Source organism: Hibiscus syriacus, unplaced genomic scaffold, assembly GCF_006381635.1.
Source record: "Hibiscus syriacus cultivar Baekdansim isolate YM2019G1 unplaced genomic scaffold, ASM638163v2 tig00001818_pilon, whole genome shotgun sequence".
Taxonomy (NCBI): Eukaryota; Viridiplantae; Streptophyta; class Magnoliopsida; order Malvales; family Malvaceae; genus Hibiscus; species Hibiscus syriacus.
This window is the reverse complement of record NW_024061892.1, coordinates 933,290-1,005,378: the sequence shown is the minus strand read 5'-3', so window position 1 is coordinate 1,005,378 and position 72,089 is coordinate 933,290. Positions and strand designations below refer to the sequence as shown.

At 33.5% G+C, this 72,089-nt stretch overlaps 1 protein-coding gene and 1 pseudogene across 1 annotated transcript; one reads left to right on the top strand and one right to left on the bottom strand.

The window, feature by feature from the left end:
* Positions 1 to 39,015: 39,015 nt before the first annotated feature.
* On the top strand, positions 39,016 to 42,413 carry LOC120134971 (annotated as a pseudogene).
* Positions 42,414 to 67,825: 25,412 nt separating this feature from the next.
* On the bottom strand, positions 67,826 to 70,516 carry LOC120134677 (ankyrin repeat-containing protein At5g02620-like). The gene is made up of 3 exons (XM_039151123.1): positions 69,779 to 70,516; positions 69,295 to 69,707; positions 67,826 to 68,817 (listed from the first exon to the last, which is right to left on the bottom strand). Exons 1-3 carry the CDS (start codon positions 70,119 to 70,121, stop codon positions 67,939 to 67,941), a joined length of 1,635 nt encoding a protein of 544 aa, XP_039007054.1. The 5' UTR covers positions 70,122 to 70,516; the 3' UTR covers positions 67,826 to 67,938.
* Between the last annotated feature and the right edge of the window lie 1,573 nt (positions 70,517 to 72,089).

The window sequence follows — 72,089 nt, the reverse complement described above, 5'->3', positions numbered from 1 at the left end:
ATGTTTGTAGGGAAAGGAGCATTGCTACAAGGCACGGGAAACAAATTCAAATTCATGGTACCTTGATAGTGGATGCTCAAGACATATGACCGGAGACAAAAGCCGGTTCATTGAGCTTAACGCCAAAATGGAGGAGAAGTGACTTTTGGAGACAATTCAAAAGGTCACATTGAAGGTATTGGTACAATAGGTAATACCTCTTCCATACAAATTAAGAATGTTTTATAGTGAATGGATTAAAGCATAATCTATTGAGTATTAGTCAATTATGCGATAAAGGATTCAATGTATTATTTGAAATTAATGGTTGTAAAGTCATTGACATTGCATCTAATCGGATTATGCTTGTTGGTCATAGAATAGGGAACATTTACATGGTGCATTAGATTCTATTGATATGACTAATTTATGCCTAGTTGCTAAGGATGAGCATGATAGTTGGTTATGGCATAGGAGACTAGGACATGCTAGTATGAGTGTTTTGCAACGATTAATTCAAGGAGACTTAGTAAGAGGGTTGCCTAAGCTTAAATTTGATAATGATAAAATCTGTGATGCTTGTGCTAAAGGAAAACAAAAACGAGTTTCTTTTAAATCTATTAATGATGTATCAACTAGTAGAGTATTATAATTGATCCATTTAGATCTTTTTGGGCCAACTAGAACTACTAGCTTGGGAGGAAAACAATATGCATTTGTCTTGGTAGATGACTATTCTAGGTACACTTGGGTTCTATTCTTAAGTACTAAAGATGAAGCATTAGAACATTTCATCACATTTTCAAAAAATAATCCAAAATGAAAAAGGTTACTCTATAACTAGTGTTAGGAGTGATCATGGAACTGAATTTCAAAATCTTGGATTTATTGAGTTTTGTAATACTAATGGTATTAGCCATAATTTTTCAGCACCTAGAACCCCTCAACAAAATGGAGTTGTTGAGAGGAAAATCGAACTTTAGAAGAAATGGCTAGAACCATGCTTTGTGAAAATAATTTGCCAAAATATTTTTGGGCGGAAGCCACAAATACCGCTTGTTATGTTGTAAATCGAGTAATGATTAGGCCAATTTTAAAGAAAACTCCATATGAAATTCTCAAAAATAAAAAGCCTAACATTAGTTATTTTCATCCTTTTGGATGTAAATGTTTTGTTTTAAACAACGGTAAAGAAAGCCTTGGCAAATTTGATGCTAAAAGTGATGAAGGAATTTTTCTGGGTTATTCCTTAAATTCTAAAGCTTATCGTGTATTTAATAAAAGAACTTTAGTTGTAGAAGAGTCTATACATGTTGTTTTCGATGATAATCCCCTTCCGAGAAAGGATTCTTCTATTAATGATGATGTAGGTATTGTACAAGCAAATGACGTTAGACATGACGTTGGAGAATCATCATCAAAGGAAGAAACAAAAGATGAGGAAACTCATGATCCCCTAGAGAATCCAACCATTGAAGAAAGGGAAGTATCTTTTCCAAGAGAGTACAACTATGTCAAGGATGGTGAAATTATAGGTGATCCATCAAAAGGGGTAACTACTCGATCTTCTCTTAGAAATATTTGTAATTATGTTGCATTTATTTCATGCATAGAGCCTAAGAACATCAAAGAAGCATTAAAAGATGAACATTGGATTATGGCTATGCAAGAAGAATTAAACCAATTTGAGAGAAGTAAAGTATGGACATTAGTTGAAAGGCCTAGTAATAAATCTACTATAGGTACTAGATGGGTTTTTAGAAATAAACTTGATGAAAGTGGTAATATAGTGAGGAACAAGGCTAGACTTGTTGCTCAAGGCTATACTCAAGAAGAAGGCATAGACTATGATGAAACATATGCTCCCGTAGCTAGGATGGAAGCAATTAGAATATTATTAGCATTTGCATGTTTCAATGAATTTAAATTATATCAAATGGATGTTAAAAGTGCATTTTTAAATGGTTTTATAAAGGAAGAGGTGTACGTGGAACAACCTCCTGGTTTTGAAGATTCAAATTTTCCGGATCATGTTTTAAAATTGACAAAAGCTCTTTATGGTTTAAAACAAGCTCCTAGAGATTGGTATGAAAGATTGTCAAATTTTTTAATTGAAAAAGGTTTTTCAAAAGGAAAGGTTGACACTACATTGTTTTTAAAGAGAAAAGGTAAAGATTTATTAGTAGTCAAATTTATGTTGATGATAATATTTGGTTTACTAATGATGTTCGTTGCCAAGAATTTTCTAAGCTAATGCAAAGTGAGTTCGAGATGAGCATGATGGGGGAGCTCTCATATTTCTTGGGACTCCAAATCAAGCAAAGAAAAGATGGCATCTTCATTAATCAAGCTAAGTACGTCAAAGATATGCTCATGAAGTTTGGACTGGAAAATGGGAAACCTCATGACACTCCAATGAGCTCTTCAACAAAGCTTGACTTAGATGAAGGAGGTAAATGTGTAGATGTTAAATTATATAGGTCAATGATTGGCTCTTTGCTTTATCTAACTGCAAGTAGACCGGACATTATGTTTAGTGTTTGCTTATGTGCTAGATTTCAATCATGTCCTAAGGAATCACATTTACTAGCTGTTAAGAGAATCTTTAGATACCTTAAGGACACTCCTAGTTTAGGACTTTGGTATCCTAGAGACTCTAGCTTTAGCTTGCATGCCTTTTCTGATGCGGATTATGGAGGATACAAATTAGATAGGAAAAGCACCTCCGGTACTTGTCAATTCCTTGGAAATATGCTGATTTCTTGGTTTTCAAAGAAGCAAAATTGTGTTGCATTATCTACCACTGAAGCGGAATACATTTCAGCCAGTAGTTGTTGTGCACAAGTTTTATGGATGAAACAACAAATTTTTGATTATGGAATTGAAGTAGGTACCATTCCTATCAAGTGTGACAATACTAGTGCTATTTGTCTCACTAAAAATCCCATCCAACACTTTAGAACTAAGCACATTGAAATAAGACATCACTTCATTAGAGACCATGTCACTAAGGAAGATGTAGTTCTAGAATATGTTGATACTTTGCATCAATTAGCGGATATTTTTACAAAACCCTTAGATAAGGAAAGGTTTTGGACACTTAGGAGAGAATTAGGTTTAACTGACCTATCTTCACTTAGTGTTTAAAATAATTCAGCACTTTTAATAAATACTGAAAAATGCTCATAATAGTAATTTTTGATTGCATTCATTGCTATTAGTTAGGGGGAGTTTATGATTCTTGATGAAAAACAATTAATTTTATGTTCAAATATCGATTAAAGATTAATTTAATTGTTTGAACATAATTATTTTTCAATATATGAGTTGCCTATATCACTAGAGAAGATTAATTTAGCATTTTATGTGCTTAAAAGTCAGATTTTAGCATTTTGGTGCAGAGGGAATCGATCCCCCCATGAGGGAACCGATTCCCCCTTTAAAGGGGAACCGATTCCCCCCCATAGGGGAATCGATACCCCCTGGGGTTCTGTTAAAATCGGGCAAGAACACCCAAAACCCCAAAACCTATTCTGCCGTTTCTCTCCCTCAAACACTCAAATCTCCATTCTTGCCTCAAATCATTGATTTTAATCAAAAATCACTTCAAATATCATCTCCTAAACTTGCAATCATCATTAAAATCGTGCAAACAACATCTAAATCCCCTCAATCTTCATCTTTCAAGGTAAATTTTTCTAAACTCTCTATTTCATTGATTTGAACATAGGATTAGTTTTAATTAGTTCTAGGTTGAAATAGTGATCGGGCATGATTGTTTAGTGATTAGAAACTAGATGTTACAACTAATTCATCAAAAACACAAAAATTTTCCAAAAATTTTAAATTTTCGAAATTAAAAAAAATATTGTTGTTTTTCAAATCATTGTGTTTTGATTAAATTATGTTATTGTTATGAAAACTATACATATATTGTTTCTCAAACCATATTTTTTAAAGTTTTTCAAAAACTTTGCCCATTAGGATTGATTTAGAGAACCTTGAAATATTGAGGACTCAATTGAGTTTTGGGATTAATTGAATTGCATACATTTGTTTTTAAAATTGCAGGTTATCCAATCTATTCCGATTTCCTTCACCATGTCTAATCTAAACGTGCTAGGTCTTCATCTAGTCGTTCACACCGACAACCAATCCACCTCCAAAATCCTCCACCTATTCCAATTTCTAATCCTAATCCTATTGATCCTAATTTGACTATCCAAAATTCGTGTTTCAATCATCCTGGTCCTAGAAATCATCGTTTTTGGTATTATCAATATTTCGACTCTTACAAAATCCGGGAAGAACGTATTCCTTCTCGTCAAGCTATGTTATCTATCAATTTTAAATATCTTCCTCTTTTACAAGAGTGGAAATTTGATAAAATCTTTGACCTTGAACTCATCGTTTACCATCAACTTGTTCGTATTTTCTATTCTAATGCCGTTTATGTTAAAGACCAAACTAAAACCGAAACCATAGGAATTCGTTCCTACCTTCTAGGACAATTCTTATATATTAACTCGGCTTACATAGCCAATACATTCGGATTAGATAATGAAGGGATTTCAAATGAAAAACAGGTTTAGGATCTCGTTATAAAAGAAGGGATAGTGCAAGTGTCCTAGACCTTCATGAAGTTTTCTTCATCTAATGATTTCTTGGTGGTTTCGACCATCTGGAGGTCATTATTCTACTCTTAGAGCCTTAGATCTTTGGTGGTTACATTGTTTCGAAAACAATATTAAAATCAACCTACCTCAGATTATTTTTGCTGAAATTGTTGAAACCGTAAATCTTGTTCCTAATAAAAACTTTGTTCATCTCTTGTTTACGGTTGTATTTTGAGTAATCTGTTTTCCAAAGCTGGGCTTAGAGTCGGTCTAGATGCCGTTTTCCTCTTAAGAAACAAATTAACCTTCTTTCCTTAACGAGAGGGGGATGGATTAAGGATAAGAAAACCGGGGAATGGGTTCGAACTTCTGCAACTACTCCGGGAGCTAGTTCTTCACAAGCTCCACCCGAAGCTGACGAAGATCTCAAGCTTGAGCAACTAATGCGAGACATCGATGAAGCTGAAGCTGAACCTGAGCAGGCCGAGGAGCAGCCCAAAGAGCAAGCACAACAATCGACTCAAATGCCTCCATATTTCAATCTTTTATGGAGACATTTGATTACCGATATGCGACCATGGATTCGCGCTTTATTTCTATAGAGTCCATTTATCCACAATGGGAGCTCAACAATTAGAAATTCTTCGGGAAATGCGTGCAAATAATGAAGCAACCAACGCACGTATTAATGACCTCACTAACGAAATGGTCGCTATGCGAGCTCGTTTTCCTCCTCCTAATATGGATATATGATTAAATGTTTTACTTTGTTTTCCAAACTTATGTTTTAACATTTTGAATATTTGGGATGTTTGAATTTGAGGATTGTGAATTTGTTTGGATTTATGGATGGTTTGAATTATATGTTTGGTGTGATTATTTATTATTGCATCATATGACCAATTTTGCCATATCACATTATTTATAATATGATTACGGAACTAATGGCTAACGTTTCTCTTAATTGTGATCTTAGCAGCTTATGCATACATATACCTAATCAATTGGCTTAATATTTTCACGTTTATTTGAATCTTTTTGATTTAACAAAAGGGGGATAAGTGTTTTTAAGTGTGTTTTTAAAATGATAAATGTGAGAAGTGTTAAAGTAAGGGGGAGTAATTTCAAAACTTGATTTCAAAATATTAAATTACTAAAATGTTTTGTTATATCAAAAAGTGGGAGATTGTTGAAAACATTTTGATATTTCGATATAACAAATTAAGTTAAATGAATTTTAAGATTTTCCAAAATGATTTTCTAAGTATATTCGATATAATTATTCGAATATCAAACATTACTCAAAATATTTCAAAAATCATTTTTAATCCTTACTTAAGTGTAAAATTAAGTTTTAATCTTAAACAATTTCAAAATATCTTTCAAAGTATTTCGAACCATTTCAAAGCCAAAAATTCCAGATTGCTCAGAGGGAACCGATTCCCCCCAAGGGGGTACCGATTCCCCCTGAATGGTTTGGCTCCGAGATTTCCAGAATGCTCGGAGGGAACCGATTCCCCCATAGGGGGTACCGATTCCCCCCTGTTCAACGGTCGAAATATTTGAATTTTACACTTAGGGAACCGATTCCCCATAGGGGGTACCGATTCCCCCCACGCTCCAACTGTTTTATTAATTGTTTTCACACTAAAACGGCTATATGATCTTCACTAATCATCTCCAACGTTCATAAGAGATTCAAGGTATTTAAACAAGTTCTGAAGCCCTTGATCACAAGAAATCATAGAGAAACAAGAGAAAGCATCAAACACCAAGTTTGTGCAAATCAAGCCAATTTTCCTTTCAATATTCATTTTGCTTTCAAGAACACCATTTGTGCTCATTTGTAATTATCTTTGAGTGTTCTTTTCTTGTTCTAGAATTGTGCAAACATCTTACCTTGTGAGGTTTTCTTGTAAGTTTGCAAATTTGTAATCTTCTCTTTGGGAAAAAGAGTGTTCTCAAGAGTTGGGGTATACTCTTGAGGGATTTGTAAGGTTATCTCTTTGGCCTCAAAAGAAAGAACAAATTAGTGAATTTGTTGGAAAATCCTTAGTGTGGATAGCTAAGGTAGTGGAAGTAGATAGCTAAGGTAGTGGAAGAATATAGAATATTATCTTTGCAAGTAGCACAGAATGCAAGAGGTAAAAGTGATAGTTTATGTTTCGAGTAGCTTAAGACTCCTGAAGGAAATTATCCGACTTATGATTTAGAGTTATGCAGTTGTTGTGCTTACTTTAAGATTTAATGGCGCAGTGGAAACGTGGTGAGCAATAATACAACCACACTGATTAAAGGAAATGAAAGTTTAAAGTATTTTTTTAATCAAAAGAAGTCATATTTGAGACAAATGAGATAAATTGGATTCTTAAAGGTTATAGGTTAGTTAACAACTATCATCAAGGAAGGCTAACGTGGAAGTTGATGTGTTAAGCGAAAGACTTTTTATGTATTAAGAACTTTGGATGCTCGATTATAAATGAAAGAAGATATTGTATTAATTGTAGAATAAAGGTTAAAGCTACTCTTGGATCAAATAAATGATTTTCAAAGGAAGAATAAAAAGTGCATATTAACGATGGACCAATAATTTTAAAGTTAAGTATGAGGAATGTTTATAAGATAAAGGTAGAACTATTTTCGAAATAACAATGAATTGAAGAAAGAATTTATCTCTGATGCAGGGATCCGAGACAGATGATGCTGAGCTGTCAGATTGCACCTTGATGGCGCTGAGATACCATGAATTGACAGATCAGCGCAAAGGCGGGAATTGATTGTGACATGTTCCTCATTGGGAGTCGCGCACATAACGCGCATAACCCAATCCGGAAAGCTCTTTTCGACGCACACGTTCTCCACATTGAGCTATGCTCCATGTGGCCTTTTTTTCAACCTCAAATTCTGCCGTTTTCCCCTCCGAATCACTAGATTTAGATATTTTTTACTATTTATGGTATATTTCGATTGTCAATTAGGAAGTCAATTTAAATCCGATTTAGGCCGGATTTTTTGGAGATTGCTTATTTTATTTCGAATTTTCAATTTAGAGTGATTTTTCGAAATTTGGTATTTTTGGCAAAATTCGAATAAAGACGATTTTTTGCTATAACAGCCCGGCTTGTGGACTGATTTTGGGCATTGTTTGATTTTATAATATTTTATTAAAGCCTAGAGACTTTTTTCTCTGGTTTTTTTGGGCGAATTTTCTCTTGTGAATCATCTGTTGGAGCGCCTGTAGGATAATCACTATTCTGTCCGGCGTCAATCTCCAAGGCGTATTATAGTTGGCATAGATGGTTAAGCATAACAAGAGTTATAACTGAGTTTGATTTTATAAGCCCGGTATGACAACAAGTTAAAACAAGGTATTAGGTGTCCTCGGGATTTTGGTAATTGATTTCCATTACTCGGTGGAAAAGGAAGAGAAAAAGAGTAGGGATTGTCACAAAATATACTTAAACAACCAACAAGAAGGATTCGATTTAAGAAATGTGGATAAATTAAGTAAATCTATGCATTTTATCTCAGTTCGAAGTGAGTACTCTATTGGTAAGTGTGATGAATGGTATATTAATTAAATTATTCAATTACAAGAAGTTCTTATCTCGATAATATCTGATAAAGATTCAAGGTTTACTTAGAGAATTTTTGGAAATCTTTGTATTAAGCCTTGGGAATTCAACTTTGTTTCTCAACTTTGGAATGATGGACAATTTGATTGAACTATTCAGATTCTAGAAAATATATAAAGGTCTGTGTAATTGGATTCAAGGTATTATGAGAAAAGTTTTTTCCTTTAGGGAAACTTGTATATAATAATAGTTATCAAACATATATCAGAATGATTCCCTTGTTCCTACCTCACTTGTTCCTACCTTAATACAATACGGAAAGAAATGAAGAATGTCATTGAAGTGCTATGAACTCAAATAATGAGATATAATAGGTTCTGAGATAAACAATAATGTTGACATAAGGTAAAAATTATTCAATATAATTTTAAGATAGTTATTAATCAATAGAAGTTGAAATAATATTTGAAAAGGAAAAGAGATTGAATATTAAGTTAAATATAAAACATTATCGAGAAAAAGGTAATACGATTTAGAAAACAAGAGAAGTTAAACCGAGAATTTGTTAGTCCTTGTGAGGTTATTAAAAGAATTGATCCAGTAGCTTATTGATCATTCATCTTATTAATTAGTTTTATTGATCATAAGGTAATTGTGTATTGATGTTTCAAAGGTATCGTTTGGACTTTCATTATGTTGTTTTATTGAAAAGAATTTAGATTCAAATGAATTTGTCTATGAAGAAGAGTTGATAAGGATATTAGAGTATGTTGAGAAAATAAGTGATGATATATATTCAAGTTCTTTGAAGAAAGTATGAAGTTAAGAAAATTACATAGGAAAGTGAAGGATAAATGGAAAGTGATACTGTATTGGATGAATCAAATATATTGAAAATTCAAGGATGAATTTTCTTAAGGATAGATAATTGTAATACCCCAAAATTCTAGCAAGTGACCAAAATGTAAATTTTGAAAGTTTAGTAACCAAAGTAAGAATTTGGGAAAAGTTCAAAGACTAGAGTGGTAATTTTCAGAAAAAAAGAAATTTTTATCTTGTAAATGAATAGGTCACCCCTAAGGATGATGTTTTGCGGGAATCAGATTTTTTATTCGGGATTTGTATTAAAAGCTACGAAGCGATAAAGTTTAGTAAAAAATTTGGATAATCAGATTGAATCAAAAGTTTACAAAAATTTGAAAGATGGTAATACGAGGTTAGTAATATTATTATGATATTTTTAATTAGTAGAATTTGATGTGGATAAGTGTAATTAAGTGGATTTTCATGTTAAAGTGGAACAGTATAAATTTAGTGACTAAATTGAAATTTTAGAAAATTAGAAAATCAAAGATGGAAATTATTAAATAAGATTTTTTAAATTTATTTATTGATATTAAAATGGAGATAAAAGGGTGACATTAAGGTAACTATCAAGAGATTCATTAAGAGTAGAAAAAAGGACTTTTGGAGTTAAAATGAATTTTTAATTAGAAATATAAAAGGTGTCCATGATATTTTAAGTATAGAAAAATCAAGAAAAAGCTCTCATCTTCTTCTCTTCAAACTGTTGCCTCTATAGAATAGTAAGAAAGCTTTTTGTACGTCCCAAAGTTCAAGTCGGTAGTTTGGGTTGGCATTCGTAGTACCTGGATTTTCGATAAATGAAAAATAATACTAAAAAAATGATTTTGATTGGGAAAATATTTTTGAAAGGTTTTGAATGATTTTTGTTAATGAATTTTCATTTGGAATTTAATTAGTCTTTTGGAATTTTTGTTAATAAATTTTGTGACTATTTTGTAAATTATCACAAATCCAAAGTCTATGAAACTTATTTTATGAAGGCTTGTGTTTAGAGATTTCCCTCCTAAATTAACCATATTTAATCTTTCCTTTTTATCAGAATTTCATCTAGATTCATTCTTTAATCAATTAATTTTCATCTATTGATTTTCTTTTCACGTGGCTTTCATTTTCTATTCTTCAACCATTTTGTAACTTATTCCAAATTCTCTCTTTTGTTGATCACTTTTCTTCCTCTTTCTTCTCTCTTGATTTCTAATTCTCTTTCCTTGCGCATGATTTTAATTCTCTTTTCTCCTCTTTGTCAATTTTTACTCTTGATCATGATAGAGTGCCATTGTTGTTCTCCTTCTTCTTTTTTCAATCTTTTATCAACAAGGTAATACACCTTTCTTGGTTTTCTTTCATGCCTCGAGGGAAAGTGATTTGTTGCTAATTATTGAAAATGATTAATCAATCTATTGAAAATGATTTTGTAAGTGATATTGATTTTTGGAGTTAATTATTGAGCTAATTTTCTTGAGGTGTTTATGAGGTTTTCTTGATGAAATTGAGATGTTTTTGGGATGATTATAATCATATTAAAATAGTTTTTCAATTGTTTTTGATTTGGATATCGATTTCTTGAAAACAAGCTCAATTTCGGTATTTTTGGGAATCCATAATTTAAGAGTTGTAGAGGTTCAATAGTGCGGTTTTAGTTGAAATACATGTTAATTTTAGTTGTTGTTCATAAGAGTTTTTTTAGGAGAAGTGATGCAAATCAGATCGGAGGTTTCGTAGAGTCATTTCGGTAAGGATTTCGGTAATTTTGATGTTTCGCTCTGTTTTAGAAACATGAAATTCTTCTCTGTTTTGGCATTAGTTTTGATGTATTTTTTTCTTTTCAATGTGTTTGATGTGTTAGATATTGATGAGAGGTTGTGCTTTGTGTTTTAGTGAGCATTTGGTTAGCATTTGGAATAGTTCTTGGTTACCGAACAACAAGGTGAGCATTTGGGTAGAAATCATGTTTGGGTAGGATATACTAAAGCATGATTGGGTAGCCAGCATGTGGGGTAGGTTTTATCGACAAATTGTATTACGTTCGATTAATTCCTTTATGATTACTGACTAATTTTCTCTTGTCCTTTTGTTTCATTTTATTCTCATTTTACATTGCATCATCACATTGGTGTTGATCCTTGACCGATGTCCATATAGAAGGCTAGTAATATCTAGTAGTGAAAATGCTGATGAATGTTGAAACACAGATGTGTGTGATATTTTGATTAAAAGCAAGGAGGTGCTCGTTTGTTAAGTAAAGCATGAGATGCTTGTTTCCTATCTGATGCATAGCGGTGCACAATTGTTAAACTTAGCACAGAGGTGTTTAGTTGTCGATTGTAGCACGGAGGTACTCAATGTTTGTAAAAGCACAGAGGTGCCATATTTTAGATTGAAGCACATAGGTTCTCAATTATTAAAAGCACTGAGGTACTAATTCTAGACTGAACCATAGAGGTGCTCATTCATTTTTAATTGCCAGAGGTGTTAGTCTGTCGATTGAAGCACAGAGGTGCTCAATCGTTAAATTCAAACACGGAGGTGCTATGAATTCAACACAACGATACTCTTTTTTCTTTCTAATTTAGGCACGATGGTGCTTATTTGTGTTGCAGGCATAGATGTGCCAACGAATAAAAGAGAATGGTTCACACACTTAATGGTGGATTAATAAATTCTCACAGAGGTGAAGAGCAAGAAGTTGTAGTGTCGGTCGTACATGAGATAGGTTCTGTGGATCGGCAAAAGTTAGAGGACATCGAAGCCGCGCTAATGGCCCTTAAAGCTCATATGATATCTGGTGATCAAATGAGGAGAATCGAGTACACTCAAGAGAATTGGTTGAGACAATGACTGAGTTGGGGAATAAGGCAAGAGATGCCATAGGTGTTATACAACTTTGGTGTGATGAGCTGAAGGCCCAAGTTAGTGTGCTTCAGGCGGCTTTTGCTAGTTTGACTGCAAACCCAAGTGAAAGGGGGTGTACGAGCCAAGATCCTTGATCTTCAAAATTTTGATAGAGCAAGGGATGCTAAAGAGCTTGAGAATTTTCTGTTTGACATGGAATAGTATTTTCGGGCAATACAGACTGAGTCTTAGGAAGACAAGGTGGCAATGGCTTCGATGTATTTAGGTGGTGATGTTAAGTTATAGTGGAGGTCCAAGTTCAAAGATGGAGTGTGCTCCGTTAAGACTTGGGATACGTTGAAGAAGGATTTGAAGATTTGCTTTCTCCATGAGAATGTAGATTATAACACTTATAAGAAGTTGAGGGAATTATCCCATGAAATATACGAGAGTGTGTGAGAGAGTTCTCAACTTTGATGCTAGATATCAAGGATATGTATGAAAAAGATAAATTGTTTCATTTCCTTCAATGACTCAAGCCATGGGTTAGGCTGAGCAGCAGAGACAAAACGTGTAAGATCTGAGCACAAGGCACCTTCTACGAGTTAATCTAACACCCAACAGGTGGTTGGGAACATTGGCTCGACGAGAGAAGACAACGAGTTGGGGAGCGAATAGAAGATTCCTAGAAGGGACCCAACCCAAAATAGAGTCCCTGCAGGTTTGGATGGCAATGGAGGGAATAAACATTCATTGAAGTTTTTCTTTGTAACATGCCTCATTGGTTACAGAGTGTCCACACGAAGTGTTTTTAATGCCATGGTGGTCAACCAAGGACAGAGCATAAGTGAACTCTCCTACAGAAGATAACGAGCCAAATCTAGCTAGAATGGGCTCTATCCAATTTAAATGCCTTATAGTCTCAGCTGAGTAGCTTAAGAAAGAGCCAGAGAGGGGATTGATGTATGTGGAAATCTGAATAAATGGGAAAACCTCTAAAGCTAGTCGACACGGGAGCCACAAATACATTAATCTCTCAGAGGAACTAAGAGATGGGGTTGATGTCACTAAGGAGTTGGAAATGAAAGCATTAACTTGGTAGCTTCGATGATATGCGAGGCGCGAAGAGGGTGAGTATCAAACTTGGGTCTTGGGAAGGAGTGTAGATTTCACTGTTTCCCAAATGGATGATTTTGATGTGGTCTTAGGGCTCAATTTTATGATGGCACCCCAAGTGATTTGTCCGACGTCAAGTTGTTTAATGTTCATGGGGGAGAAACAGTGTATGATACGAGCTACGATTCTCCCTCGTCCTAGGAGAAGATATTGTCGACTATCTAATTAAGAAAGGGGTAAAAAGGGAAGCCTTTATTATTAGTATTCCAAATTTCCCAGGAGGATACCAATTCTTGAAAGGTGCCTGAGGGCGTTCAGAAGTGTTGAAGGACTTGAGGACGTAATTCCGGATGAATTGCCAAAAGAGTACCTCCTAGAAGTTCGGTGGACCATGGGATTGAATTAATCCCTGAAGTAAAACCTCTTGCGAAGTGCCCTTATCGGATGAGTCATCCAGAGCTGGCAGAGTTAAAGAGACAATTGGATGGGTTGCTCCAAGAAGGATTCATTTGACCCTCAAAGTCACTTTTTGGGATGCCTGTGTTGTTCCAGAAGAAACATGATGGGAGTTTGAGATTGTGTGTGGATTATAGGGCATTAAACAAAGTGGGAATAAATATCTCATTCCTTTTATTGCAGATTTGTTTGACCACCTGAGTAATGCTAAGTATTTCACAAACTTGGATATCAGTTGGGATATCATCAAGTGAGGTGGCCAAAGGGGAGGAACCAAAAACAGCAACTGTAACTCAGTATGGGACATTTTAATTTCTTGTTATGCCTTTTGGATTAACCAATGCTCCTATCACTTTTGGCGCTTTGATGAACCAGGTGTTCCATGACTACCTCGATAAGTTCGTAGTCATTTATTGGATAATATAATGGTATTTAGCACTTTTATGGAAGAGCATCAGGAGCATCTTCGATTGGTGTTGGCGAGATTGGGAGAAAATCAATTGTTTGTGAATAATGAGAAATATGCTTTTGCCAGACCCAAGTCCAATTTTTAGGTCACGTCATTGAGCAAGGGCACATTCGTATGGATAAGGAGAAGTGAAGGCTATCTAGGAGTGGCCAACCCCACAAAATGTTAGTGAGCTTAGATATTTCCTCGATTTGGCCAATTACTGCAGATGTTTTATGGAGGGTTATTCTTGTATGGTAAAATTACTCATTGATTTGCTGAAGAAAGGTTGTGAATGGGTTTGGTCCAAGGATTATCAAGAGGACTTTGATGATTTAAAGAAGGTGGTGGTCATGAACAGTTCTTACCTTGTCGGATCTTGAAAAACCTCTAGAAGTAGAGACAAACGTATCAGATTATGCAATTAGAGAGGTACTCTTACAGGATGGACATCCCATGGCTTTTGAGGGTAGAAGCTAATGAAATTGAAGTGAGATATACGTCCCCGGAGAAAGAAATTCTAGCAGTAATTCATTGTTTGAGGATTTAGACACAATATCTTTTGGGTTCCAAATTTGGGTAAAGACAGATAATACAACATTTAGCCACTTTTTGACGCAACCAAAGTTGATAGCAAAGCAAGCTAGATCACAGAGTTTTAGTAGAGTTTGATTTTAGCTTTGAGCATAAGGTAGGAAAAAAATAGGTAGTTGATTAATGAACCGCAAGGCAGATTTGGCAGCACTACGTTACCTCCCATATCTGCTAGTAGAGTGTCCAACGAAATTCGTCAGCTTATTGTGAACTTTTCTAAGCAAGATCCGCAAGGAGGCACTCATGAGATATTTAAGAAGGGTCATTCGAAATGTTTTTGGATATAAAATAGTTTATTGATGACAAAGGGGCCACAAATGTTTGTTCCCCGAGCTGGAAATCTGTGGTAGAAGCTGTTGAGGGAATGTCATGATACCCGTGTGTTAAGCATCCTGGTTGGAGGCACACTTTTTCTTTGTTGGGACAAGGGTATTATTGGCCTCAAAAGCACCAAGATGTGATGGACTACACCAAGACATGTCTTATCTGTCAACAGGATAAGGTGGATCGACAAAGACAACTGGGTTGCTCGAACCACTACCGGTGCCGGCTCGACCTTGCGAGAGTATCTCTTTGGATTTTATATCGCTTGCCACTGGTGGGAGATCTTGGATCAATTCTGGTAGTGGAAAGGTTCTCGAAATATGCCATTTTTATATTGGCATCGAAGTATTGTTCGACATAAGAGACTGCTAGGTTGGTGTTTAAACACATGGTGAAATATTGGGGCATTCCTCAGAGCATAGTTAGTGACCAAGATGGAAGATTTATTGGAAGTTTTGGAAGGGTTTGTTCCAGCTAATGGGAATACAACTCCACTTTTCGTCGAGTTACCACCCTCAAACAGATGGGAAGACTGGCATTTTAATGGGCTCTTAGAGAGTATCTGGGCACTTCATTCAGGTCAATCAGAAAAATTGGTCTTTGTTATTGGATGTTGCGCAGTTATGTTTCAATTCACTAAAGAGTTCATCTACTAATAAAAGCCCTTTTGAACTGGTGACATATCAACAACCAACTTCCTCATGATGGATGAGACATCTCTAGGAAGATGTCCTCGTGCCTCAAATTTTGTGGGGGAGTTGAAGCAAAATATGGAGATTGACAAGGCTTACTTGGAGAAATCAGTGAAGCGTATGAAGAAATGTGCAGATTGTAACATAAGGGATCTACACTTTCAGGTTCGAGATTTGGTGCTAGTCAAGTTGATGTCAGAACAACTTAGATTCTTGCGCTAGAGGGATCGTCGCTTGGTGCACAAGTATGAAGGTTCAGTCTCGATAGTAGCAAAAGTGGGGAATGCTTCGTACAAGGTTAACCCTCCTGCTTGGATGAGAGTTCACTTAGTCTTCCATGTGAGCAATTTGAAGTTGTTTCACATCGATCCCATTGTTGCTACAAACTAAATATAAACAGAGTAAGAGTCAATCCCCAGGGAATATTGAAATTGTTGATGAATTGGTCTTGCTTTTAGGCTAGGTGAAAATTACAAGTGAAAATAAAAATGGGGTTTTGTTTGAAGAATAGAGAAGTAAAAATTAAATAAGTAAATTTAAAGTGAAAAATCTAATTGTAAAAATCAGCCTCAGGCTTTCACTTTGCCTCAAATTCTATGGATCATCGAAATAGATTTTAGCTCGGATTCATGCCGGTTACAGTCTATAAGGCCCAACCCCTATAACTTGTTTTTCCTTTCAATTAAATCGACAATCCAAACCAATCTTTGATTATCAGTCCTTATGTGGACTAATTGTAACAATTGTTATTAGCGCTAACTTCGTTTAAAAGCTTTGAAAAAACCCGACTCGGATTATAGTGTCTGCTGATAATCAAATCCGATATCAGTTTCCCTTAGCGGATCGCCGCTAAGTGTGTTCACATGAAGTAGAATGTGCTACAAGCCGATCTTTCCTCCCAACTATAATCGAATACATAATCAATCCAACATACATTTTTTTTTGAAAAAAAAAAACGTTTTTGATTAAAAGAGGATGGTCATTACCAAACCTTGATTCTAGAAAAATAAGAATAAAACCCGAAGGGTATTGAGTGTTTTTTAATTCTCACGATCGGAATTGAGTCAACACTTCATCCTTTAGCTATTAAAAACTTAATTAAGTATGATAGAAATCATACTTAGCATTTCAAAATAAAAATAAATGAAAACCAGAAAAGTGAAAACGTGAAAAAAAGGAAAACTTTATAAAAGAAGAAGAAAGAACAAAAAAATTCAGGTAATGAGATATCTAATTGTGTTTGAAGCTTACTAATGTGGGTATTTATAGCTTCCTACAAGCCCTAAAAATGTTGAAGATAAATCCTAAAAATTGTTTGAATTAAATCCAAAAATTAAAGATAATTCATAAATTATAATTTGAATTTGCAGTTGAGTCTTCTCTTTAAGAAAATACTTATTGGACCTTCTAGAAGATATTGAATAAATGTCATGTCAGTCAAGTCATACCCATAGTCCAACTTAACTTCAGAAAAATAAAAACTTCAAAACTTCATCCTTTTAGCATTGTTTCCGGAATTTAATGTCCTACACATAAATAATAAAATGTCCACATTAGCAACATAGACTGACAAATCAATGAGTAATTAACAATAAAATGATATATTTAAATCACGCATCATTGCCCTTTTATATTTACATGTACCCGATCACCTTGATCATCACTTGGCCACCCTATTGTTGCAGCGATGGTTTCTGAGAATGGGGATTGAGTTTGGCATCTTTGCCAAGATTTACTATCGGTTCATATTTTATTACGCCTTACGGCCATGCAGTGTCCTATGTCTCTTAGTCTTTTTGACTCTATTGGCTGGGAAGTCACTAAGACTCGTCGTTTTTTGTTAAATCTGTTTTTTTATCCGAGCAAATATTTCTTCAGGGGAGTATGGAGTATGAGAAAATCTAAAACTATCCATCGGTATAAGGGGCTTCAGCGCATCAAGATTTTCATGTGGTTAGTCTGTTGTGATAAGATTATGACTAATGCTGAGCGTAGTCGTCGTCACTTTACTAGTGATATCAGCTGCTCAATTTGTTATTCTGCGACGGAAGACATTTGCCATGTTCTCCGGATGTACCCAGAGGCTGTTGCTATTTGACATAATCTTATAAAAAGTCAAAGATGAACGAGTTTTCATGCTGGAGATCAAAAATTGGATCGGGGTTAATTTGTTAAACCAAGTTATTTTGCCATCGACAGCAATAATTGGGATTGTTTTTTGGTACCATTATCTGGAACCTTTGGATTTAACGCAATGCACGTGTCTTTTCACCTATTGAAGGCTCGGATTCAGCTGGCTCGTAGCCTCTTTATCCCGCATGCTTTAATTCATCCTAGAAGAATTCACTTGAATTCTATGTTGTTGAGCTAGGTTCGGATCGTTGGTTGCCTCCTAATATAGATTGGATGAAGATTAATATTGACGGGGCTTGTCAGACTATTGATAATCATGCTTCTCGTGGAGGGGCTCTTCGAGGACATAACGGCGAGTGGTTGATTGATTTTACAAAGTTTATTGGTACCTGTTCTGCTTTTGAAGTTGAAGTTTGGAGAGTGTACCAGGACCTCCTCTGTGCATGGAATGAAGGTTTTCGGAAGGTCATGTTGGAAACTGACAGTTTGGATACGTTAACACCATTGCTTTTGTTCAGAATAAAAGGTCTGGTTCTTTAATGCTATAAATTCTGGAACTTTGCGAGCGCAGCTGGTCTCTTAAGTTGCAACATGTCATGCGTTCTAGTAACTGTCAGACACCATTGCGAAGTTCGTCCCCCAGGAATGACTTTGCTGTTCATTATATGCACACCTCCGCTTGAAGTTCGCTCCCTTCTCTATAATGACCTTGCTGCTAATGACTAGGGTTGTGGTTGTCTTCCCTAGCCAGGCTTTGCTATTTGATTTTGTTCTTATTGTTCTTTTAGATTTGCTATTTGATGTATTTGTTTCTTATTGTTCTTTTAGATTTGATTGTATTTTGTTTCTTATTGTTCTTTTAGAATTTCTACTTGTACTCTTTTTCTCCGACTAGGTTTAGAGGTTTTTTTAATGAGGCACTGGTTGTTCCCATCTTGTGTATGATTTTTCTTAATATTATACCTTTTCACCAAAAAAAAAAGAGTGTATTGTTCTCTCTTGAGGTCCTGGATTCAAACAATTGTGTTTATAAGGTGTGCACGTTGTTAATGGTTAAGAAATATATTGAACAAACACTGCTTTATAATAATCTCATATTATTTATAAAACAATTGACTTATGATATTGTGTATTTGGAAAGATCTTTCATAATAAATTTAAATTAGTCAGGAATGATTAAATCACTCAAATATGACATGATAACTTGAATCGACTCTATCAAATAATTTTTTCTTAAAATTTATGTTTGGGTTAAGTTTTATAAAAGATAAAATCAGGTTAGTTCATGTTGTAATTTAGGATGAAAAATTCACAATACAATCCAACTTAAAATTATTTTAATTTTTTCTATATTTAGAAATAATTATTATAATCCCTCTCTACATATATAACCCTATTTTGCATAGAAAAAATAGGTACTTTCATTTATTTATATCAAGTCAGTCGAATTGATTCAAAAGCGGCTTTTACTCACTAAAAATCAGGTAGGATTTGAGACTAATAGAACATTTAAATGTCAATGCTTATAATTTTGGTGCTTATTTGTAAACTTCTGTAAGTATAGGGACCATTCATGCAATAAACTCAAGGTCATGGTATTTGAATACAGATCTCTTCTTTTTTTCTTTCTTTCTTTTTTCTATCATTTTGTTCCAAACTGCTATTTCTTTCACCTTTCTGCTTCTTTCTTTCGTATCATTACTTTTGGTCATTTTTATCGAAGTTCGTATGGAGGTGATCGTCATTGTCGCTGTCGTTCAACTCAGCTTGGTGTTCTCATTCATCCAATACCTTTGATTTTATTGTTATCGTTGCTATCACCGACTTGGAAAGGAGAATTATTTCCAGCAAAATGGTGCATCTTCGCCGTACTTGGCTCTGAACCAACCTCGATAAGTGACTCTCTCCGACTTGAAATTTATATCTGAAATTTTTTTGTGCGAACTCAACCACCAGACGGCATCCCACGTGCCATACGTGTCATCGCTGCACGTGTGGGATAGTTTTCATTAGACCAAACCAGTTTGTGGATTAACTGATCTGATTAGAGCAGAACGCTTAGATCAAACTAGACTGAATCATTCTAATTGAACCCAAATCGTTGACTCGTTGACTTGATCGATTAATCGTTTACCTGACCCGTTGATGTTGATCCGACCCATTGATAATTGACTATTGTCTTTAACCATGATTTTTTTCAAAAACCTCTATCCTAATGTTTTTGGCGTACTGAGTTTGATTCCATAGTATGTTTTACAAAATTCTGACCCAAAAGCCTTATTTTTGCGTCTTTTAGTGCTTTATAATATAGCTATGTTAAGTAAATTCTAGAATCTATTGTCTTACTCTTCGATATTATGTTTTGTAGGTGATTACATGTCTCACAGCTCTCCAGTAGGTCCAACTCACCTCTGTTTAGCTCATTTTAACTTCGCACGTTCGATTCGAGATATGTGACCTAATACTATTGTTCATGGGAAGCTAGCATAAAGCTTAGCCGATATATGTGCGTCCCCTTGACCCATATGATAAATTTAATATTGTTATGTTATTATATTGTATGATGTTATCTGTAAGTATGTTCGTATTCTGATTATTTTTATCTGTGATATGTTGTGTTTTGGTTTTTGTTCTATCACTATTAATTAGTGCATTGAAGTATTTGTCATCTGTATAGGATCCTCTACGGAGGGTTATAATCATGCCTTGTTTCTGCATGGTATCCTCTACGGAGGGAAACATATCCGTCCTATTTCTACATAGGATCCTCTACAATTCCTCGTCCTGTTTCTATTTGGGATCCTCTTCAGAGGGCTATATCAACATTCTGATTTTTGTTGAGTTCCTCCTTGAAGGTTAACTCAGATTCTATTCGGAAGGTAACATTCTCATCTTGATTTCTATTTTCGTTCTTGGCCATTTTCGAAGAGTAACATTCCTGTCCTGGTAAACTGTCACAAAAGGTAAGGTTGTGAACTCTTTTTGCAACGTTCTGCTAGTAAAATATTCATAATTTAATATTGTCTGATTATTATTATTTTATTACATTATGCTTGAATTATGTGTTTTAATATTATCTTACTATAACTAGAGGACATACTGAGCTTTGTAGCTCACTCTATTATGTCTTTCATTTTCAAATTATCTTGTTATAGGGCCATTTTGGTTAATGGAGATATAATCTCGATTGTATACTGTAACAGATTTAATATTTATTTTCAACCTTTTAAAATTTTTTATGAGTTTATTTATGATATTATATTTCATAAATTTTTTAAAATGATTTATTAATAATTTTTTTTCATAAACTATTTATGTGATCAATGTGGTCATCTTATAATTTCTGGATTGAGTCTAAAGAGTTGCATTAAAATCTGAACTAATCAAATGTTTAATGGAATAATATATTACTTTGGTCGAAGTCAAATTAAAGTCAAGAGTTCGAATTAACACGACCTATCTCTAAAGTTAATCAATCACGATTATATAGAAAATAAATAAATATATAATTTGAATCCAACACGACTCATATATCTCTGGCGAGAGACACATGGATTAAGAATTTTGCGTGGATAATTTCAAAGCCTCCCATAAGTTTTATTGGGTAATTAAAGCTTCCAAATTCCAATTCACAAACACTAATTGATCCTTAGCTTGGTGGTGGTGGGGCAGGGCTGGGTCCTCTAAAACTTAAGGGAAAATTTTATAGAATAGAAATAAGACCAGAGCTGCTGTATGGATCAGAATATTGGGCAATCAAGAAGGATCACGTAAGGAGGATGGAGGCCGCAGAAATGAGAATGCTTCGATGGGCATCTGGTAGGACTTTGTGGGACATGACACCAAAATCTGCAATTAGGATGTCCTTGGGGGTGGTGCCTGTATCCGAAAAATTGAGGGAGAGAAGACTACGGTGGTTTGGGCATGTCCTTAGGCGACAACCGTCGGATGCAGTCAGGAGGGTAGAGTCGATTACAGCCGACGGTGCCAGAAGGAGAGGACGACTAAGGAGGAAGTGGGTAGACTGCTTGAGATCTGATTTGAAGGATTTAGCCCTTATCGAGGACATGACCTTTGATAGGAAAGTATGGAGACTTAAGATCAGGGTAGCCGAGTAGTGTGGGTCACAGCCATAGAGTGTAACATTCATGTCTTCTTTTTAATGCATTTGTAGTAATTTCCATGACTTCTACTTTTTATACGTTTTAGTCATTGAAATTTTTGAAGGCTTAGAACTACACTACAAGAAATTTCTATTATTATGACAAATTTAATTTTGTCAAAATTAATTTTGTCACTATTAGTATCTTTTTAGTGATAAAATAAATAATCGTCGCATTAAATTAAAAAAAGATATACAATTATGACAAAAATTAAAATCGTCATAATAATTTGTCACAATTAGTAATTATGTGCAACAAAATAAATTTTATTACGAATTTTTGTCACAAATGTTTCCCTCTATTTTTTTGGCGCCAAATTAAAGACATATAATGATAAATTTTGTAACTTAAAGTTTTAGTAATTATGACAGAAAAATTATCACAACAAATAATGAGATTTATATTTGTTGTGAAATTTTTTGTAATTATATATTTTAATTATAGTGTCAAAACATAGTCACAAATGATTATTTCTAATTTTTTACAAAACAAAATTATATAGTGACATGTTTTGTAACAGAAACCCAATTGCTCATCTCTCGATCCCGACGACACGAACGGATGAACCCTTTATTCCCGGTGATAAATACTTTGGAAATGACGGGACAACAAGCGAAGAAGGTAACAAAATGAAATTCTTTCCTATCTCTTATTTTATACTATTATTATCTCTTATTTTCTACTATTATTTTTTTTACTGATTTGTATTGCTACTTTAATGGAGAGTCCCCCCCTCAAAACGAAACTTGAAATAAGATTATTGGGTTACCTTTGAAGATACGAGGAAGTGATGGCTTCGCTGAATGATAGTAGCGCTTATCTGATGAGAAAATGTAGGAACTTTTGGTTGATGATTATTTTCTCTGTTTGTCTTTTTATTTTTTCGAAATGAATCCCACACACTCAACACATACCGGAAATTGAAAAAAAAATCCGAGGAATACCTCAAAAATACTTTATTGCTTTCGAAAAATCTCTTTACACACTGCTTGATTGGAAGAATCTCTTTACACACTATTTTTTCCGTATTTGTTGCTCTACTGTGTAAAAACAATAAAGGATAAGAAGACTTCTCTTCTCACTCTCTTTTTCCAATCCCAGGGAAGAAGAAAAACCTCCATCTCATGAGTCCCCCCTCTTGAACAGTTGTTATTTTGTTAAAAATACCCCGTCCCTGTTGATTTCCTCTTCTCTTCCATAACTGCATGCCTTGCTGGCCTCTCTACGTGGCTGACAGAGAATCCATTTTTGTAATTTTCTGTTGCAGGTACATTCGAAACGGATTCAGCAAGAATGGAACAGCTGGCTCATGTGAATCGCTTGGCATCTAGAACAACGAGCGTAATTTCCACTTGCTGGATCCAGCCGCTCGATCTAAGCATTAGGGTTTGCCATTGGTCTGGTCTTGCTCCAAATCGGGTCTCTATTTGGGTCGAATAAGTGTTGCCTTGTTTGGGCTTAATCCAATTGAGCACGGGTTGGAGTTTATATCAGATGTAAGCCCGTAACATAAAAGAATAAAATTCAGTGTATTAACGTTATACCTATATATATTATGTTATTTAATTACTTATTTATACGTATATATAATATATATATTAATTATAATATATATGGCCACACATATAATATAATATAATATAAACCCAAACAATATTTGAATATAACCCCGGACAAAACGAGCATCTACAAAATTTTAACAAAATGATTTAGTCACAATAACACGTTAAATTAATCAAAGTAAAAGTTATGTAAAATTTATTTCGTCATAATATTTTGTCAAAATAAAAAAAATCGTGATAAATTTATTAATCAAAATAACAATTTATAACAAATATTAATTTCTCATTATAAAAATTGTGACAATAATATTCTTCATAATAAAAAATTGTAACAAATTATTTAGTCACGGTAAAAAGTTATAAAAATATTTAGTGACAAAATAAAAGTAGTGAGAAAATAAATTTTGTTGTAATATGTATTTTTGTCACGAATTTTTTTTGTTTGATGTTATAATTTAAGTTAATTGTGACGAAATTTATTTTTTGTGATTAAATAATTATTTTTATTTTAAAAAATATTTTGTCTCTGTAACTTACATTTACTGACGAAATAGTAACTGTGACAAAATAATTTTTATTGTCTTATGTATTTTCGACACAAAATCCATTTATATTTGATGTTTAAATATAAGTTAGTTATGATAAAATATACTTCTCATGACGAAATAGTTAATTGATTATGACAGAAAATATTTTATTTTGATAAGTTAATTATAGTAACGAAATTTCATTGTTACAATAAATATTATACAATGGTAACGACACAATTTTGTCACAATATATTTTACATGACAATGTTGTTCTAACAAACATGGTAACAAGTAAGAATAAATATATCGTGACAAATTTAGTACTTTTAGTGATAAATAATTTTTTTGAAACAATCGAAATTTCTTGTAGTGTTATGGTAGCAGAGTAGTGTTGCATTAGTTTAGGTTTTAATCCATTTGACTTTATTCTTTCTGTAGCTTGCTATCGCTGACTTCTGTGTATCATTCTCTTCATGTTTCCTCTTTTTAAATTTAGCCATGTCTCACGTTTTTATCTATATGTAGAGATTTTTTCGTAGAGATTTATTTGTAGGGATTACTTTCCATTTCAGACACACATATAAAGACTACATAAGAAGACTGTTCAACTATGTATTTATTTATACATGCATTGTATTTTATCTTTATTTTAATTTTCTGACTGTCGGAGGTCTTCCAGGGAAGCTGCTCTTAACCTGGCATTGGGAGCAGCTTACTACCATACCTCCCCCTACCACATTGCATATGGGAATAGGATTTTGTTGTTGTTGTTTATTATTAGCTACACAATTTATATTTATGGCATTAATCTTCCATGCATGTTCGCTATTTGCATCTTCAACTATATTTCACTGTTTCTCATTGAAATTTTCCAAACTTTCATGCATATTATAACGGTTACACTGATATTCTTTTCCTTTAAGATCGGTCTTATTTGAATTATTTGTTTTAAAAGAAGTTATGATACGTTTGATTTTAAATATATATATATATATATATATATATATAGATTATTTTATTTTCATGTTTTAGAAAAAAATGTTTTTAGAAAATATTTTTTTTGTTGTAAAAATAGAAAATAGAAATAAAAACAAGTGAAACTTTTAAAACAACAAAAAATATTTTCAGTAATTTCATTAATGTTTTTAAAACTTTAAAAATAAAAATATATGATTTAGATTTTTAATTTAACTTATATGAATTCAAATTATTCTAACAATAATTTTTTTAATTTAATGGTATTTGAGGTCATCAAATTTTAATAAAAAATAATCTGCCCATGAACTTTTTTATATTTAATATAATCCTAAAATTGAGATAGAGAAAAAAAACAATATGATCCTTTCTACACTATTTTATTTCTTAAACATTAGGAAAAAATATTTCTTAAAACAAGATTTCATTTATATTGATCAAAAATGTTTTTTTAATTTTTGAAAAACTAAAATTGAAAATATTTTTAAAATAATGAAAATAGAAAATATTTACTATAACTTTAGATGAAATACTAATTCAACCCTTAAACTTTAGATAATATAAATTTGACCTTTAAATTCAGTTAAACTCCCTATTAATGGCCGTCGCTCATTATCGTCACTAGCCATCATCAATTTCATCACTGGTTATTGTTGAACGTCGTAATCATTAACCGTTGGACTCAAAAATTTCTAGTTCACTCATATTGACCTCTTCAACGCAAATTCAGTGTGTGTTTCACTGAAAAATATTTAGATAAATATAAATTTGACCTTAAATTCAGTTAAACTCCCTATTAATGGCCGTCGCTCATTATCATCACTACCATCATCAATTTCATCACTGGTTATTGTTGAACGTCGTAATCATAACCGTTGGACTCAAAATTTCTAGTTCATCATATTGACCTCTTCAACGCAAATTCAGTGTGTGTTTCACTGAAAAATATCACAAATTCTATAAATTTGGTCTAAAGCTCTTCAAATTCTTTTAAAAATAAACCATAATAATATTTATTATTATGTCTTAAAAATAAAGACAATGAAAATCTAGATTATATCTAATACATTTATATATATATGATAATAATTGTAACACCCAAATTTCGGGCTAGTAGTTTCAGGTTTATCCAATAGATAAGTGAACCTTATAGATTTCGTGATTGAGTTGTTGGGTTTAATTGAGTTGGTTTTGGGCATAATTAGCCTTAAAAATGGGATTTTTGAATATGAGATAAAATGTAAAGGACTAAAAGTGTAATTAGACCCTTGTTGGATTTTGAAGCTAAAAATTTATGGGTTTTATATATTTGGACGTGGGTTTCATTTCCCACTTCTCTCTTTCTTTTTTTTCTTCATTCATCTTCCTTCAATATCTCTAAGTAACCATATCCAAGGTAAGGTCTTGAACCTTTTTATTATTTCATTTCCGTCTTAACCCCCCTTACAGCATGGTTTTAAAGAATCAAGCCTTGGTTAATTCCTTGTTAAAGAAAAGTGGAGGTTTTCATCCAAATCACCAAGAAAGGATTTTGGCTAAGCAAAGAGCTTCATTTCGGGATTCCATCAAGGTATTGTATTTCTAATGCTTTAGAGCATTAATTTTCATAAATCACAAGAAATTGCTAAGATTTGTGGAGTTTTAGCATTTAGGGTGTCACTTTTGATTTATGCCTTAAATCATGAATTTGATGTTAATATGTGTTTTATGACACCTTAAGACCCTAAATAACTTCCCATATTAGTGCATGATTTAGAACCAAACTATGGCCTTTAGGATGAATTTTGAGTGTTTGTCGAGCCTAAAATATCTATTTCTGGGTTTGAGTATCGATATTGGGATAAACAATCGATATAGTTAAATTGGGGCAAAAATTAGGGATTTTGGACTAGAGTATCATACTACACAAGGGGAGTATCCATACTACCCTGTAGTATCGATACTCAGGGTGTAAGTATCAATATTGGGGCCCCAATTTTATAACAGAATGCATTTTTGTACTGATACTCAAAGGGTTATCGATATTTGACCCTAGGGTATCGATACTACAAGTAGAGTATAGATACTACTCACTTTGGAAGGTCAGATTTGACTCATTTAATGTCCGTAAGACCTAAAGATGATCCATGATAGCAAGATTAAGTCCGTAAGGGATATAAACGACCAAGAATACCTAGAAACACCCGTAAGAGCAGGCTACATCCGATGTAGCCACATTAAGTGTATCACGCAAGGTATCTTCGAACAAGAATGAATACGAATAGTCAGGAAAGAGGATCGTTACAAGAGACATCTGATAAGAGGTACGATGATTATGTCATATTCGTGGTCCTAAAAAGTATGAGCTTCGAGAATTCAATGAACCAGGAAAAGTAAGTCGCCATTTTCAGTTAAAGAAGTTCTGAAATGAAGTACAATAAGATCATTAGAGTGCCACTACTCAGAAATGAACCCTAGCCAAGTATCGACTAGTCAATTCCTCAGATAATAAGTAAGCATTCGTCTAACATTCTAAATGAGAGAATGAGCGAGGTAACAACCAATATATGTTGACTCCACTTTAGTGAGTCCAGTTATGTTAAGTTACACCATGTTGCTTAGTTTCCCTAGTAGGACATTGTCAGTGCGAGGCACTTCAGGGGATAACTAGGGTGCAAGACCCGAACACTTAGGAGGAATAGTTAGCGGTGTTAGTATTATGTGGCCTATGGGCCTTAGACCTGCATGGTTAGTTATGTCAGTTAAGCTCAGTTGGTAAGCTTTTGATGCATGTAAATTTCAATTCTTACCCTTAGGCTATTTCCGTATTTAAGGTAGGTTGGTGTTAATCCGAGATGCACGTAAATTTCTCTGACCACTACTAGACATATCCAATGTCTATTGTGTCAGTTATGCATGTATAGCCTTATAAGTTATATGTCCTATATGACAAGCTTGGCTAAAGGCTCTGTGAGACCGAGCCAATGCTTTAGTTTGTGCGGGAATTGTACCGATGCTATGTGACATCGGGTTCTTTTTAATAATCTACCTGATGGCTATATGAGGACTAGGAGATCATTCAGTGTTTGTGGGAATTAAGCCGATGCTATGTGACACCGGGTTTCCTCAGTGACTAGTGTCTGGGAGCTATGTGAAACCAGATACTAGTCAGGGTGTATTCAGATAATGCACAACATTTAGGATTGCATTAAGGTAATGCACAGTATGTCAGGTTCGCATTCAGATAATGCGTAGCATGTTCAGTTATTAGGGCTAGAGACCCTTAGGGTGTACTCATGGTGATGCCCTTAGTAGAGGACTAAGGGAAGTATGAGACCCCTACATCCGAGTTAGAGCAATAAAACCTTAAGTATGTAGCACTTGATCTAGATCGTGCATGCACCTACTAATTAAAATCATGTCTTCAGTGTGCTTATGTTTATGAATTCTTATGATGTTATAGTTAGCGATTATATTGTTAGGCTTTGTAAGCTCCCTTTAGATGTTTTCCGTTGGCAGGTTTCTAGTCTGGGCCGTCGTGAAGCACTATCGTAGCACGACTTCCAGCATCTCCGACAAAATATTGCACTGTATCTTTAGTGGGTATGCGTATTCATAGAACCTTACTTATGTATTTGAGTTGTAAAATTCAAGATGTATTATTTGTTTTAAATTATGTGTCATGGAGCTCCAGTTTTTGTAAAATGTTTTATATTCATTAATTATGTTTAATTATGATACCCTTCAATACGCTTGAAAGGAAAATGAACATGTTTTGAAACGCAAGGGTTGCCTCGGTAGCCCAATGTGGCATTTTAAGACCAATCAGGTCTAGGGTGTTACAATAATGTATAAATACCCCTTTAACATGTTAAAAAATTGGGTAAACTACAAGATTGATCATTTTCATTTAAGTTTTGTAAACTTGTTCCTCATTGAATTAAAAAAACATAATATTTGATCGCTTTAGTTTTTATTTAATTTAGATTTGGTCTCTTTTGTTTTTATTTAATTAAAATGTAGTCATTGAGGGTTAACTACCATTAGATCTTTAATAGATTGCTGACGTGACAAAGTGAATTTATAAAATTAAAAAGATTAAACTACACTAAGGGTAACTAATATTTGAGTAAGTTTTTGTTTTCCCTGAAGTTTCAAAAATAACAAATTGGCCACTAAACATCAAATAAGTCCTTGAATAATGATTATATATCTAATTTATTCCAAAATCTTTCTAATTTTTTGTTTATCATTCAAAATATTCGATAGTTTCATGTCCAAAAAAGTTAATTTCTAAGTTTTTTTTAAAATTTAAAAAGTATATATATTAAAAATTAGAAAGCTTTTGGGATAAATTAGATATAAATCATTGTTCAATGACTTATTTGATGTTTAATAACCAATTTGTTACTTTTAAAAATTTAGTGGGAAAAACAAAACTTACTCAAACATTATATTTGTGTAGTTTCCCCTCTTTAATTTATAAATTCAATATGTCACGTTAGTAATCCATTAAATATTTAACAATAGTTGACTTTTAGTGATCACATATTATTTTTTTTTAAATTCAGTAAGTAAATATGCATAACTTAAATGAAAGTGATTAGTTATATTTTATTCTAAAAAAATACTAATTTTAGGGGAAAAACGGTCCTTATTTTCCCACCCTTAACAATTTTAACAAGTCAAGCAGGATAAATTCCATGTTCCAACTCCCATTCAACCAAAACAATAGACAACAAATAGAACCTCACCAACTACAACAATAAATATATGAACGTGTAAATTTCGGAAATAAGCACGTGAAATTCAATATTCAGAAACAAGTATATAAGTGCAACTAAAAGTTGATAGTAACAAGTAATACTAATTAATATAATCTAATAATGATATAACCATATCAAATCATCAAAAATAAGTTCACCAAAAAAAAAGTTCACAAAAAAAAATCATCAAAAATAAAATATTAAATATAGAAGTGTACTTAAATTAATTGATATGTTAAATTTTTTAGTCTTTCTTTGATTGTGATCTTCAAAAACTTCTGGCGCGATAAGAGTAATACAATAATCTATTTCTCGAGGACTACTACCTCTTTGTATAGACTAAATATTAGGTCAATCTTTTAAGAATTTATAATTGTACCCCTTTTCAAATTGTAAGTAATTTACGGTGTTTACACTTTATACTTATGATACATGTAACATAATAGTCACTGAATTTTATGTCATACTTTATGATAATATTATACATCGTATACATGTGCCCGTGATAATAGATTTTAATCCAACAAAAAAAATTAGTGTGTGATCATCCAAGAACAAATAAGGTTCAAACTAGAAAGGATACATATGTTAGACCTGTGAATCAGAAGAAAAAAAAACTCCTGTGAGCATTAGGGGATCTTGGAAGCAGAAATCACTCCAGCTAGGATGGCTCAAATTGACGGGAAGTGAGTCAAATTTATATTTCATGTACAAACTTTAACCAAGAAAACGACAATTTTATAAATTATACACAGCCACATTTCGAATTCAACTGAAAAAGAAAGAATCATCAACAAGTTTCGGGTAGGGATGACAATTTAACTCGAATCCGACTAGTTTTCGACCAAACCTCATTCGATAAAGTCGGTTTTTTAAAAAATTAGGTTTAGTTTGGGTCAAGTTCAGGTAGAGGGTGAAAAAACTCTAACTTAACCCGACCCGAGAATAATAATGTAATTTTCTTTAAAAAATATTATTTTTAAATTAAATCATTGTTTTATATCGGGTTGAGTCGAATTTACACTCTAAAAATTTGGGTCGGATAAGAGTTGGGTGGAGGATATTTTTGGGTCAGGTTGGGTGGAGGATATAAAATTTTCGGATCAGATCGAATTTTGATGAAGAATACATATTTTTTGGTCGAATTGAGTTGATCAAAAACCTAACCCTAACCTGTTACCATCCCTAAGTTCGGGAGATTCAACAAGTACTCTAAGCATCATCGACAAGCCGTCCCCGCTGATGCTATTTATTGATCCTTTCTATTATATTACAGTTCTCATTGTCGCCTACTTCCTTAGCGGTGAGAGATAAGTAGCTCTTGAAGAGTTCTATGAAATAACTCTTGTTGTTAGTTTCTTTTGTTGAAACTACAGTTGGGCTACTTTGAAGGCTTGGAACAAAACATTCAGGTTTCAGATTTCTTAATTTGTTGTGAGCTTGCAGGATGCTTTGGTCATCAGGTGCGCAAATTGCTGGTATTGCTGCGGGGGTACTATTGATTGGTTTTGTCATAAATCCCTTAGTAAGCCTGGTAGTATGCTGTTGTACACGGCTTACTACTGTTAACGAAAAAACTAGGTACATTCGAGGGTTATGGGAAGAGGATAAAAACTAGTTGGTACTTTACTCTTGTTGGTTTATCTTGACTGATTATTTTTTTGGGGAAGTAGCCCACGCTCAGTGTAACAATTGTTGATGAGATAAATAAGTTATGATGACCTTTTTAACGGTTCACGCTTTCTGATCTAGGTATAGAACAATGACTGATGATTCTATGAAGGAGGTAGAGAGCAATGAGCTCATGAAGATGATGAATAGTTCAGAAGATCAAGAGCTTGTTCCTTTCATAAATCTTATATGGTGACTTATATACCAGCCTTTAGTGCTTTTACCAAGATTAGAGTCTATTTATTGGTTGTCAGGCTAAATAGATTTGATTGTCAAATAATAAATTTTACTCTAACAAATTACATACGTCTATGAATAATCATGTTAAGAGATTTTAATTGTGTAAAGGATATAAAATTTTGTAGACTTTTCAGAATTTCATAGGCCTAAAAGAAACTCAAAAAATTTTGATAGACGAAAAAAAATGAACATAAAGACATAATTAAGGAGAAGATATAGACCTGGAACAGCATACACTTTGACGTCGATGTAGGTATAAAATGAAAAGATCAAATATATTAATTTAATCGGTGTTTTTAATAATTTACTGTACCAACTAATTATTGCCTATGAACATGCTAGACAGAATGTCCCAAATGATAGATAAAGTAGGGATGAGTAAAACTCGATTCGACTTGAAAAATCAATTTTTTCGACTCGCATTGAAAAATAATTGACTTGAATTAAGTTCGGTTGTAATTTCATAAACTTGGCTCGACTCGAAAAAAAATAAATTCAAATCGAGTTGTAAAATACAATTTGAACTGGAATAACTCGAAATTTTTAGTAATTATTAGATTGATTTTCAAGTTTGAGTCGAATCCCTCGACTTTGTATGATATATGTGAATCATATATGAAGAAAATATGAAAAAAATATATATGTATTGTATATGGTTAAAAATATCATTTACATTGGAATCAATAATATCATAATATTGTAAATATTAATAATTAAATTTAAAAGGAAATTCGGAAATTTGATTCGACTCGTGTTGACAGAAAGTAAAGAGACTAAGCTACAACACAAAATCAGAAGAATGCTTTCTTTCTCATTGCTTAATACTTCCCTTTACACAACGTTATATAGACAATGTTCATATGGTTAATACTTAGCTACTAACAACCCTAACCAACTAACAACCTAACTGCACCAGTCCAAGTGAGCTATAACTGCAGTTTCAACTTACTTCAACATTCTTCCTACTTTCTCTCATCTCTTGAGCTTCAACTCAGCTTTACGCACAGCTTCTCACGAAACTCTTCAAATGCATTTTGTGCTAGAGGCTTAGTCAAGCCATCTGCAATCTGATGAGCAACAGTCACATAGTTGACACGTAGTTGTTTTTCTACAACTTTCTCTCTAACAAAATGTATTTCAAGGTCAACGTGCTTGGTATGAGCATGATAGATAGGGTTCGAGCTCATAGCCACGATACTGGTGTTGTCGTAACATATGACCGGCTCTTCTTTCTGACAGATGCCAAGCTTTGCAAGCAAGGCTTCAATCCAGACCACATCTGCTACAATGTCAGCAACACTCTTGTACTCAGCCTCCATTGTAGAGCGAGAAACAGACTTTTGTTTTTTCAAGCTCCATGCAACCAAATTGTTACCAACAAAAACACTATACCCAAACACAGATCTTCTGTCATCAAGATTACCACCCCGATATGCATCTGCAAAGGCAGAAACCTTCACTCTAGCTACAGCAGCATAAAACACCAGACCAAAGTTCAACGTGCCAGTCAAGTATCGTAAAATCCGTTTGACTACAACCATATGCGATTGACGTGGTGCATGCATATATTGTGCAACTTTATTTACACAGAAAGTAATGTATGGCCTTGTGTGGCAAACATAAAGTAGTCCTCCAACAATGTTGTGATAGTTGTGTGCATCAGCAACTAATTCCCCATCATCATGACATAACTTGGTGGTTGCTACCATGAGAGTAGGTGTAGGAGAAGCTTTCATCATATTGGTTTTCTCCAAAAGCTCAAGAACAAACTTCTTCTATGACAAGGAAAGATAGTCACTGGTTCGTTTAAATTCAATTCCCAGAAAATAAGAAAGTTATCGGGATCCTTCAAGGAAAATCTATCACTCGGCAGCTGTACTACTTTATCTATCACGATGCTTGAATGCCATGTGATAATTATATCATCAACATACACAAGTAGATACGTGTAGTGAACACCCATTTTCTTGATAAACAAAGACACATCAGCTCGTGACACAAGTAATACGTGTAGTGAACACCCATTTTCTTGATAACCAAAGACACATCAGCTCGTGATTCTTTAAAACTAATATCTAACAAACTATCTCGAAGCTTGGTATGCCAACTTCTGGGTGTCTGTCGTAGCCCATAGAATGCCTTCTTTAATCGACAAACAAGCTTACTTCCATCGGGGGCAGTTTGTTCAAAACCTGGAGGTTGTTGCATGAAGACCACCTCATGAAGATCATCATTAAAAAATGCATTGTTTACATCTACTTGTCTTAGAGCCCATTTGTTTGTTACTACCAATGAGAGAATGATATTTAAGGTGGTAAATTTAACCACAGGGCTAAACATGTCTCTAAAATCATAGCCAGGAATCTGTGAGAATCCTTTCGCGACCAAGCATGCCTTGTAACGATGAATAGAGCCATCATGATTTTTCTTGAGTCTAAATAGTCATTTACATCCTACAACCTTTCTTACATCTGGTAAACTAGTGAGATCCTAAGTTCCATTACATTGAAGTGCATTGTATTCCTCATGAACTGTTTCTTTCCATTCTGAAGACTTAAATGCTTCATGCACATTACACGGGACATCATCCACAGTAGAACCGATATAAACTTTGGGTTTAAGCACCTGAATTTGCTATGAGTCATCATAGGGTGAGTGTTGCCATGACTTACTTCATTTCCAGCACCTTCACTTATAGCTATGTCATCAGTATGTTGTTCTAGGCCCATATTGTGCTCTACACTTTCAACACCACAAGCAGCGTGTATCGATAACTCTTCATCAGTGACAGAAATAGCCTCGGTTCCACCCACACCATGAAAACCACCAGGTACATGCATGCTCACTAATGAACTACTGTTAGCATTTTTTGACATGCTACAAATTTTAGGTTGTTGAGCCCTACACCTAGTGATATCGGTAACAAGTTCAAGCGATCGAGACTACATTTTACTTGTGGCTGCACCAGAACTCCTACCATGATTATCTACAAAAGGAAACACATCTTCATAAACACTATATGCCTAGAAATGTAGACACGTCCATCACTTGCTAAGCACTGGAATCCCTTGTGCTGCGTACTATATCCTAGAAAGGTACAAAGCTGAGACCGAAACTCAAGTCTGTGACACAAGAATGGTCTCAAGTGTGGAAAACATCTGCAACCAAACACTCACAGCCCACTGTAATCTAGAATTTTACCATACAACAACTCAAATAGAGACTTATCTTGTATTTCTCTCGATAGTAATATATTAACAAGGTGCACAGTAGTCTGTACAGTATAGGACCATAACTGAATGGGCATAGAGGCTTAAGCAAGCAGTACGAGGGTCATTTCAACAAGGTGTCTATGCTTTCGTTCAACCACTTCATTTTGTTCAGACGTATAAGGACAAGTAAGGCGATGAATAACACCAGCCTTGCTTAATTTATCTGTCAATGGCCGAAATTCTCCTACCCAATCAGTTTGAAGAACTTTAATAGTTCCACCAAACTAAGTAGCAACCAAATTCTGAAACAAATGAAATGTTGTAACGACTTCAGCCTTTGTTTTTAACAGATACAACCATGTAAACCGAGTGGCAGCATCAACAAATGATACATAAAAGAGAAAACCATTTGAGGAGATGTGGGGAGTTTCCCATAAATCAGAATATACAAGCTGAAATAGTTCAGTATACACATTATCAGATCAAGGAAATGGAAACTTATGGCTTTTACCCAAATGACAAGTGACACAATTTGTATTCACATCATGAAAGGGTTTTACATTAATTTGTTTACAAACTTTCATAAGAGTATCATAGGCAGGATGACCAAGTCGTCTATGCCAGATTTCATAAGCCTTAGAGGATGTCATGGCATAATGCACTTCAGTCATGCCAGCTACACCTTGAGAACTGTAGACTTGAAAATATATAAACCATCACATTCTTCTCCTCGCATCAAAACAACCTTAGTGACTTCATCTCGAACATAGCAAGTTTTTGCATGAAATTGAAGAAACACATGGTTATCCCTAGCAAGCTTAGATACAGAAAGTATATTCTTAGTTATAGAAGGAACATGTAGAATTTCATTAAAAGACAAAGTGCTTGATGAAGCAAGTAACTCAGTCTGACCAATCATAGTAACAGGCAAAAAATCACCATTCCCTACCATTAACTTATCAGGATTACTGCAACTAGTGTCATGAGTGATCGAAGCAGCATTAGAAGTAACATGGTGAGTTGCACCAGAGTCAACCACCCATTGATATTGGCCAGAAGTAACAACATGAGCCTGAGTTTTCCCAGTAGTCCTATTATCATCACGGTACTTGCCATTGTAACCACAACAACTACATCCATTATCACTAGTTCCATTTGCAACATAATAAACTATTGAAGTTTCAGTGCTAGAGGTATGATCATCAAGATTTATACCAGAGAAGTCCTCATCGAACCGATTCCAGCACTGATTGACCAAAGGACATTCTTGCCAAACAGTTAGCACTGAACACGAGGTCGTCCTCTTCCTCTACCATGGGATCTACCACGAGAGTAGGATGAACAATTACATTAATTTGTTTACAAACTTTCATAAGAGTATCATAGACAGGATGACCAAGTCACCTATGCCATATTTCAGAAGCCTTAGAGGATGTCATGGCATAATGCACTTCAGTCATGCCAGCTACACCTTGAGAACTGCTAGACTTGAAAACATATAAACCATCACATTCTTTTCATCGCAGCAAAACAACCTTAGTGACTTCATCTCGAACATAGCAAGTTTTTGCATGAAACTCAAGAAACACATGGTTATCCCTAGCAAGCTTAGATACAGAAAGTATATTCTTAGTTATAGAATGAACATGTAGAATTTCATTAAAAGACAAAGTGCGTGATGAAGCAAGTAACTCAGTCTGACCAATCATATTAACAGGCAAAAATCATCATTCCCTACCATTAACTTATCAGGATTACTGCAACTAGTGTGATGAGTGATAGAAGCAGCATTGGAAGTAACATGGTGAGTTTCACCAGAGTCAACCACCCATTGATATTGGCCAGAAGTAACAACATGAGCCTGAGTTTGGCCAACAGACCTATTATCATCACGGTACTTGCCATTGTAACCAAAACAACTTTATCCATTATCATTAGTTCCATTTGCAGCATAATAAACTATTGAAGTTTCAGTGCTAGAGGTATGATCATCAAGAGTTATACCAAAGAAGTCCTCATCGAACCGATTCCAGCACTGACTGACCAAATGACCATTCTTGCCACACACTTGGCACTGAACACGAGGTCGTCCTCTTCTTCTACCACGAGATCTACCACGAGAGTAGGATGAACGATTAGGTCGATATTGTTGATTTTCCCGATTCTTGTTGGAATTATAATCCACCTTTCCTTGTGCAAGATTAGCACTAATAGGCAAAGATTCAGAATGGTAATTGAAAACCTCAAGCTGTGTTTCAGCATCAATAAGCATGGTGCAGATGCTATCAAGTGAAAGTGAATCGCGCATAGCATATATGACTGTAATGAAGGGTTGATATTCCCTTGTAAGACCCTTAAGAATGATTTCAACATGTTCATACACAGGAACTAGACTTCCACAGGAAGTTAATGCATCAGTTACTTCTTTTACCTTTGTAAGATATACTCGTATGCTATCTCCTCCTTTCTTGAGAGATTGAAGCTTGTAATGTAAACTCATTACAGCAGTGGCAGAACGGTTAGCAAAGAATTGTAACACTTTGTTCCATACCTGGGCTGATGTTTCAGCACAACAAACTGAGGGAGTACGTAAGGATTAACCGTTGATAACAACTAAGAAGCTAAAGCACTATCTTAGGCCAAGAACTCCTCATATTCTTCATTGAGAATTGCAACACCCTCTTCACCAACAACCGTTTCTGGAGGAGGCAACATCGTTCTAGTCAGCATTCGCTCAAGACGATGGCTTCTCATAGTAAGTAACACTTGTTGCTTCCAAAGGAGAAAGTTCATTTCATCAAGAATCACATTCACCCTTTTGTTGGTGAAGACTTTGGTATTTCCTAAAGAAAACTCCATTGAAGCAACTGTTGAAGTAGCACTTTGATCCATGAAGAGAACGAACAACGAAAGTAGACCTTTTCCTTATGGAGGAAACCCTAGGATACAACAGCGAATGACACCATGTTGACAGAAAGTAAAGAGACTAAGCTACAACACAAAATGAGAAGAATGCTTTCTATCTCATTGCTTAATATTTCCCTTTACACAACGTTATATAGACAATGTTCATATGGTTATACTTAGCTGCTAACAACCCTAACCAACTAACAACCTAACTGCACCAGTCCACGTGAGCTATAACTGCAGCTTTCTGCTTACTTCAACAACTTGACAAAATTTCAAGTCAAGTCCGAGTTTTAAAATAAGACTTGTAAACTTAAATTTTTTTACTTGACTCGACTCGATCCAACGCTGACCCCTCAGTTAAAGGACTTCAATAATGTGTATTAAATTAATAATTCCCGAGCACTGGCTCATCTTACATTTGTCTAAAATTAGTTAACAATACGAGATTGAACATATATAAATATATATTTAAAAATTATGCAAGGGTTAAAATATGTTACAAAATTACTAGTCTCGACCAATCTAAATCCACTCTGTCCTAGTGAATGCAGTAGTTATTCAGACCAAAAAGGGTAGAAAAAGAATGTAGTATATTTTAAGAAAGACTTTATAAAGAACGATTATAAATGATACGGCACAATTATTAACCTCTATTTTCCATGGCAGCTGGAACATTAATTCGATGCTGAGTTCTTTTGTTATTTTTACTGCTCTCCCCGTGGTTTCAATTACTCTGATTTCTAGTATATTATTGGAAACGGATTTCCATATAAAACTGACATATAATTTTAGCTACGAGTTTATAAAATTTTAAATAATCAGTAAAAATAGATTATCGATAAAAATTATATAATAATTTAATTTTTTTAGAGGATGATTATTCTGTTCGCCCACCACCCTCGTTCCATTCCCGTACACGTCTCTATCTCCATCTCTAGCTACCATCCTCAGCCTTCTTAAACGTGGATAACTTATTGGGTAAGCTGCTAACTGAACTATAATGGCGTTTCTAATAGACTTCTGCTGACCCAATTCCGATTTGGGGAATTAACAAACGAAAAATCAATTAGAAAATTAGAGAGTAAGATTATGAAGTTTAAAGTTATTAAAAGAAACATTGACAAAAGATTGCAATTTGACCCCAATTCGTCCCTTTAATCTCTTTCCGACGTGCAAAAGCTTTGTTCAAGTGTCGTAATAAATATTGATTTGAAAAATTATAAACAAACTCAGTTGGTGGGAGTTGAGTGATGGAAATGTGACTCGAGCAAATTCACATGTCCAACTCACTTGTTCTCCACCTCCTTTATAAAGTCTTTCATCTCATTTCCCCATCTAACAAAGCCTAACCTTTTTTCCAATCTCAACCTTTGCTTTTTGTTTGTCTTTCATGGAGATGTTCTCTTTCTTGTTCTTCTTTCCGATCTTAGTTCTTTGTCTGAAGATTTGGAAGTGGGCTACCGACAGAGAGACCAAGAATGTTACATTTTGGACTACCAATGTTACAAGCCGACAGATGATAGAATGGTCGGGACTGAGTTCTGTGGTGAAGTGATAAAAAGGAACAAGAACCTTGGGCTCAACGAGTACAAGTTCCTGTTGAAAGCCATTGTCAGCTCCGGCATCGGGGAACAAACCTACGCCCCGATAATCATGTTCTCGGGCCGAGAAGAGTCCCCGACGCTGGCCGATGGAATCCTCGAAATGGAAGAGTTTTTTCATGACAGCATCGGCAAGATCTTGTCGAGGACAGGCGTTTCGGCTCAAGAAATTGATCTCTTAGTCGTCAACGTCTCCATGCTATCGGCCGTTCCTTGTTTGTCCTCTCGAATCGTCAACCTTTACAAAATGAGGGACGGCGTCAAGTGTTTTAACTTGACGGGAATGGAGTGCAGTGCGAGTTTGATCTCTCTCGATATCGTTTGCAATGTGTTCAAATCGTACAAGAACAAGTACGCCTTGTTGGCGACATCGGAGTCTGAGTCCAAATTGGTACGCCGGAAAAGACAGATCGATGATTCTCGCGAATTGTCTGTTTCGATCCGGCGGGTGCACCATACTTTTGAAGAACAACAAATCCCTGAAACACCGAGCCATGTCCAAATTAAAATGCTTGGTGAGAACACATCATGGAGCAAGAGACGAGTCCTACAATTGTTGCATCCAAACCGAAGACGAAAAAGGAAGGGTTGGATTTCACCTTGGGAAGAACCTCCCAAAAGCTGCCACTCGTTCTTTCGTCGACAATTTGCGGGTCATTTCCCCCAAGATCCTGCCGGTTCGGGAACTAGCCAAATTCATGGTGGTGTCCCTAGTTAAGAAAATAACCGCCGTGGTTCAACCAAGGGAACCACGGCTCAAGGACCTATGAAATCCGGGGTTAACTTCAAGACCGGAGTGGACCATTTCTGCATACAAACAGGAGGGAAAGCAGTGATCGACTATGTTGCACGGAGACGTCAGAGGAAGGGCGTTTCATGTACCCAAAACGTCCCTGGCACGGTGCTAGGGTACGATCGAACGATAAAGGACATTTCGGTGCTCGCTGGGATGTTTTGGGGACGGTCTTCCTCTGCCGTCCCCGTGCAACAGAGGTGAACTGCACCTTCCCGTTCAACCCGAACCAAGACAACACGGGCGGAAAGCTAACGATAAACGCCTACTACGGCGAATCCTAGAGAAAATAAGAGAAATTTGTAGCTCTACAAGAACCACCCGTCTCTTACAACGAATCGAAATTCCGGCCGCCGTACCAATGTGATTATCTTCACTGCGGATCATCTTTGTACGGTAATCTAAGCGTCGGTAGAATCCGAGAATGGATGGCTTACCACGCTTGGTTCTTCGGACCCAGATAGCATTTCGTGTTCCACGACGCCGGCGGGGTGTCCCTGGAGGTTATGGAGGTGTTGGAACCGTGGGTCCGAGCCGGGAGGGCCACGGTTCAGGATATAAGGGACCAAGCCCAGTACGATGGGTATTGGGTAATATTATAACCAATTTCTGGTGGTGAACGATTGTTTACAGTACAATTACGGTATAAACGTGCAGAGAAGATGAGCACTTGCAAGTTGCAACGTATTGATCAAATATCCGAATCTTTTCCAGGTTATTGAAGCTGAAGCTCAACCTAGCGATCTATGTACATGTCGTTTAGGCACACATACAACCCTAAGCTGATATGTCTTTATGCATTTTCAGTTACTGTAACAATTGAATCATATGTCTAATCATCTTTAAAACTGATGCAGCAGGGGGATCCGAGACAGATGATGCTGAACTGTCAGATTGCACCTTGATGGAACTGAGATACCATGAATTGGCAGATCAGTGCAAAGGCGGGAATTGATTGTGACATGTTTCTCATTGGGGTCGTTTTGAGTATGTTTCAGTCTTTTGGCTATAACTTTGGCTACATGTATCAGAATCGCGTATAAGACCCCAATCCAGAAAGCTCTTTTCGACGCGCACGCTCTCCACATGAGCTATGCTCCATGTGGCCTTTTTTTCAACCTCAAATTCTGCCGTTTTCCCCTCCGAATCATTAGATTGAGATATTTTTTACAATTTATGGTAATATTTCGATTGTCAATTAGGAAGTCAATTTAATTCCGATTTAGGCCGGATTTTTGGAGATTGCTTATTTTATTTTGAATTTCATTTAGAGTGATTTCGGGATTTTGCTATTTTGGCAAAATTCGAATAAAGACGATTTTTGGCTATAACAGTCCGGCTTGTGGACTGATTTTGGGCATTGTTTGATTTTATAATATTTTATTAAACCCTAGAGACTTTTTTCTCTGGTTTTTTTTAGACGAATTTTCTCTTGTGAATCATCTGTTGGAGCGCCTGCAGGATAATTATTATTCTGTATGGCGTCAAAAACTGTGAAGTTGGAATATATGATAAATGGAATTTTGATGCCTGGATCTAAGCTACTTATATTTCCTTGTTGTCTGTATGGACTATTTTGATATTTGTGAAGTAGGAATATATGATAATCTGGTCTTCATGTTATTGCAGGCATTGGTTCTATCTTGTCAAGCAGCATGGCAAGCTCTCCATCAATGTCACTCATTTCCACATTGGCTACTTGTGCTCTCCCAGTTAAAACATTTACACATGTTGAGCTTGAGAAAGCGACAAACAATTTCAGTTCTATTAGAAGATTTCACTCCAAAGGTCTCAGATTTTGGTTTAGCAAGGGAAGCAACTGAAGGATCCCAGCACATTTTCGCCCGAGTCATGGGAACTTTTGGGTAAATTTTTACATCTATTTATAATTTTAAAATTATTTTATATGCCGTTATCTTGCCATCCCGTACCCTGTAATTTTAGAAATTATTGTTTTCTATCCTCGTATCCGTCCCCGTATCCGTATCAGTGCAACATAGGTGATCGATGGGATCGGGTTTAGCCTCGATCTCACCGAGTACGACCTCGAACCGGCACGGATGACGCTGCATCGGTTTGGGAACACATCAGCGAGCAGCCTTTGGTATGTTTTAGCATACATGGAGGCCAAGAAGAGGTTGAAGAAAGGGGAGAAAGTGTTGATGATAAGCTTTGGGGCTGGGTTTAAATGCAGCAGCTGTGTGTGGGAGATTGAGAGGGATTTAGGGGATGGGAATACTTGGAAAGATGAGATTGAAAAATACCCACCAAAAACTTTGGTTAATCCTTACATGGAGAAGTATGGGTGGATCCAGGATGAAGATATAAGCACCTTCAAAATCCCAGAAGACTAAACTCTTCAAAGGTACCAAAAAGCAATAACATTGAAAGAAAATAGGATGCCATTTTTCTAACCTTAATCTCTTTAGATTTATGTATTTGACTCTTGAATTCAATTTATGGTATATTATTAAGTTCTTAGATTGTTAAATCCCAAGGTGGATTCGTAACCAATAAGGCGGGTTGCTTCTAATGATTTGAAAAGTACGACTTATCCTGTGTTCGAATTCATCTCTTCTTCCTCTTCTTTTTCAATTATTTCGTTCTTCTTTTTATGTTGGATTTTGAAGAAAATAGAAAAGAATAATGCATTTATCAATTTTCTATCTCTTAATTTGCATAAATAGAATTTATCAAACGGTCTTAGTGATAAAAGGAAATATAAATGTTCTTAAAAATCTTACGTTTGAGTTGTTATATTTGTAGGGTGTGTGAGTGTTATTAGTTACTTAAGAAAATTCTAAGTAGTATTATCTTGTAATTTTATCAGTTTATTGAAAAAACATTATGTAAATATATTACTTGAGAATTTTTTTATAGTGTCTAAATTAAACCTTATTTTCAAACTTTAAATCGAAAATAGATTTATTTGAATTTTCGACTGTTAAAATGTTAATAAAATATATCAATTTAGAATTTAAATTAACTATTACTTTTTTTTAAAAATATTATATATGCTAAATTAGAAAAACAAAATGCATGGACTATCTGTGTAATTAAAAGAAAAGGATTTATCCCTTCAAGGTCTGTCCCATACACATGCTGAAGCTTTTGACTGTTTGTTTGATCCTAAACATTTAAGATCCTCCACTGGGAAGAGGGTCTACTATGAATGATAATTAGTAATTAGAGATCAGCAATTGATCGAGTTCGCTCAAAATATTTTTAATTTGTCGGGTATATAAATTTTATTTAAATTTTTGTAGGTTAAGTTTTTAAATTTATGTTTAATTTTAAATGTTACAATATTAATCGATTTTAATTTAAACAATTTTTTATAATTATACATGATATACATCTTCACATTTTTTTAGTATGATATGCATAGATCGTAATTGTAAATTATTCAAATTTTATTTCAAAAATTTTAAATCAAATTAAGTGAGATATAATTAAAAAATTATTTTTTAAGTCGAGTGAAATTTTAATCACCACATTACATCAAAAAGTAGAATACTTGTAACAAACAAATAAAAGCATAATACTGCATCTCTTGATTTCTTCTTATTATTCAATTAATTCATCCCAGACAAGAATTAATGTACTAATTAATGAAAGATAATTTAAGTCTGTTCATAATTATACTTCGAATTAATTATAATGTCTGATTAGTCTCTTAATTCTTACTCAACACTTGACAATTAAGATTGTCCTAACAGTAGAATTGCCAGTCCAGTTAAATATAAAGCCCTTTATAAATTTGTGGGAAGTTTTTTTTTTCGATTAAATTATTTGTACGACTTTAAGACGCTTTATTAGTTATTTAGGCATTTAAGTAAGTCTTCACTGTGTCATTGTAAAAAGCTTAAGCTCAGAAAGTGCTGATCAAAGCCTCTAACATTGAACAATACGTGAAAGTGTAAACATAGTCGGAGCTTTCAAGTCACTAAGACAACAAAACACAAAGAAGCTAAGAAATTAGGAAACAAGCGACAAGAGATGAATAGAATGAATTATTATTCTGAAAAAAAATAATAAATAAAAATAAGGTTATAGTTGAATTCTATTACAACTAATGACTTATATCAAATTACATGGACGATTGAGATTGAGTCTTATCCTAGTAAGATCCTTATTTTATCTTATCTAAATAATTTGAATTCAAATCAAACATTATATGTTTGAAAACCCTAAATCCTAGCAAACTCTCTACCATGAAAAAAAAACCCTAGCCATAACCTTCACCCATGAGGCCCGAATACCCTTGAAACCCATTATCCTCTATTTTGATTCAAAAAGAAAGAAGCTACTTATTATTACTAAAGCTGTCATAAATAAAACAACTTAAATAATAAATAAGATTTACGTACAATTGGTTTATAATTCTTAAATGTTTTCAAAGGTCACTTTGACTATCAATATATCTAACATGATGTCATGATCTCGAAGAAAAATATGGGGAGTTACACTATCAACAATCATGGAGTGAAATATCTTGAATGGATATCTCAATTAGAGATAATAACGGACCGAGTCGGTTCAAATTTTTTTATTCTAAACTCAAATTTGATTTTACTTAAATTTTCTTTAAAAAAATATTATCAATCTGTTGAAGTCAGATTAAAACCTGTTAGTCCGGATTACAAAGAAATTGCCATCCCTAATCTTTGTGCATTAATGATTTTCATGGAAGCATTACTAAAGCCAAGATATTAGATGGCCTTTGGTGCTTAAAGAATGCTTCACCACAAGGTCTAATTGAGACAACATATATTTATTGCTAGAACTGAAAATGTCATTAACCAACTTTAGATTAAAGCGACCCTCCAAGCAGCCCATTTAATGCTCTATTCTTAAAATGTTTATAAAATTCATTTAAGCAAAGCTCTAAATTAATTTACTTCACGAGTACTTTATATCAATGATGAACGAAAACTTTAATTCATGAAAAAATATTATAGTCAATGAGTGTTGTCAAAGGTGGTTGGGATTCAAGAATTTGAGAATGTAAATCTCAATTGGGTCTTAGGTATGTCCTGGCCTACTAGGGGAGCCATCCTGACCTAAACTTTTTGTAACAAAAAAAAGAAAAAGTACTATACACTTTTGCCATGTATCTACTAAGGAAGAATTGAAGAGCCCTAGCAGAAACGTTTAATAAAAAATATCCAGATATATATATTTTTAAAAAATGATAAATCTTTACATTTATATTGGATGCATTCATAATAAATCAAAATGATACTATTAAAAGAATAAAAATATTTATTTCATTTTAATAAAACTAATATTATAATATCATTATCTATATAAGTATGTGCAACAAATATAATCCTCCTGTGGCCAATTAGTCAGAAATAAAAGTATGACAGCAAATGCCAGACAACACCAGAACTCTTAATGAGAGCATTAAATCATTTTGGTCCGGGAACTACCTTTTACCCTTAAATGCACCAATGATAATGCATGAAAATGGTCAATCCAAGCCACCCATTCCTCCATATTTCTGCACTGCACTTCGGCCATTACGGGCCTTCATTGGACGTCAAAAAAGTGATTTAAATTACGGTTATCAGCACGTTTTCGATTATGTTATTTATTGCTATTGTGATTATAATAAGTGTGATTGTGGCAATAGCAGTTGTTATACCTTTATCGTTATATAACGATTACTATTTTGATAACAAATCGTTATTTAAATCCTTACATGAAAGATTATATTATTAAAATTATGTGCATGAAATAATTAAATTAAATTCTATTTAAATTCAAAGTTTATTTTACAAGTCACGAAACTCTTGCTGCTACTTTGATTGGAAAGTAAAATTTGCAGTTAGAGATGAAACGAAGATATCCGTTTCTTTTACAATGCCAACGATAAAAGTGACGAAATGAGAGTGAGTTTATGGTTTTACTATAATTTCATGACAGTGCAGAAACAAAAACGACAACAAGCTGAGCTATTCACGTGACAATCTGTGCAAGCTTCGTATGTTGTCTTTGTATATAAATATAACATCTCCAATCTGACGCGGACGTAAATCCAACAAGAAATATCATATTTATTTAATGGAACATAATTGTTCTAAATTAGATTCGAGGTAATTTCGGTGGCTCGATATATATTTTAGATATTTTATTGTATTTTTTATTAAAAATTTGTTTCCGTCCCTCTAACGTTAAATCTGTGGTCCGTCCATGCTTGTTTTCATGATAAAAAATATAAAGACTATAATTAATACCAAAATATTAATATTCATAAGAACTATAAAACGTTCATATAAAAACCGGGTTTCCATGATATATAATAAATCAAAATAAGATCAATATAAAATTTTAGAGTTACAAATCAAATACAAATGAGGAGCTTATGAACCATTTTGATTTGCTAGCTTGTGAACAGAAACATCTAAACGTTGAGATTCACAATTCCAATAACACACTACTAATCTACTATACTTTATTAAATTCTTAAACATAAGTATGCAAGTAGTACAATCAGGAGCAGTGGTTCTAAATATGTTTCATTAACCATAAGTATAATATGCATATAGTCAATCAATTACGAGTATTTACGAGTATGCACGAACTAACTTACCTTGATGATAAAAGAAATTATTGTTATTCTTAAATGTCACGGGTTTGAGCACCAACCACAAACAAAGTGATTGAACATTTATTACCAAATGTTGAGAGTATTGAGAATATATACTGCTTTATAATCACCTTAAGCTTAATCAAAAAACTGAGTTATACATTAATGCTCTCATGTATGTTCTAGTCATTCTTAGGACTTATCATAATATCATATCAATATCAATGAATTATTTAATTTCATTTAACATCATATAAAAATTAATCATAATCATTATTTAGACAAAATATTGATTATTAATTTTTCATCCATCAACGATAGATAAGTAACTTATATTTATGAATAGTAATTTTTTATTAAATATCAAAGGAAATCGTTAATAAACACACATTTGAAAACAATTTTTTCCTAAAAGTAGGAAAGTAAAAAAAACGATAAGCATAAGCATATGGTGTTTCAGTAAAGTCCTGAATTTTTATTTACAAACTTAGAACAATACCCAAGTAAATATAAGTTATTTTTAAATTTTATCTACCAATGTACAAGTAAATATCATAATTTTCTTATTTAGAAAATATTCTTACATGTATCCAAATATATGTTACATAAAAAACATGTATATAATAAATTTAACATTTGGAACGGTTATTCTCAGATCTCTTACTCTATGTTTAGCTTGGGTAATCCAGAGAATGATTAATAAAATCATGAAAGTCCATCCATTTAATATGTGAATACGTTCATTGGACTAGCACGAATAATAATTTTGTTAGAAACGAACCAAGACGATAAAACAAAATAAAATAAAATATTTTAATAACAATTAAGAAATATAAAAATCCGATTTAGACGGAACAACCAATTGGAAACGAGTTGAGGCCTGCAACTATGCAGTTTCCTTAAGACATATTTTCGGTCACTCCTATAGTGCTTGAGATCGTTGGTCGTCTTTCTCCCAGGATACAACAACAAGATGATCAGATATAGTTACACTGCTGCAGAGATTACGAACTATTTCTTGTCTTCGTCTATCATCGAAAAAATTAGAAAAAAAACTTTTAAATTGATTTTGAGTTGTTTTAATTGTGTTTACCTTGTAGGTATACATGAAATATATAGAGTTTCTCATGGGAGAAGAATTGGAAAAATATATTCTGAAAAATAAGGTCATTAATGAGTATCCGAATAAATTTGACAGTAATCAAGTAATAGAATATATATGTGAATTGATGCATCATATTAATATTCAAATTAAAAGAAATCATATAATATCTTTTTTAATTCAAAATGATATGTCACATTTAAGAAAAATATTTAACTCATAGTAGGTAAAATATCTGCAAGCCCTTAGAGGGCACTGATTAGTTTGGATATTCGCATCACTCATGTCTTACAAGTATACCCCTAACCTCGATAGATTTGGCAGGCTTAGATTTACACCCCTTACCTATGCGAACAAGGAACATTTTCAAACCAAGTCATTTAATGATTAACAAGTGGGTTGATGTACATAAACCATTCCCATGCTTGTTATCCCACCAATGTGGGATACAAGTTTTATCATTTTGCTTACACAACACAATTTATATATACCATACTTTGAGCATCAATTTCTCATTCATCAGTCAACTATTTTGAGCATATGAGATGCCATTGTAAAGATCTCATAGAGTAGAATATGAATCAATAAATTCATCATTTGAATCTTTATCTTTACCCTTAGAAAATATGTCTCAAAGTTTTCAATTTATTATAACCTTTCCTACAATCCCCCACATGAATAAAATTGATGATTTTATCAAAAATATTTTGACTCGATGTGGTGATAGACTTACAAAAGATAGTTGCTTAGGATTGGTAGGTGTTCTCATTTGAACCTTCTCTTGTGACAATATATTTACTTTACTAGCTAACTAGTAGACGTGATGTCCTTGAACTATTCTTTCTTTGTGTAAACGGTGATATACTTCACACAACTACCCTTATGACAAGAATTTTAGTTCTCATAGGTATGCCCTTAAAGCCATGAACATCACTTGACTCTACTAGAGTTTGAAAGAACTATACTCGATAGTCTCCTTGAAGTGGCCCCACTTCACTCTTACATAGGTGACTTATTTTTCCCTGCTCACCTAAGAACACAATGGTCATTAAAAGATTTGCTTAGCCTATACCAATTTGATCATTGTTTACATCATAAGAAGGAACTTGGGATGAAAGACTCTCATATTGACTGTATACGATTTATGTAATTAGGTTGTCCCTTTGAACCTAGATATAGGGATCTCCTAGCAACAAGGTTAGATTTCCCTTCACATAACACCTTTAATTTTCTAAATATCTTTGGTCTCATTCATTTAGATGTTTTCTAAGCTTAATCTCGATTTTAACCCTTCAGTTAGTGGATCCATTGTATTATCATTTTCTCTTATGACATCAATAAAAATAACTCCATTTGAGATCAATTCTCTAATGGTATTGTGTCGATGATGTATACATCTCGACTTATCATTATACATAAAGTTCTATGCTCTACCAATTTTGTTTGAATATTGTAGGCACAAACTTTGGCCATTCAAGAATATCGTCCAACAAAGTTTAAATCCATTCAACTTATTCTTCAGACTTTTCTAGAGTTACAAACTCAGATTCCATTATGAATCTAGTTATAAATGTTTTCATGAGGATTTCTATGACACAACTTCTCTTCCCAATATGAAACATATTCACTTGTGTCTTTGATATCTTAAATAGAAAATATCTTACTAGCATCGAAGTATCCTTCTTAGACCACATGATCTTTGGAATAATACAATCCATAATCTTGAGCATATCTGCGATATCTTAATTCTCTCACAATTGCTTTTGAGAAGTTTGAAATTGAATTACTTGTGAGTATGCTTAAACTACTCACAGTGAAAGCAATAACTAGTCTAATTCATTTAGACATTTGAGAACCATTACATATTCCATTTGGTTGATGTTTTAACCTTTATTTTTGGACAAATGTTGACCCGTACTCATTAAAGTTCTAGCTATGCTGGAAACTTCCTTGAAAAACCTTTTTTGTCCATGTAGTGTGACATCATCAATACGAGATCCTAAGAGAGATATTAGATTTTGGATATCCAAAGTCATATTAATCAACCCCATATTTTCCATGTCAAAATTTGAATTTAACATATCTTTGACACATTTTACCATTTCATTGTTACTTATAATAATGTGTATGTTAACAAGATAGGACACTTATAATTTTGACATACACACATTTTTCACACTTCGTTGTCATCATTATAATATCTTTGGTCCAACTCTTGTTGAACATCTAGACTTATCTTTACTGAAGCATTATTTGATTCTAGTGTTATGTTTTATGAATCTTAGGATTCTTCGATTCATACAAAAGATATCGATATGTCTTGCTATAATCTATATAGCTAATGAAAATATAATCTACATTTTGGGGCTTATTTTTGTTTCCTTTGATAATGAAATCTTTATCTTTACAAGGCACCCCCACATTTTTAAGTAATTTGTTGAATCATGCTTCGTATTTTGATATACAAAAAAATAATATTTTAAAAGAAATTTTAAGAATATTTTTGAATCGTTTTTCAAGTTTATATTCGATTAAATCATTCAACTATTGAAATTCTTTTCAAGGTCAAAAACTCAATTCTTACTCCATCGTTTTTCAAGTTTATATTCGATTAAATCATTCAACTATTGAAATTCTTTTCAAGGTCAAAAACTCAATTCTTACTCCTTACTCTTTTGAAAAATCAAAGTCATATATTAGAAATAATTTTCAAACAATTTTACAAAGGGTTTCAAACTTTAATCGAGTCAAAAATTGATATTAAACTTTGTAGTATCGATACTACAAGAACAAAATCGATATTGTTCATGCAATATCGATACTCTGTATAGGAGTATCGATATTCCCTTTGTGGTTTTGACAAAAACCGATTCTGGTATACTATTTTCGTACTGATACTCTCAGAGTATCGTTACCAGTACCGATAGTCACATAAGAGTACCGATATTCCTCTCTCACCAACGGCTAGATTTTTGTAATTATTGCAGGTAATATCGATACTTCAAGCCCGAGTACCGATACTCAAGGCGTCTGGGCAGTATTTATTGCGGGAAATTTCATCCCAACGGCTCTATTAACTCCCACAGCAACCCAAATGGCTAGAATTGAATGAGATAATATAAAAACAAGATTTCAAGCCATATGTGAAGACAAGAAACCAAAAAGAAAGCCAAAGCAATCAAATTGACCCAAAATCAAAGTCAACATTCTTCAATATTCGTTTTCCTTTAAAAGAACACTTTTGTACTCATTTGTATTATTTGTTGAGAGTTCTTATTTGTTCTTGAATTGTGCAAACACATTCCTAGCGAGGTTTTCTAAGTTTGTAAATTTTTAATTTTCTCTTTGAGAGAGTGTTCTCAAGAATTTAGGGTATAATTCTTGAGGGAGTTGTAAGGTTACACCTTGTCCTCAAAGGTTGATACAAAATAGTGAATTTGTAAAAATCCTTAGCGTGGATAGCTAAGGTAGTGATGTAGACTTTGGTTTAGAAAGTCGAACTACTCTAAAATTCTTGTTTCAATTTCCTATTTTTCTTTTGAGATTCCACCAAATTTATTAATTGCCAATTTACCCCCTCTTGGCTATTTCATCCTCTTGATTGACTCAACATAATTGAAGAAAGATTTTCTACATCTCCATAACTCATATGGTGTCTTGTCCTTTTTCCTTTTTGGAGAACCTTACTTAAAAGGTATTTGGATGAAAAACAACTTCTACTCACATGTTCTGTGATAACCCAGAACTTCTTAGCATTGTGCTCATCATTTTCCTTTAAGATTTAATTCTTCCTCTTTGCTACTTTATTTAATTTAGGAGAGTATGATGATGTCACTTTATGAATAATATCATGTTGTGTACACTATTGACCAATTAATATTTCAATTTATTCACCACCATAATCGGTTCTTACCATGTTAATATTTTTATTAAGTTGGTTTTCAATTTGAGTTTATAGATAATAAGTTTCAGTTTTACTCTTTAGCAAATATATATAAATACTTTTTGTTATCACCAATGAAGGTAATAAAATATTTATTCATTATTGTTTGTAAATGTAGATCAAATAAACCCATTAAAACAACAAGAATTAAATTCCCAAAATAAATTTAATTTAATATCTCACTTTATAAATATATCAAAATTTTCAAGAAATAAATGCAATGATTTATGCTTAATTCCTAAGAAAAATAAATTTAATTATTTATTTCATTTTTTTCTTTCAAAGTGGAATCATACTTGATATTCAAGAAAATGAATTCAATGATAATTGTTTTTACAAATCAAAGCGTATAAGATTCTTAGGAAAATAAATTCAAAGATTTATTTTCTTTTACAAAATATAATCATTTAATATTCTTAAGAAAAATAAATTTAAAAATAAATTCCTTTTAAAAGATAGAATCATCCATGATTTTAAAGAAAATAAATTCAATGATTTATTTCCCTTACAAAGTTACAATCAACGAAAGATTCTAATGATGAATTAAATCCAGTGATTTATTTCCCCTTTTTAAATTTATATATTTTGTTAAGCAATGAGATTAGTATCACTAAAACCCAAAATAAATATATCAGGGCAACTTGATTTTGTTTAACAAACAAACATCAAAAGGAATTAATCCTTTAATTTTAGCAACTCAATAATCAAAAGTAACTAATCTTTTTATTTTAATTTTCACAATCCAAGAATCTAAAGATTTGGATTAAACTCTGAATTCGTTTGTATCTACAAAATTTCTTAAAAGAAATTACTTGTACAATAATAAAATTTATGGTGTTTCTAAAACACAATCAATCATTATTATAACATTTAATAATAATTATAAATATCAATGATATTCTTTATTCATGCCATGTTTAATATTCTATATTCAAAGGCCAAAAGTTATAATGTAATAATATCATAGCAATAATATCATGAAAAATATCATGATTAATGCTTACATGCACTTTTATGTGCCAAATCTTACCATAATGATATTATCAAATAATACCATAACATAGAAAAAATCACATTGATTCTATAACTGCCCTACTTTTGTAGGCAGCAATCACATATAGAAGAAAATTCATAGACAAAGCATCACATTTATTATTTATTTTCAATTTTGTTACCAAACAGAATCAACATTCTGAAACAAGATCAGTAACCATCGTTACTTTAACGACAATTTCTATTAAAAAGATTTGTCCATTTTAAGATTAAGAAAACCCGTTATAGCGGTAGGATAAATCCAAAATATGGATTTATTTGTTTATCACGATTTCCCTAAAATTTTTCAATCATCTCGAATTTACATAAAGGTGGAAGATAAAAATTGACTTAAGAAAAAACTTTAATAAAAAAGTTGAACCAGTAAAATAATAATGATAATATTCAAACATTATCATAATTGAATCAAATTAAAAAGAAATAATTGATACCAAAGAACTCAAGTTTCATAAACTTGGGGCAATTCAAACCATAGTGTGAAGCCACCTTCACCGCACACGCCCAAACAAATTGCAAATAAGGGCAAAACCTTATGAGCCAACAAAAGCATATTTGCATATGAATGGCGTTCTCCCAACTTGTTCCAAGGCAAGAGCTCGCAGCAATGTATAAAAACAAACGTTAATTGAACATAAAATCATATGTAGATATTCAACATAATCGTATGCAATATCAATCGCAATTACATTTTTTTTCCAATTATAAATATAAAAATACAAGATGTTAAAATAAAATAAAGTATTTTATTAGATAATCAAAAAGAACAATTCATAAATATAACAATTCGATTTAGACAGAACAACCGAGTAGAAACTAGGTGAGGTCTGCATCTGTCAAGTTTTCTTAAGATAGATTTTTAGCTACTCCAACGGGTTTTGAAATCGTTGGTCTTCTATCTCTCAGGATACAACAATGAAATGATCAACTACAGTTGCATTGGTGCAGAGATTACAAACTATTTCTTGTCTTTTTCTATCATTGAAAAAACTAGAGAAAAACTTTTGAACTGATTTTATGTTGTTTTAATTGTGTTTAACCGAGTAGGTTTACACGGTATTTATAGTTTTTTTCATAGGAGAAGAATTGGAAAATTGTATTATGAAAAGTAAGTTCATTAATAAGTCTCCGAATAAATTCGACAATAATAAATTAATATTGTATTTATTAGAATATATTCATGAACTACAAGATATAACATATTAATATTCTAATTAAAGGAAATCATATAATATTTTTTAGAATATTAAAAAGATATGTAATATTTAAGGAAATATTTAGTTCATAGTGGGTAGTAGGCCTCTAGAAGGCTCGATCTGTATAAAGATTCGTATCACCCGCATCATGCGGGTGCACCCTTAACCTCAACAAGTTTGGCGGCCTTGGGTTTGCAGCCTCCCTCCCCGTGTTTAGGGGTGTCCAAAAATACCCGACTTGGTTGACTCGGCCCGCTGACCTGCCGACCCAGACATTAAAAAACTGGGTAATGTTCTATAAAAAAAATTACCCGACCGGGTTGGGTACCCGACCCAACATTTCCCGGGTCGAGCCCGGGTCACAAAATTGTGTTTTTTCGAGCACCCGATTACCCGAGTACTCAGTTAGTTTTTATTTTTTTTATTATATATATATATAATGGATTATTTATATTATGGATTATTAGATTTTGTATTTCAAGCTTTTAAATTTTATGTTCGGATGTTGGAGTATGTAATTTGAAGTTTCAAACATTTAAATTTATGTATATTTAATTAATAATTTGAAAATAAAAAGGGGTATCGGGTACTCGCTACATCCGGGTCGGGACATGGGCCAAGAAATCATCAACCCAATAATCAAGTACCGGATTTGCATACCCCTACCCGTGCTTACGCGTAAGGCAAAATTTCAATCCAAGTCATTTAATGATTAGTAAGTGGGTTGGAGTATATAAATCATTCTAACATCCCACTAATGTGGGATATGTGTTTTCCCATTTTCCTTTCACAACCCAATTCACATGTACCCTACTTTGATCATCAATTTCTCATTCATCACTCAATCGTTTTGAGCATATAAGATATCGTTGTAAAGATCTCATGGAGTACAATATGAATCAATAAATTCGTTATTCGAATATTCACCTTTACCCTTAGAAAATATGCCTCAAAATTTCCAATTTATCATAACTTTTCCAACAAAATTTTCTTAGTTGAGCATCATTCCGAGTTACAAATTAAAACAATCTTAAGTGTGTAATCATTAAGAACCCATCAAGCAATCTTAATTGTAACACCCTAATCCGATCTGATTCGAAATATGAAGGTTCAAGCCATTACACAGAACCACAGAAGTAGTTAACCCAAAATTTTTCTTTTCAAACCATACTTAAATCATTGTTAAATCAAAATCTATAAGATAAACATAGGTTCAAACATTCATTTATAACATTTAAAAAATAGGAGCTCAAAATAGGTAAATCAAAACATATAAATTTGTAAAAATATAGTTTACGACTCGAACAAATATAAGGCCATTGGAAGTATATGCCACTAAAATTATCCGAGAAGTGCTACGATCACTAGATCTTCTCTGGAACACAATCTGGTGATAAGCTCATCGATTTGTCCTCTTAATAACATGAGAAAAAAAACACATTCTAAACACTGATCTTACAAGTTGTGTTCCACACAAATAACTCTATCATACTATATGTATTCATTATATGAGCACGCGAATGAGTATAGTCATGAACACACAACTGCATTAACACACAATATAGGTAGGCATCATGGTGTAGTCGGGAGGTCACTTAGTATCTAAGAGCTCACACCCTTCTATCCTACCCAAGGTGATACATGCACCACAAGGCTCACATCAAAGGAAGATGAACTAACGCTTCCAATAGACTCACACGATCAAGCCTCAGAAAAAGAACAACAGATCAACAGACTTACGACTGCTTTTTGAATAGGACCCTGATATCATTTGGTCGACCTTCTTCTGGAGTTATGACCAGATGTCTAATAGATTTCCAACGGTTCTTGAATCGCATCAATCCGATATTGGAAACTCAAGATACACTCATTTTAGTGAAGACAACGCATGCAGAAATTCCTATACGTGATTAAAACGAGATTTTATAATTATTAAGAATTTTTACTATTTTTATTAATTATTTGTAATATAATTTAATATAGGATGATGCATTATCTTTTAGGATTAGATTTGTTATTTTATTAGGAATTAAGATATATTTAAAACAATTATCTTTATTTTATTGTTATTAGGAATTAAGATAATATTATTATTGTTATTTTTATTATTATTTTCAAGCATTAGTCATATTACAACAATGACTCCTTCACCATATTTAAAAGAGGCTCCTCCCACCATTATAAACATCATCTTTTCTTTGAATAGTAATACAACTTGAGTACATTTTTGCAAGTGTTGATTGTCTTGTGCCTTCGAAGCTTCTCCAACCTCATGTTTTTTCACGGAAGATTAATCTTCACACTCTGGTTTACCTTTTCATTGCAATTAGGAGGGACGGTTAAATCCATTTATCAAGTTTCCCTTTTCATTGCGATTAGGAGGGTTTGATAGGAAAATTGTCCATCTACTTTTTATCTTCCACAACTCCATCATCATCACCAAATCACCATTATCACTCATTACCACCAAAACCCTATTTTTGGCTAAGTATCCTTTCCTATTATATTATATTATTTATCTTATTTTATTTTCTTATTATATATTTATTATCTTAATCTTATTTTGTTTGATCAATTTCTAGCAACCCTAAATTCTTTAAAACCCTAATTATCATCTCCCCTTCAATTTTCTTTTCCATCTCGTTCTTTGATTTAGTCTAGAGTTTTCTAGGTTTAATTTTTCGACAAGAGCAATGTTCATTCATCCACTTCCATTTCTCTATCAATTGTTATCAGATTTATGATGATTTTTTGGAAGAATAAAAGAAATTTGACTTTTTATTCAAGCATCACCCATCGAAGTACCCCAACGGAGCTAGTTCGCGAAGATTCATCTTTTTTCAGGTTCTTTTTTAATTTTTTAAAATTTAGTTTCAATTATTTCTTGTTAGTTTTCTGATTTTAATTGAAAAAATGGGGAAAAAAGAAAAATAAAACGAAAGGGAAAGGGAAAGGGAAAGGGAAAGAGAAAGAGAAAGAGAAAAAAATGTCAAAAAATAAAAAAAAATCCAGAAATTGCAAACGAAGGAATTTGGAGCTAATTTTTTGTTTACAGAAACATTATTCATCCTAAGCGAGATTTGCAGTCCAAAGTCTAGGTCAATTGGATACTATTAGACCCCTCTGATCCATCGTTCAAGATTGTTTGACAAATTTGAGCACTGGTTATTGATGAATTTTTGTATAATTTTATAGAAAGAATTTGGTGCTGAAATTTCCGGATTGAAACTAAATCCATCATATGAAATCTGAAAAATCAGAATTTTTGGATATGAAAACCCCCTAAAAACGGTTCTCAAGTAGATCATGTGATTGATCGACATATTTGGAACTCGTCATCAAGGAATTTGCATAGAATATTTCAGAAAGAATTTTGTCCTGAAACTTTCCAAATTGAAACTACATCCATGGACGATCATCCACAAAAAAAGTAGAATTTTTGGAGATCTATAACCCCCTAAAAAATGTTACTCAAGTTGATTCAACGGTTTAGGTTTTTCGTGTTTGGGTTCTTTTTCAATTTTTTTCTTGAATCTTATTGCTTTAGGGTTAGGGTCCTCTGTATTACCTTTTCTTTGTTCCTCTATATCATCTAACACATTCTTTTCCTTGCGTTTGTAGGATTAAAAGAGTTTGCATATTTTTTCTCCTTACATTCTCATTCACTTCGAGTCTTGCCTTTGTTTGACCTCTTAGAGCTTTTAAGTTTTATTTATCGCATTTGTTAGTGATCAAACTCCAATATGAACTATGGAAAGCTTCTTGGTAAAGTGATTTTTAAAGAGTACAAGATCAACTAACTTGCCTCTCGATGTGTTACTTCCTTGGAGTGACTTGTGAGGTTTCTTGTTTTCTTTAATCTTTTTTTTTTCACTTTACATGTTGCTTTGAGTGTTGTGATTTGCAGGATGTTTGAGCCAAATATACCGAGATCAAGCATTCCAAATATCTATGGCTAGGATGACCCACACGTCTACTATGAGTGGGAAACCAAGATGGAATTCATATTCCATGACTATAATTGGTCCGAACAAGAAAAGTGTTTATAGTTATATATGGACTCCGAAACAAGGAACAATCTTGAATTATAACATTTCTATGTGGAATTAATCATGTCAAAACATGCGATGAGCTCAAATTTCAGATGAGAGAACGATTTGCTCAAATTCCTACACCAAGGAAAGCCTAAAAAAATTCGAAGGCTACGACAAGGTACATGATCCGTGGATGATTATTATAGAGAGATGGAATCCTTAATTCAACGAACAAGTACTTGCAATGAAGATTACCACTGTTACCATTTCCTGAAAGGTCTCAATTGAGACATTCATGATGAGCTTGCTGAATAATACTTCAAAAATCTTCAGGGTACACTATAAAAGGCCCTCACAATTGAAAAACAACTTAAAAAACCATTTCAAGACACTTGTCAAGGTACTTCATCTACGCCCACTCCTTCTACTCCACTTCTTATCATGGATAATGAACCGGACACAGACAACAATGAATACGATGGTACGAGTATTGTACTGGAACATAGCAATCTTTAGTCTTTGGAAACAAAAGATGCACTGGAAAAACTAATGACGATACTTTGTGAGAAGGGTGGGAAAACTAAGAAAGAAAGGAAAAAACAAATGGAAAAGAGGCAAAAACAAAAGAGGTCACAACCCATAAAAGCCAAGAACATGACCCACGGGAGGTGAGTGAACCTAATTGTGAGAAGAAAATAGTGACTCAAAATCTACGTGTAAGCACAAAAGAATTGAGTGAAAACTTTCTTCATAAAAAACCTTGCATCCCTGTTCACTTTAGGGAATCAATTTGTTTTATTTCTAACATTAACAAGGATTTGCCTAGTGTATTTATTTCTCTCTTACAGGATTTTTGAGAAGTGTTAGGTGATCCACCTGACGAATTACCATAGGAAAGAAGGAAATAAAACCAAATTGATCTAATTCAAGGTTCCATCATACCTAGTCGAACAAACAATTTCGAAGAACCAAAAGAATTATATTTGCTGCAAAAAGGATACATCCAGGAAAGACTTAGTCATTGTACCATATCAATTATAAAACACGAATTAAACCACACCACATGTAAGTACATTGTTATCTATGTTGATGATATTCTCTTATCCAATCCTTTTCTTTTCAGTAGGTTCAAATACTTGAAGCTTGGCAACTATACATACTTCTGAAAAACATTATCATCTATAGTAACCATGAATTCTTTAAGTGGTTAAAAGATCGAGGTAAGAAAAATATAGTAGAAGATGTATTATCCCAAAAGTACACTCTTACCTCTCAAATACATACTACTATTCCAAGAATAGAACATATCAAAGATGAACATCGTGATGACTCAAAAATTTCTTATATATATATACCTATTGTTTTAAAAGTGCTTTTAATGAGTTTTATCTTGTAGATGGGTTTTTGTTTCAAATGAATAGATGATGCAATCCACAAAGCTCCTCATGAGAGTCACTATTTCCTTAACCACACCTATAAGACTTCATGGACTACTTTCATGAACCAATTGACATGGTTTTAAACACTCTTTCTCACCACACATGAGTGAAAACCATGGACGAAACTTATAAGTCATTCACAGACAAAGACGACAGTGGTTAATGCCATGTTGAATTTCAATCGAAACATCATATCTCAAGACTTTTGTTTAAAAGAAGATTTCAAGACAACAATAATTCAATTCCAACAAATAATAAACCTCTACTAAAGCGCATAAAGACACATCACATTGATCTAGGTAAGTATTTTACAAATTTTTCCTTTCTACATGTCTAATTCTCTTTCTCTTGGATTTTTAGATTCGTGAATGGATCCTTTTAAAGATAGGGGAATGATACATGCACTGGAGTCCATAATGATAACAACTCATTCTTCTTTGGACTTATGTTTCTACTCGAACCTATTAGAAGAACAAAGTCTCAAATATTCAAAGCATAACTATTCGGTAAGTATAATGTGAATGAATTCTTAAAAGGCTCTAATGTTTCTCCCTTTATATTTCATATTCGAGGTTGAATCATTTTGAAGAGAGAGAGGATTATACATGCATCAGAAGGCTCACATCAAAGGAAGATGGACTAACTCTTCCAATGGACTCACACGATCAAGCCTTGGAAAAGAACAACAACATATCAGTAGAATTACGACTGATTTTTTAATGTTACCTTGATGTTATTTGGTTGACTTTCTTCTGGAGTTACGACCGTCTGTTTCTTATCTTTCCAATGGTTATTGAATCACATCAATCCGATATCGGAAACTCAAGATAGACCCATTTTAGGGAAGACAGAGCATGCATAAATTCCTATACATGATTAAAATGAGATTTTACGAATTTTTAATATTTTTATTGATTATTTGTAATATAATTTAATATAGGATGATGAATTATCTTTTAGGATTATATTTATTATTTTATTAGGAATTAATATAGATTTAAAACAATTATCTTTAGTTTATTGTTATTAGGAATTATTGTTATTTTTATTATTATTTTCAAGCATTAGTTATACTACAACAAGGACTTCTTCACCCTATATAAAAGAGGTTCCTCCCACAATTGTAAACATCATCTTTTCTTTGAATAATAATACAACGTGAGTATGTTTTTGCAACTGCTAATTGCCTTGTACCTTCGAAGCTTCTTCAACCTCGAGTTTCAAGTTCTTTCGAGGGAGATTAATCTTCACACTCCGGTTTACCTCTTCATCATGATTAGGAGGGCTAGTTAAAGTCATTTATAGAGTTTACTTTTTTATTGTGATTAGGAGAGTTCGATATGACAATTATCCATTTATTTTTCATCTTCCACAACTCCATCATCATCACCAAATCACCATTATCACCCATCACCACCAACACCTTAATTTTGGCTAAGTATTCCTTTCCTATTATTGTCATTGTTTTTCACCCGGGTGAGGAAAAATACCAGTATAACTTAGGGGTTTTTCTTTGAAAAGATTTTGAAATATGAGGAGTCGCCACCAACCATTTAAGGTACGGCTGGAATATCATAAAAATTGAGTGATTTTATAAAAAGATTTTTTATTTTACCAAAATACTAAGTTTCGGGGTCTAAAAAAATCTAGAAATCAGGCTCGGGAGTCGGTTATACGTGGGGAATGGTTAGCACCCCCACAATGCTCAGAAATTTGTACCTAGTTTATTACCCTATTTTGAAATTTGGAAATTTTGAGTTCAAACTTTATTTAATTTGAAAATCACTATGGATGCAAAGTTTGAAGAGAGTGTTCGATTATTTAAGCCAATAATATTTACCCTCGAGCATGAATGTGGGGGATCAATTATTGTACCCCAATAATTGGACATTGCCTCAATATTTAAAAGAATAAAGTGTTTTGAAAAGGATTTTGACCTATTACAGGAATCACCAGTGGTTGCCCCCAGAGTAATGGCGGGGACTATACTATTGATTCCCTAAATAAGTGAACATTGCCTTATCTTTAAAAATATATGCAATCAACCAGTCAATTGATTATAATCCTAATTTTACTATGTGAGTTTGTTAAAGGATTTCTAGCCTAAAAGTTGTCAAATTATGTAATTAAAGAATATAGAGGACTAAACCTAAAATGAGTCTCTAATATTAACCATAGATGATTTTGTTATCCAATTATTGAATCGGATAATTGATTTGAGCAATCAGACATTTTCTTGCGAAAACTCAAATCTAACCATCCCTAAGTAAAGGACTAAGTGAAACTAAACTCAAAGTGGAAATTCTAATTAATGACCTAATTAATTGTGTCAAATGAATATCTAATTAAAAGTTCAAGGACTAAATGGTGAAGAAATAAAGTTACGGCTCTAACTATTAACCCTAATTCATTTTAATCAATTATTGATTTGAATAATCAAAATTAACCTCATACATCTTAATGCGAGAGCTAAATCGAATTATTCCCAAAATTAAGAAGTTCATAGACTAAAGTGTGAGAAATCTAAATCTAAGGTTAAACCTAAACTTCTAAGTATTAATACAAGAACCAAATTGCAAACGTAGAAATATAGCCAATAATGTACATAATAAATATATATGTCAACACGGTTAATATTATATTAATGAAATTACGTACACATAAGGAAAACAATCTTTAGTAATGAATAGAATAAATAATAAAATAAATCTATATTTAATAAATACCTATATAATAGAGTAAAATAAAGCAAATATCCTTGGTGAAACCGGTAAAGAGCTTCGCCGTCCGCCACCACCTCGCCACCTCCTCACCACGCCAGCCGCCGTCTCCGATGTTCATTCAACACCAAAATTAAAGCGAAGGCTCGCCTTGACTAAGGGAGTCTGGATCTGGCCTTAATTTTGTGAAAAACGACGCTTAACTCCAAGAAAACGGTCCAAGACTCTTCAATTCTTCAATGCTCCGATCTCCTCCGACAGACTTTGGATTTAGCAGATCTTGAAGTATGTTGCTCCCGAGGACACGAGGGATCGTCTCACCGCTCAGATTAACCATCGAAAGTCTCCAACGCCGACGAAGCTCCGGTCGAATGGTAACCTCTTCTCTCATTTTATATTTTGCTTTTTTTACTTTTACTTGTTATTTCGAAAGAATATAAAAAACCAAAAAAAAAACTTGGTTGCGATGAGTGGAAAATAGAAATCGTATGGTGTTATATTTCTCTCTCTAGAAAAATGAAAGGAAAAATATCTATTATATTGCTCTCTAAAAATAGGGAGAGCCCCTCTGTTACAATGCTTTTCTCAAAATAAAAAAACAGAGAGTCCCCTTCTTTTACATTCATTTTGTTGGGTTTTATAAGGAACCCATGTACAGAACAAACAAAAAATTTATTGCATCTTGATTTGTAGGTTGCATGTGATTGCTGATGGAGGACTGCTGCAGGTGATCAGCGGGTCAGATGTCGGCGTAGACGGCGGTGACAGGCGATTGACATGTCAGGCACTGATTGGGTAGGAGTGGCAGCAATGGATAACATATTTTACGGGATTATTTCCCTCTTTTTTGACTAACTTTTTCCCTTTTTATTTATTTTTGGAATATAATAATAATAATAACAATAATAAAAAAATAAAAAAATGGTGATTTCACCTATTATATTCTTTGTCTTCTTTTATTTTCTTATTACATCTTTATTATCTTAATCTTATTTCTTTTGATCAATTTCCAGAAACCCTAAATTCCTTAAAACCCTAATTTTCATCTCCCATTCAATTCTCTTTTCCATCTCGTTCTTTGATCGAGTCTAGAGCTTTATAGGGTTGATTCTTTGATAAGAGCTACATTCATTCATCCGTTGCAGCTTCTCTACCACAAGGTACCCTAGATAAGAATCGGGTCACTTAATATCAGAATCTTCATCTAGAAAGGCCTCATAGACTCAGGTCGCAAGTACCTAGGATGCCTTTGGGGTCACTTAGCATCGGAACCTACGTTCTGCTAGTCTACGCCTTAGGAGTACTTGGAATTCCTCCAAGCTCACTTAGTATCAGAGCCTATGTCCAACTAGCATTTTAAGTGCATAAGAACTAACTTAGGCATATCCGGATATTACCCTCACATAAGGGTTTATCAAGCAAACATAAGTAACACGAATGTCCTTGTTATTTCCCGAACATCACACAAAGGCTAGTTTTATGACAACTTAGTTCATAAAGTTCTCAACTTTTTTGTATTCATTTATTGTTCTCACTTATAGGTTCATTAGGGTAGTTCTGATGACCCTAGACCCCTTTTCCCAAGCCTTTACACTCAAACTAGGCTTCTTGCGTATGAGGGTGTCGATACTAAGTCCTTTAGTATCAGTACCGACCTTTCGATATCGGTACCCAACCTGGGTACTGGTACCAAACTTGGGTACCTGTACCAAACTTGCATTCTGAAATCTGAAAAAGTCTTGTAGTATTGATACCCTTAACTAGAGTATTGGTACCTCTCCACTTGGGTATTGATACCGTCTTGGGTATCAATACAAAAATAGTATTCTAAAAACTGATAAAACCCTATAGTATCGATACTCCTCCTTAGGAATCGATATTGACCCTTCAATATCGGTACTCTACCTTAGTACCAATACCAAAGTTGTATTCTAAAAACTAAAACTTAAAGATGATACATATACCCCACCTTTGGGTATCGATACCAGAAAGGTATCGATACCACCAACTAAAAACCCTTGTTCTTGACTACCTGAAGAATAGTATCAGTACTGTTCATCTAGTATCGGTACCAAAACCCAAAAATGCTCTGTTTTGAGCACAAAATTACACCCAACTCTACACATTTTCCCTTATAAGGCCCTTAAACATTATGTGAAACTTAAATATATTAAAGGAGATCATAATAGGTTATTTCAATGCTTTGATAACAACAAATTCATCCAAAACCATGTTCAAACGAAAATGCACCTATATATTTCATACTTTCATACAAGTTTAGTATTTACATGAAATGGGTCTACAAACAGTATGAATGAGTTAAAAGTGTGTTACCTTTCTCCTAAGCTACAAAAAACACTCCAAGCTCACCCAAGAACAAGCTTCTCCTTGCCATTGCATTTGGATCTTTCTTTCACCTCTTTTACTAATCAAACGATAAATAAATGAGTTATTAACTCATTTAGGGAGGTAAAAAGAGTTCAAACTTGATTCCTAAGCTACAAAAATGCATTGATAACATTTTTGAACCTTAAAACCCAAAACTCATCTTAAACTCACTCTTAAGGTTTCCACAGTCAAAACTTGCAAGGAATTTGAATATAAGCTTAAAAGATGAGAATTTCCAAACTTACATTAAGATTTCTGGACTAAGGATGCAGACCAACAAAGTTCTCACTCATAATAAAAAATAATCAGCCTTTGAAACAATAAAGGGGTGAATTACACTCTTGGTCCTCCCTACTTTACTCACAATTCAAAAACACCTTTTATAAGTCCAAATATGTTTAAGCCCAAACCAAAAGCAAACCCAAACTAGTTTGAGCATCCAATTAATCATTTGAATTTTCCAAAAGTCACCCGATTTTACCCAAAACTACTAACCTGAAAATTGGAGTGTTACATTAGTGTAAAAGAAAATATTATTCTTCCTGAAGGTTTTGGGTTTGCACAGTTATGTCTACAGGGTGTATATGTGTTGTCAATAAGTAAAACAAAATCTGAACATATACTACCTTACGATGGAATTGTATTTTTGCATAGGAATATATGAAATACAAATATAATTATAATAATGTATATCTCTCAATTCAATAGTTTATTGGCATTGGGATTGAATTTTTTTCATAATTATTTTAAAGATAATTTATGCATATTTTAAACATTTTTATGTAGATTCTGATATTTCATATAATGCTTGGAAGATTGAAGGTTGAAGAGAATATCATGGGCCAATTTGGATATGGATTCAGCCCCATGACAAAAATCATGGATCTGATTGATCTGATTACAGCCTTGCAAGCAAACAGTAAAAATAACAAAACATGTAAAAAATGACCAGAAATATTATTAGGCGTTACTGATTTTGTTATTATTGGGCGTTTTACCGGATTTGGTAAAGCACTACCGAATTTGTTATTTTTTTACCAATTTTATTATTGTTGGGCACTTTTACCAGAAATATTAAAAAATTAATATTTTATGTAAAAAAATAATAATATTTTAGATAAATTTTTACTAATTTTATTATTTGAATAATAACAAAACCGATAACACTTTATTTTAGCGTTAGAAATTCCCGTATTATGGGCTTGCATGAAATTCCGGCATATTTGATCAAAGCTAAAGTACGTTACTTTATGGTGTTCTTTTTTAGGGTAAACTACTCAGTTGGCCAATTGACTATTTAACTTTTTTTACTTTTGTCATCGATCTTTCAATTTTGTCAATATGATCACTTAACTATTTAATTATTTCAATCAAACTAGTAGCAGTTAACGAATGATGAAAAATATCTTGAGGACAAATTAAAAAGAAATTATATTTAAAACCTAGACAAATTAAAAAATAAAAGAGCATATAAATAACTAAAAATCTAATATTTTTATTGTATTTTAAATTTTAATCAACGAAATTTAAGATTTTATATTTTAAATCTTAGATTTAATATTTTTATATTTATTTTTATAATTTCATTTTAATTATATATACACTAATTATAAAAATTATAAAAATATTAAATTTAGTTTTAAAATATTTTAATTATTTATTTTCTCTTTTACATTTTAATTTGTCTAGATTTTAATTATAACTTCTTTTTACTTCTACTTTTTTTTACCATTAAGAATCTTTCAAAGGATAATTTGTCTAGAATTGGGAACCTTTCGTGCAGTGGTTCTGCCGCTTAACATCTCTCCCTTTGGGCATGGGTTCGATTTCCCCTTGAGAGCAGTTTCTTATTCTTTATTTTTTATCCAATCGGCTGGTGACACATGTCACCTCTTGATTGGATAGAAAAAATATTTAATTAAATTAATTATGATTGCATGGTTAATTTATTAAATTTAATTTGATTTAGGACCAAAATAGTAGAATATATAAATATTGAGGACTAAATATATAATTATGTAAATTTTTTTAACTGCCACATCATCATTTCCGTCATTTCCGTCAATTGTTAACGGATAGTGGCTTGATTGAAATAATTAAATAGTTAAGTGGTCTAATTGACATAATTAAAAGATCGATGATAAAAGTAAAAGGGTTAAATAGTCGAGTGATGTTACCTTTTTTTTAATATGTTAGCGTGAGTACATGGTATTATCTATTGAAATTTTTTTAATCTGTTTACAATGTACATACACATTGTAGATGATGTACTCGAATCTAGAATCTCTAAAAAAATCGATATTCTCTTTTATCACTGAAATCGTTTGATAGGTTTAATTATTTATTTTCTTAAAAGTATTGAAGGAAATTTCATATATATTCTGATAAGTGATAAGAACGTAAATAATTATATATGTATCAAATACATATTCATAGTGTAACTTATTCCAATTCAAAGAATATATGGGCTCAATGGTTGAGTCGTATATGGGTAGAAGTTCACTCATATTTTACTTTTCTAAATGCATTTTTGGCTTATTCACGTTTTCTTCCTCTGTTATGTGCATTGATACTTGGTTGACCTCTCCATTATGGATGGGCCATCCCATGTCATCAATCAACCACTGCCGGCCCATTATTTTTATTTTTTTCAAACATCAAATTTGTCAACATTCTCTTTTGATTTTGTAGTGGAAGGTCGGGTTCTAGATCATTGCTATCTTTCCTCTCTCTTTTTTTCTTTTTCTTTTTTCTAGAAATATAAATGAATATAACGTTTTACAAATTGTTCGAGAATTATTTATATAACGTTTATTTATGTTTGTTTTTCAAGTTAAATAAATTAGTATAAATAAAAATTTTATGATTATTTAATAAACGAATAAACACAGATAGATATATGTTTAGTTCGTTTATGTTCAAGAATTAACTCATTTGAAATTTGTTTTTTTGCGTATTTATTGATTCATTTATAAGCTCGTTTGCTTGATTTTTCTTTTCATTTTTTTTACATTTTAAATATTAGTGAATGTCGAGATTGAATTGAACATTGTGTGAATTTTGGAGTTTAAATTGTGAAGCCTAAAGAGCTTTAGGACTAGTGGTATAATTTCACTATTTTTTTTAACATATAAGTAAATATGTCCGTGAAAGTTAAACAGACATGTTGACAAACGCTAAACAAATATGTTGATGAATATATAAACAAATCTGGTTTGATTTGGCTACATTTGCCTCGCATGTTATCAGATTCATCTCATTTTCTGCAAAATGCTTATAAAATGCTGAGTATTCTGCTTTCTTCATTAATGCAGGTGGCTAAGAAATTGTATTCAACCATAGCCTTCATCAGACCTCATTCATAAATACAGAGAATGGGAAAAAAAAAAGACTACGGACACCTTGAAATACAAAAAAAGATGAGGCAAGAATCTTAGCTAAATAGCGTACATTTTCTTAAATTCATTGTTTAGAACCTCAGGATCAGACATCACAGACATAGTCCAGGATCGTGACCGGCTCGCCTGCGATGATCTTCGTATACTTCTCATTTTCGAATCCTCGATCCGATGCCTAATCACCCAATAACACATAGTGCCTAAAGTAGTGGCCATTATGCTAGTTCCTATAACTGTCACTCCAATTGCAAGCCACCTTTGGTCTTTGCCAACCACAATAAATGATAAGGCTAAGAATGCGACCGAAACAAGCGCACAAGCCAACCACATTAACTTGTTGATAATTGTCATCATCTGCTTCTTTGCCTTGCTCTCAATCACTACGACCGAGGTCTGAACCACCACAACAGCTAGAGAAATGAAGAGGGCGATGGAATCGAAGACGAAGAAGATTATAAAAGCAGGCTTCGGTGCTATATTTGCTTCCCCGAGTGAATGACCAGGCCGAATGTCATTCGGGTCGTCGACATATTGGCCAGGGATGGTGAAAATGGCAGCGAAAGCAACGGTAGCAATTAGGACAGCGACAACAGTGGTGGAGTTTATTGCGTTGTTAAGACCTTCGTAATGCATTTTGTTGAGTCTTTTGGCTATGCCATGCACTTCTTTTCGGGTTTGGAGGGTGTGTTCTAGTTGATAATGCACTTCATGCTTTATGTCACTCACGGTTTGTTTTAACTCTCGTGCCGGATTCGGCGCTGCCAGCTTGATGGATCGAGCACTTTGAACCCCGTGCTGTTGCAGCATGGATGCAATCTCCAGGTGCCCGGTTTTCTCCGCGGTGTCGAAAGCGGTTTCGCCACTTTTATTAACAGCAGTTGTATCTGTTTCTTGAAATCCAAGTAGCAACTTTACAATCTGCACAAAGAAAAAGAGTACATTAGCTTACTTGATCTTGACTCCATAAATGGAATATTTATTTCTTTCATTCCCAAAAGAAAAAAAAAATCTGAAATCACAATCAAATCAAGAATAAATTTCATTAGATATTGATTAAACCTTTTTTAAGGCAGATTATGAACTTATAGCGTCTATGATTGTCAAGATTATGCAGCAATTGTTGAAACAAGTAGTTTGACCTTTCAAATATAATAATCCACCACTTCAATTCTTCTGGCAAGTTGTGAGAGATTATAGGCCTTTGTTAACAAGTCAACCAGCAATGAGAAGCATTTTCTCTTGGAAGAAATCATAGCAGTCATTCATACATTTTTATTCTCATACACACTGGATAAGCCATGTAATTAGCAGCCATTGGATTTTAATTATTATCTATAGGTGAAACAGTTGCATTGATGCATTTGCTGTCAAATATGAATGGCTAAATTGACTTACCTGAGCTCTTCCTTTCCTGGTAGCTATGTGCAAGCATGTGTTTCCCTTGGTGTCAACCATGTTTATCATCAACGACGGATTAACGCTAATCAATACCTCGACCACCACAAGATTCTGCCCCTTCACCGCCATGTGAAGCGCGGTCTGTCCTTTCTTGTCGGTCCTTTGAGCAATCCCGGGTTCAGTATCCAAAAGTGCCTTCACGACATCCAAACGACCGTTCCTCGCTGCAGAATGTAAAGCTGTTTTGCCATTGCTCCTTGCTATTGTAGCCAGGCTACTACCTGCCTCCAATAAGAACTTCACGATCTCGATATGGCCTTGAGTCGCGGCCGTGTGCAAAGCCGTGGTGTTCGACAAATCAACCGTCATAGCCAATTCCGGATGGACTACTAATAGCATTTTCAAAATATCTGCAACAAGGGCAACGCTTAAAACCTCATCTTCATCACCAAAAATAACTTTCTCATGTGTGGAAACTTACCTACATCCCCTTGTTTAGCAGCAATATGGAGTGCATCAAACCCATTTCTTGCCTTCATCCCAGCATGAACAAGATCATAATACTTGATCATCTCCTTAACCAAATCGACATAACCGTATTCGGACGCAACATAAAGGGCAGTTTCGCCGGATTGGTTTTGTTTAGCTATCAGCTCCTTCAGTGCATTCTCCCCTGCTCCGGCAAGGATTTCTTTCACCACTGCAAGGTTTCCAGCTCTTGCTGCAGAATGTAGGGGTGTATCTTCCCGTTTTCCGGTTAACTGTTTGGTCATCTTTTTCCTAGGAGCTTTAACCCTTGGCTGCTCGGTTGCTGGTGTCTCCATTTTCGATCAAAATCAAGATTTCTTCTTTGCTTAACTTCTACTTCAATCACGAATTGAAGATCCTTCTTTTATTCATCTTCCAGCAAAAACCCAGATCAAAATTTGCATTTCTTCCATGTTTTCAACAGAAATCCACCTTCAGCTTTCTTAAAACACCAGCCAATATTTCATTCGGTGAAAACCAAAAGCACCCAAAACATGAATTATAATTTTTTGCTCGTCTGTTTATCCTCCATTTTTAAAAGAAAAAGAAAATGAAAATGAAGAAGCACAATTGCACAAAACGGAGATTATAATAATTACCTGAGTTTGAAAAATACAGAGCTACTCCAACATCAAAAAGCAAAACACATACATAAGTAGCAAGCCTTTTCAATTGAACTTCTCTGTTTCTAATCAGGATACCCCAAAAAAAGAAAAGCAAAATTCTTGGACTCTTTGCTTATGAGGAGAAGAAAAACAAGATTTAAAAAGTGGCTTTTTTACCAAAAACAAAATCATCCTATAAATAAAAAATATTACCGGCCAGTCACTGTTTCTCAAATATTGTCTGATCTAACACCTAAGAAAAAGAAACGCATTTGGTGAAATGAGCTTTAGCATGATCGAAGGATGAGACGCGGTTAGTGGAAAACACTTTAGCTGAAAATTGCCTGAGCAGTTGATATCCCTAGAAGGCGCATCCACAGGAGTACACCTTAACGGGGTTTTCTGACAACTCTGAAAGACACATCTAATGGGGTGCGCCTTCCCCTTCCCGTCTAAAACTCCCACCAAATTTTTTCGTCTATTTCCTTAATCGACGGCCTATATAAACCCCTTCCCCAACTCAAATAAATCACATCTAAACATCTCTCCTTCATATCTATTATCAATCTAGTAAGGTATAATTGATTTTATAATTGATTTTTTTATTCATTAAAATTTTTATTATTTAAGTAATTAATTATTTTATTATTATTTTATTTTAGTATTTGTTATTTTATTATTGAAATGTAAACTTATTCAGTTAGTTAATATTTATTAATTACAGTTAAAACATAGAAGGTGCGTTGTTGCGATTGGATGTTGATCATATTTCGAGTCATTTTACGATACAGTAGGAATACAAACCTATATTCTTTTTAAATTTATGAATATTATGAAATCGATTATATATTATTAAAATTATTAAAATTTATTTATTAAAATTTATTTAAATAATTTAGAAAAAGTAGTTCAAATTTTAATGGTTAGAATTTATTTGTGTGGAAAATGATCATATATTAGAAGTTTTTATTCGCAACAAGAAGATGGAAACACCGAGACGTATCTAGACAAATTCATCTATGGTTGGATTCAGTTACTTAGCAAAAATTGAAGGATGTTGTAAACTTGAACCCGCCCTGATTTCTGAACTAATTGAGAGATAAAGGCCAGAGACACACAAGTTCCATCTACCATGTGGGGAGTGTACCATTACACTAGAGGATGTTTCCAACTTGGGCTCCCTGATCGATGGAACTACCATTTGTGGTGAGGCAGATGATGATTGGGGGTTTATGCATGGAGTATCTTGGAAGTTGCCTGCCTAGCTTCAACGGTGGTCGAATAACATTAGGGTAGCTGAAAAGTGAATTTAAAGAGTTGCGTGAAAATTTTTCGGAGGACGAGGCAAAAACATTTTCCCGGGCATATATACTACAACTTATCGGAGGTATATTGATGTCTAAAAAATCTCGAAACCAGGTAGCTTGTATGTTGTTGAGGCACCTGATCGATCTTGAAGTAGTCGGCACATTGAGTTGGGGGTTTATAGTGTTGGCACTTTTATTTAGAGAAATGTGGTGGGCTACGAATTATAAGAAGACTGCTATTTGTTGTTTTCTCATGCTTCTCCGATCGTGGCCATGGTACCGCATGCGTTTTTATGCCCAATTGTGAATGAGCCATATGATTTTCTGGTACTTTCAATATATCAATAGTAAA

Coding starts and splice junctions, on each gene's coding strand:
- LOC120134677 (XM_039151123.1), bottom strand. CDS start 70,121: ATGGAGACACCAGCAACCGAGCAGCCAAGGGTTAAAGCTCCTAGGAAA. Junction 69,708..69,778: donor TGCTAAACAAGGGGATGTAG/GTAAGTTTCCAC, acceptor CCCTTGTTGCAG/ATATTTTGAAAATGCTATTA. Junction 68,818..69,294: donor CCAGGAAAGGAAGAGCTCAG/GTAAGTCAATTT, acceptor TTCTTTGTGCAG/ATTGTAAAGTTGCTACTTGG.